Source organism: Lactuca virosa, chromosome 4 (assembly GCF_052849685.1).
Source record: "Lactuca virosa cultivar CGN04683 chromosome 4, Lactuca_virosa_CGN04683_v6, whole genome shotgun sequence".
In the NCBI taxonomy this organism is placed as follows: domain Eukaryota; kingdom Viridiplantae; phylum Streptophyta; class Magnoliopsida; order Asterales; family Asteraceae; genus Lactuca; species Lactuca virosa.
This window is the reverse complement of record NC_136429.1, coordinates 263,594,037-263,665,775: the sequence shown is the minus strand read 5'-3', so window position 1 is coordinate 263,665,775 and position 71,739 is coordinate 263,594,037. Positions and strand designations below refer to the sequence as shown.

General features: G+C 39.9%; 1 protein-coding gene across 3 annotated transcripts; it reads right to left on the bottom strand.

Annotated features, from left to right (window-relative positions):
- Window positions 1–23,098: 23,098 nt before the first annotated feature.
- LOC145108244 (UDP-glucose 6-dehydrogenase 3-like) lies at window positions 23,099–25,967 on the bottom strand. Of its 3 annotated transcripts, none has more exons than XM_079045263.1 (2): window positions 25,901–25,967; window positions 23,099–24,663 (listed from the first exon to the last, which is right to left on the bottom strand). In XM_079045263.1, the coding sequence occupies exon 2, from the start codon at window positions 24,641–24,643 to the stop codon at window positions 23,201–23,203; it is 1,443 nt and encodes a 480-aa protein (XP_078901389.1). In that variant the 5' UTR covers window positions 24,644–24,663; window positions 25,901–25,967; the 3' UTR covers window positions 23,099–23,200. The 3 variants fall into 3 exon arrangements, with proteins under 3 accessions (XP_078901389.1, XP_078901387.1, XP_078901388.1); XM_079045261.1 differs by lacking the exon at window positions 25,901–25,967 and adding an exon at window positions 25,045–25,177; XM_079045262.1 differs by lacking the exon at window positions 25,901–25,967 and adding an exon at window positions 24,780–24,942.
- Window positions 25,968–71,739: the final 45,772 nt, after the last annotated feature.

Genomic DNA, 71,739 nt, shown 5'->3' with positions numbered 1-71,739 from the left:
ATAGCTACCATCGTTTATCTAATAGGCACTAAGTCTATAGCTGCCAATGTTTATCTAATAGGTACTGAGTCCATAGCTACCAACGTTTATCTATCAGGTACTAAGTCCATAGCTACCAGCGTTTATTCAATAGACACTAAGTCCATAGCTGCCGATGTTATTTATTAGGCACTAAGTCTATAGCTACCAATGTTCACTCATATCATCTTTCACCTCTCATCATTCATCTACCCATGTTTCACCCAACATATTTGTAGATATAAAATACATATACAGGTACTAAAAATGAGAGGCTGAATGATGATCACGGCCAAGAGTGAAGGGTTCACGACCTTGGAAGCGTTCACGGACTAAGAGCACTTGATGTGTTCACGGCCCAAGCTTGAAGATTTGAAGGGTTCTCGGCCCTTGAAGGGTTCACGACCGTTGAAGATCTTGAAGATCTTTGAAGAAAAGTGATGAATCAAAAGATGAATCAAAGGGGTTTCATATGAACAACAAGAAGGGATGAGTTACTTACGAAAAAGAAGAGAAAGAAGAGTTCTTGGTGCATGATACTTGAGAGAAAACCTTGATGTTCACGGCTAGAAGAAGTAGAAGTGAAGAAATAATGGCTAAAACATATATATATATATATATATATATATATATATATATATATATATATGGCATGAGTTCATGGCTAAGGAGGTTTCACGGCCTAAGAGGGGTTCACGGACGTGAACATGGTTTGCGGCCGTGAACCTCCTTTGATGAGGTTCCTGGCTCGGATGCAGCTCTCAGATCTCAAGTGTTCACTTCTTAACATACAACCCTAAAGTGTACTAGGCTTAGAAACTCATAATATAACCCTTAACACAGTAAAAGATAACAGAAACAAGTCTGAACTCTTGATTGATTTGATTGACTTACAAGATAGAAATTTCGGGTTGTGACATCATCCCCCCGTTAAAGGAAATTTCGTCCCGAAATTAAGTCTAAGAGATACACACGACAAAAATAAAAGAGGTGGATACTTATGTTTCTGATGATCCACATGCTCCCAAGTGAATTTGGGTCCTCGCTATGCACTTAAGCGGACACTCACTATCGGGATAGGGATCTGATTAGTCCTATCGACTTTGCTGTCTAGGATTTCTACGGATTCTTCCACAAGGTTTGAGGCTCTCATTTACCTCGATCTAATCGAGTGGGATAACAAGAGTCTCGTCGGACAACACTTTTTCAAGTTAAAGACGTGGCCGGTAAAGTGTATGTTATTGAATTCTCGAGGTAGTCGGGGTCTATAAGCTACTGGATCAAATCTAGTAAGAATCTTGTATGGTCTTATGTACCTTGGATTTAGTATTCCACGCTTTTTGTAGCGTATCAAGCCTTTCTAGGGTGAGACCTTCACATGACGTGGTCACCAATCTGGAATTCCAAGGGTTTTATCCTATTGAAGGCGTAGCTTTTCTGTCTGACTCTGGAAGCTTTACGTCGCTCCCGGATTCGTACTCTCTTCTTGGTAGTTTCTCGTATGATTTCCGGGCCAGCGGAGGTGGTGTCTGGAATTTTGACCTCTAGTTAGTTACGTGACAACTACTTTAGTCCAGTGCAGAGAGGATCTGCACTTGTGACCATAAAGGGTTTCAAATGGAGCAACTTTAATGCTAGTATGGTAAGGAACTCGACTAGTTGGTAAATAAGTATCCCATGCTTTACTAAAGTCGATCACACATGCCCTCGTCATGACTTCTAATGCTTGAATCATTCTCTCATTCTGTCTGTCGGTTTAAGGATGGTAGGCTATGCTCATGACTAGCCATGTTCTCAGAGATTTCTGAAGTGACTGACTGAACTGGAAGATGACTCTACTATCCCGAACGGAGATAACAGATATTGGAACACCGCGCAGTCTAACTAATCTCTCAGACACATGTTGTAATTAGCTTCTCTATTTTGCTTGTTTTCTTCAATTTACAGGAAGTGTGCAGACTTGGTTAATCTGTCTACGATCACCCAAAATGGTATCAAATCCACCTGTTGCCTTGGGTAACTTGATTATGAAACCTATTGCAATCCGCTACCACTTCCACTCAAGTATCTTCGGTTGTTATAGTAAGCCTGTGGGCTTTTGCTCTGAAGTTCATGATAAGAATCATATTTGGCTCATCCACCATCACCTCATGTATACAAGTCGTATATAATTTAGATTAACAAAACGTTCGGATGGGTGGCTCTCCCCCAAGTCCACAACCAGATAAGGAACAGGAGATAGGGCAGAATCACACATCCTAAATCTTGTTGAGTCTAAATTATATAACATTCTCGCGTATACACTTAGTAGTGATAGGTTAACCTAATGAGTTCTTAGTCTCTATTCTCGAACTTGATCTGCGGTACGAGTGGTCTTCCTCGGAGATCTATTGGGGATACTTCGGGTGGTTACTGACTCCTGAGACTTCTTTGGTGTTTTTTTCTTCAAGTTTCCTATCTCCTGAGTAGGCTAGAAGGGCGTGGTACCCCTCGCTTGGGTACTTCTAAAGTTTTGAAGCGAGAGACGATCTAAGGGTTTGGGTTAGGTTTGAAAGAATTTCATTTGATGATTGATTAAGGGAAATGTTCTTTTACACAGCATAGAAATTTTTGTATGGTGAGGACCAAGCCAAACCATGTCGGATGATGATGTCGGAACACCTCGACGTAATAGATATTAAGTCGATTTGGAAGGAGTGATTACTAGGACAATGAACTATCTTACGTACATATGTTTTCAGTGTCTTCGGTTTTATCCTTGATATTTTTACTACGAACCCTATTATACAGAAATTAACAAGTACGAATTAAACGAGGGCTGTGACAATTTGAAATAATGAACATTCATGAATGATCCCTACTAGGTCTCTCTATAACCGCTTGGTGTACACAAGTCATGTATAATTAAGATTGGTAAGACAGTCTACTGAGTGACCTTGCCCTAAATCCACAACTAAACAAGGAACAAGAAATGAGGCGGGATCACTCACTCAATATCTATAAATCTTAATTATAAATGACTCTAATGTATACACTAAGCCATCATAGTTTACCTGCTAGGGTTCTCAGTTTGTATATGAGTGTTGTGATTTGGTTCGAACGAGAGAGTAATTATAATCACGACTAATTATTGAGGTTTGGAAGCGTACCAAAACTTTTAATAGGGTTCTTTGATGCTTATCCTTTCTCTGGGGTCAAACTCCTCCTGCTCCCCCGTCCTTCTTCTTTGTTGGACAGTACCTCTTGAAATGTCCTATTTCACCACAAAGGCGACATATTGGACTAGTTCTAACATTGGTGGTTGAAGTGATGAACTCGACCGGAGGCCTACAGGAATGGGCGGTGTGCCCCTCCATGTTGCATCTATTGCAATGCGGCACTCGGCAGACTCCATAATGATGGTAGTTGCACTTGCTGCAGTGTGGGAGGTTTCCTAAGTATGGTGTGGTCGGTGTTGGGATAGTATGATGGGGATATTGACTGCCCCAGCTTGTTGCCTTTCGGTAGGTCCTTGAGTTGAACAACTCCCTTTTTCGTTCTCGAACTTTCATTTCAGGATATTAGGTTTGGGGTTTAGAGTGTCTTTACAAACAGGCACTCGTTGCTGAACTTGGTTATCACCGCGATCGTGATTGTTGATAACATTTCCACTAACATTTGCGTTGTTAGCATTAAGGTGAGCCATGACAGCTGCAGCTTGAAACGTAGCCGAATCTATCTGAAGGATTGGTGTTTTTCCGGCGGAGTGGTTACGTTTCTTCGGAGGCATGATTCTCTTACACGATGAGAAAACGAGCTCGTGAGCCACAATGGTTGTCTCTAGATGTATTCTAATTATTTATATATACATATAAATTTTTGGTTTCGTTATATGGTTCTCAATGTTTCGACCTGCATCCCTATGATGCAGTCATGGTAAAACGCAGAAGTAAGTTTTTAGAAAGGGTTATAAACCGAGTGTCGTTTGAACTAAGTTATCTTTGACCGGAGGATAACATGATCCAACTTTCAAAAAGATTTGAAAACAATTCATAACAGAGTCTACATGGAATAGACTTATGAATGTTAGAATTAATCACTATCAATTGAGATATCGTGATCCGTTTTACCGTTATTAGTCGTGACGGGAAAAGGCGATAAGCTTAATACCTAACGTGAGTAGTATAATCACTAACTCACTAGGTTGAATTAACTTATTAGTTATTAATGTGATGAAAAGGAACTCAAACACTTCGTATGTAACACACGTGGTTTTCCTATGTTCTCCGTTCTACTCTGGGTGGTAATGATTTGTTCTCTCCTGGTATCTAAATGGTATCCTTCTCCTCCGTAGGTATATTGAATTCCTGTGCCGTTTTGCTTCCGATTCTGACACTGAACCTCATTACTTTATAATGGAGAGTTCGAATTTCGGAAGTTCATGGTAACTTCTCATCAGTGCCCTTAATAGGGGAAAGGCACTAGATGAGTTCTATATTTTCTTTACTCCTCAACTGTTTCTTTCTCGGAATCCTCCTAACGAATCTCTTCTAGATCTTCGTTAATTCCTCCGTTGGTTGTTGTGGTGGAGTGGTTACTGTTGGATTAGGTGTCTAAGCCCATAACTATAATTGGTATGTACTTGAATTGATAGCAGCACAGTCCTTTTGGGTTGCCCTCAACCTAGCAACTGGACAAGGAAATTATGAAAGGAGAGATATTAATTTATAAGATTAATAAATTAATATGTAAATGATTTATTAATATGTTAATGGATTAATATATTAATTAGAAATCATTATGTTTAATTAATAGTTAGCCAGAAATTAATCAGAATTAATTTTGGGGTTAAAAGAATTAATTATAAAGTGCAGGGACTAGTTTGCAATTAACTAATAGTTGAATGGAAGGATCCAGAACCTCCTTGGATGGAGGTGGACGAAATCCATAGGGGAAACCCTAGAGATTTCGTCCAAGGGGTTCTAGATAAAGCCCTTGGGCTTTGCTTAGGCCTTAAGCAAGGATCATTAGGGTTTTCCCAAAACCCTAGTTCCCTCAGCTATTTAAGGAGCCTCCTGGCTCACATTTGAGGTCACTGATTCTTTGGAAGAAACCCTAAGGCCGAAATTGCATACTCTCTCCATTCTCTCTCCTCCAAGTTTCCTTCTTGCTAGTTCTTGGGTGTGATTCCATTAGAGGCATTACATTTGTGGTGCTAAGCTTCCAAGAAGATCAAGATCAAGATCAAGATCAAGAGGATTATCAATTGTTTGCTATAACAATTGAAAGGTATGTAACTCTTAAACCCTAGTTTACTATTTTCGAAAATAGCCTCCTCCTCTAGGGTTCTTGTTTTGCAATTCAAAGTTGTATGTTCAATAGTTAAAACATAGATCCAAAGTAGGTTACATGTGAACTTAGGAATTGTTTTCTAGTTTATTTGTTTTATCTAAAACCCATCAGTGGTATCAGAGCCATTGTTTGTTTTAAATTGAATAGCTATAATAGTTGAATTGCAAATTAGGGTTTATAGCCATTAAACCCTAAAGGCCAAATTTTCGCAATTAGGGTTTTGGATTGAAGGGTTTTTGAAAACCCTAGCCTCCAAAGAACCCTAATCGAAATGAGGGTTAGGGTTTTGAAAACCCTAGCCTCCTCCCTTGTAAATTTCGAAATATGCCTAGAAGTTTTAGGGTTTCTTGTTTTGGATAATTGTTACTTGATTAGATTAATTGGATAATTATCCTTACCCTAATTTTCGAAATTTAGAGGGATAAGGATTAGGATTAAATTAATTGATTAATTTAATTAGATAATCCTTACAAGATTTAATAAATTGATTAAAAGTTAATTAATAGATAAATATTAAATCTAGTTAATTGGTTTATTTAAATTTAATTTAATAGTTTAAATTTCGAAATTTACATAAACCTTGAAGTTTTAAAAAAAGTTTTAAAACACACGTTATATATGTATTATGATTAAATGTTTAATATTATATATGTATAAGAATATGGTCAGTCAAATCGCTAGTATGCCTTATTCACGAAGCTAGTCTATAAGGGGGGGTATAAGGAAACTGCCTATAAAATGGTAGTTGAATGGGTGTCCACTCTCACCCACCGCTTCCTTGATTAGTGGAGGGTCGTTAGCAGAACGGATTTGATAGGACAACTACTTCTCATTAAAATATAATGCTATTAAAGAAAGTACTAGAACATTATTTTACAAAATCCCAACTCTAGTTACTTTAGGAAAAATGTGAAAAGTATGCTAATCCATGAAATTGCACATTATGCTTTATTGGTCGTTAGTGGAGCGTGTGTGGTTAACCATCACACTAAAAGGCACTAATAAAGAGTAGTAATGGGTATCTCATAATTGTCATTTTGATGGAGCGTGTGTGGTTTACCAGCACATCAATAGTTAATGATAAAGACAATGAGGTTACCAAGCACATTTGCATGGTTATTCACATCTTGTTTGCGATCCTCGGCATCCCAGTCACAAATAGAAGAGCATAATCTGAGATTAAAACATGTCATTGAATAGTTTCAATGTATCTCAAAAGAATTAGGAATTTCACTTCGTTTGTTTCGTCTAATGGTGGAATTGGTGAATCGTCATTCACCTACCTTTATGAAATTTACTCTTGGATCTCGGCATCCCATTTCTAAGTTGTGAATCTTCATAGTTGGATCCTAACATTGATATTATATCTTTGGGTTATTTTATTAAGGTATCTTGAAATCTAACTAAAACTTTCTTTCTTTTCAGATGTCTACTCCTGGAAACACTTCTGCTTCGTCCTCCTCCAACCAAAACTTCTCTTTGCTCAATATCTGCTCCAAAGTCGTTATGGATGGCTCTAACTATAACGATTGGATGCGCAACATCAAGATGGCTCTTCGTTTTGAGAACAAAGAATATGTTCTTGAAAAGGAGCTCAAAGAGCTTGATGAGTCTGAAGCTACTCCTGAAGATCTAGCTGCCTACAAGAAACATTACGATGATGCTACCAAAGTGGCGTGCATCATGGTGGCAACCATGTCCCCAGAACTGCAGAGGTACTATGAGGACTACTGGCCTTTCGAGATGAACAAGGACCTTATGGAAAAGTACCATAAGCGAGCTCGTCAAGAAAAGTTTGAAGTAGTCAAGTCACTCATGGCTTGCAAGATGAAAGAGGGGGAGTCGGTTGTGTCACATGTGCAAAGAATGCAACGCTACATAGAGCGTTTGGTCAAGCTCAACATTCACTTTGATGAGGAATTGGCCATTGATATGGTCTTGAACTCACTACCTGATTGTTATGGTCAGTTTATTCTAACTTACCATTTGAACAATACTGAGCAGACTCTGGCCCAATTGCACAACTTGTTGCAGACAGCTGAAGCAGGGATGAAGGGTAAAAGTATACCCTCCACACCTGCAAGTGCCCCTGTCTTGGCTATTGGACAGGGAAAGGGGAAAAAGAGGAAAGGTCCTCCCAAGCAAAACTGGAAGAGCAAGGCTCAAGCTGGGTCATCTAGCAATGGCCCAAAGGCTAAGCCCAATGGTTCCACTCCCCATGTTTCTGATCCAAAAGAGGCCGTTTGCTTTTACTGCAATCAAAAGGGACACTGGAAGAGATCTTGCCCACAATATCTGCAAGATATCAAGGATGGCAAAGTGAAGCCATCTTCGGCAGGTATTTACACTATTTCTGCTAATAACTCATTATCTTCTCGTTCATGGGTCCTTGATACAGGATGTGGTTTTCATATCTGTTCTGATATGCAGGGGCTAAAGGAAAGTGAGGAGATAGAGCGAGGAAGGATAAACTTGATCATGGGAAACAGAAAGTCTTCACCAGTAACCAAGATCGGAGTTTATCAGCTTCTGCTTAGTAATGATGTTAGATTAGATTTGATAAATTGTTGCTATTCGTGTGAGATGACGAGAAACATTATTTCATTTCATGCATTGTTCAGACAAGGTTTTAAATATTCTTTTAATGATTTGAATGGTTCAATTTCTGTTTATAAGAATGGTGTTTTTATGTTTGAAGCTTTACCTTGTGATGGTGTGTATGAAACAGTGACTTGTGTTGATAGCTTAGGAAATAGTGTACTTAATATTGACTTGTCTAATAGTGTAGACAAGGCATGCTTGTGGCATTGTCGTCTTGGACACATTAACAAGAAACGCATAGCCCAACTCCAAAAGGATGGAGTGTTGGAATCATTTGACCTAAAATCAGATAATATGTGTGAATCTTGTCTTTTGGGAAAGATGACAAAATCACCATTCACAGGGTCTTGTGAAAGAGGTGAAGGTCTGTTGGATCTCATACACACAGATGTGTGTAGGCCCTTCAGATCAACTACAAGAGATGCTAATCGATTCTATGTGACTTTCACTGACGATTATAGCAGATATGGTTATATCTACTTGATCAAGCATAAGTCAGAAACCTTTGAAAAGTTCAAAGAGTTTAAGCATGAGGTCGAAAATCAATTGGGTAGGAAGATAAAGATACTTAGATCCGATAAAGGCGGGGAGTATCTTAGTATTGAGTTCAACGACTATCTGAAAGAATGTGGGATAGTCTCACAATTGACTCCTCCTAGGACACCTCAGTTAAATGGTGTAGCTGAGAGGCGTAATCGAACCTTGTTAGACATGGTTCGTTCTATGATGAGTCGTGCTTCGCTTCCTATTCACTTCTGGGGGTATGCCTTAGAGACAGCCGCCCACATCCTCAATCTTGTCCCTACAAAGAAGGTTGCCAAAACACCTCACGAAATGTGGACGGGGAAAGTTCCCTCGTTGGCACATATTAAAGTCTGGGGTTGTGAAGCTTTCGTAAGACGAGAGACTCACGACAAGCTAGCAGCTAGAAGTGAGAAATGTGTTTTCATTGGTTACCCAAAGCAGTCTTTTGGATATTTGTTCTACAGACCAAGTGAAAACGTGGTCTTTGTAGCACGAAGAGGAGTCTTTCTGGAGAGAGAGCTCATATTCAAAGAGGACAGTGGGAGCACCATTGACCTTGAAGAAATTCGAGAGTCAGCCAATGAAGGAACCTTAGATGACACTAGCACTCAACCAGAGGAAACAGTTCCTGTTGAACCAGTTGATAACTCATTACCTCTTCGAAGGTCCACTAGGGTGAGTGTGCCACCTGAGTTGTATGGTTTTCATATTACTTCAGACGGTGACACATTCATCAGTGATAGGACACTGGTAAATTTAGATGAACTAGTCACTTATAAGGAAGCAATGGCAGGCCCAGAGGCTTCCAAGTGGAAAGAGGCAATGGACAGGGAGATTAAGTCCATGTATGACAACCAAGTTTGGAATTTGGTTGATAGTGCACCAGGTCGTAAGACAGTTGGGTGCAAATGGATCTTCAAAAAGAAGACAAACATGGATAGAAATGTGCACACATTCAAGGCTCGACTGGTTGCAAAAGGTTTCACTCAAACCCCAGGGGTTGACTATGATGAGACCTTCTCGCCAGTAGCTAAGATTAAATCTATTAGGATATTGCTCGCCATAGCTGCCTTTCATGACTATGAAATCTGGCAGATGGATGTCAAGACTGCTTTCCTTAACGGGAAGTTGGCTGAGGATGTTTACATGAATCAGCCAGAGGGTTTTGTTGATGCAAAGTTTCCCAATAGAGTATGCAAGCTTGAGAAATCCATTTATGGATTGAAACATGCATCTCGCAGCTGGAATCTTTGCTTCCATGAGAAAGTCAAAGAGTTTGGTTTCTCTAGAAGTGAAGATGAGTTTTGTGTGTATATCAAGGCTAGTGGAAGTATAGTAACTTTTCTGGTGTTATATGTCGATGACATATTACTCATTGGTAACGACGTTCCAACCTTGAGAGATGTTAAGTCTTGGCTTGGAAAGTGTTTTGCCATGAAAGACCTTGGAGAAGCTGCCTATATTCTTGGGATTAGAATATTGAGAGATAGAAAAAAGAGACTAATTGGACTTAGTCAGAGCACATACTTGGATAAGGTACTAAAGAGGTTTAGTATGGAAAATTCCAAGAAGGGAGAGCTACCTATCCAGAGCAACACCAAATTGAGTAAGACTCAATGCCCGAGTACAGATGTTGAAATAGATGACATGAGTCGTGTACCTTATGCTTCCGCTGTCGGATCGATCATGTACGCTATGACATGTACTCGCCCTGATGTGGCATTTGCTTTGAGCATGGTCAGTCGCTATCAGGGAAACCCGGGTAGATCTCATTGGATAGCAGTAAAGAATATACTCAAGTATTTGCGAAGGACAAAGGACTGGGTCCTTGTACTTGGTGGCAATGATACTTTGAGAGTAGATGGTTACAGTGATGCCAGCTTTCAGACGGATAGAGATAACTTCCGTTCTCAATCGGGCTGGGTATTTTACTGAATGGAGGAGCAGTTACTTGGAAAAGTTCCAAGCAAGATACGGTGGCTGATTCTACTTGTGAATCAGAGTACATAGCAGCGAGTGAAGCGTCGAAAGAAGCAGCTTGGTTGAGGAACTTCATCGGAGATCTCGGAGTTGTTCCAACCATCTAGGAGCCTATGGAACTGTTCTGCGATAATGAAGGAGCGGTTGCCTTGACAAAGGAACCGAGAGATCATGGTAAAACCAGACATATCGACAGAAAGTACCATTTCATCAGACATAGAGTAGAAGAAGGCCATCTTATAGTAAAGAGGGTGTCATCTGAAGATAACCCAGCAGATCCCCTCACAAAGGGTCTGAGTAGGGCTAAGCATATTCAGCATGCTCGGAGCATAGGACTGAAAGATGATATTAGTTTTAGTAGTTAGATTAGTTTTGTTCTAAAACTTGTAACAAAGTAAATGTAATTGACTTTTGGTGATTAAATAATAAAGTATTATTTATAAGTTTGGTTTCTGCCTTTTGTCAATTGTTTATTATTGTGTTTCATTTTTGCATGTTTTACTTCCCGAATAATAAGATTATTCAAACTCCACAGTCGCTCGTACTTTTGGAAGTAAGTAGTGAATCAAGACTGTCATGAACTGGATTGTAGATTGTCTAAAGGATAGACATGGCAATAGAATTGCTGCAACATTCATGAGTACTCAGAAATTGAGATTTGAGTATTGGATAAACCCTCGCTCAGAGTATCACTTCATGGAATTCATCACGAGTAATACTGAGACGATAATATCTTATAATCTTGAAACGAAGATATATGAGTTGTAATTTACAAGTCGGTCATGCATTGGTGATACGAAAACGCATCAGTAACTTGGTGTTATAAAACATATTGTCATGTATAATTTGATGAGTAAAAGATACAAGCATATGAGTCAACGTTTATTCGTTCCTTTTGCCCTAACAGGAAAAGCGATATCTGTGGGCCCCTCGATGATTTGGTGTTGACTTATGTGCTGGGCCCAGCCAGGACTAAATTGATCTGTTCAATTAGAAGTCCTACATCATCACAAATCAGGAATCGGGAAACATAGATTCTGGACAAAGAGATTGATTACATTCCATGTCTTTTGTCTAGGGATATCTAGCAGAACGAAGGATTATATGATCACTTATCTTAGGACACGTAACTGACTGGGTCAGAGTTCGGCAGAAGCTTTTGGAAGCTACAATTTGCTGGTTAAATTTAGAAGGCATACTAGCAATTATAGTTACAGACTTATCCAAGTGGGAGACTGTTGGATTAGGTGTCTAAGCCCATAACTATAATTGGTATGTACTTGAATTGATAGCAGCACAATCCTTTTGGGTTGCCCTCAACCTAGCAACTGGACAAGGAAATTATGAAAGGAGAGATATTAATTTATAAGATTAATAAATTAATATGTAAATGATTTATTAATATGTTAATGGATTAATATATTAATTAGAAATCATTATGTTTAATTAATAGTTAGCTAGAAATTAATCAGAATTAATTTTGGGGTTAAAAGAATTAATTATAAAGTGCAGGGACTAGTTTGCAATTAACTAATAGTTGAATGGAAGGATCCAAAACCTCCTTGGATGGAGGTGGACGAAATCCATAGGGGAAACCCTAGAGATTTCTTCCAAGGGGTTCTAGATAAAGCCCTTGGGCTTTGCTTAGGCCTTAAGCAAGGATCATTAGGGTTTTCCCAAAACCCTAGTTCCCTCAGCTATTTAAGGAGCCTCCTGGCTCACATTTGAGGTCACTGATTCTTTGGAAGAAACCCTAAGGCCGAAATTGCATACTCTCTCCATCCTCTCTCCTCCAAGTTTCTTTCTTGCTAGTTCTTGGGCGTGATTCCATTAGAGGCATTACATTTGTGGTGCTAAGCTTCCAAGAAGATCAAGATCAAGATCAAGAGGATTATCAATTGTTTGCTATAACAATTGAAAGGTATGTAACTCTTAAACCCTAGTTTACTATTTTCGAAAATAGCCTCCTCCTCTAGGGTTCTTGTTTTGCAATTCAAAGTTGTATGTTCAATAGTTAAAACATAGATCCAAAGTAGGTTGCATGTGAACTTAGGAATTGTTTTCTAGTTTATTTGTTTTATCTAAAACCCATCAGTTACATCTATCTAAGTGGTTTATGCGAGAATGAGAATGTCTAAAGAATCTATGAGATTAATAAAACATTTTCGTTACAATTATATTTTTACGAGGATGATCCATTCCGGTCTTTCCATAATCACAAAGTGTGTACCGATTATATATAACCTAGATCAAATAGACATTCGAATAAGTGATCCTACTCTAAAACCACATCCAAACAAGGAAAAGGAAGTAGAGTGAAAATCACCTATTCTAAGTCTATAAAATCTCAACTATGGAATCTCTGAACAAAATCATCCCACGTCATCACTGCCATTGCTGCTGTCCCAACAGCTCGAGTGAGCTACTACCACCAGTCTCGTGCTCTGTCCCTCAGCAGGCAGGATGCAAATCCAACCTTTTCCCCCTCAGGGAAAAAGCTCGTCTGCTGAGCATCCTCCATGTCAGCGATCCAACGATGGCTACCGATAGGGTCCTTAGCCCCGAAGAACTCAGGATCTCCACAAGCCTTGAACTCCCAAAACGAGGGAGTTCGAGCTCCAATCTGACCCGTAACAATCTCGGCTCAAAAAGTCCTGAGCTTCTCATCCATCAACTCCAAAATCCCCTCCTTGATGGTACCAAACAACACACGGGTAACATCCAGGATACCTCGAGTAACCTCAGCTGAAATGAACCCGTGCAGACACTTATCAATTGGTTCTGTGCCTGAGCCAGAACCTGAACGTGAACCAGAGCCAGAACCTCCTCGAGTGATCATCACCATCCTCCAAAATGAAACACAACATAAAATAATCAACAATGGACTCGAGGGGACTCCTCCATACATGCCTACTTAGAGTTTCCAGATCTGAACTCATCTCAGGTATAGGTCATGTGCTTCTAGTAGTATGGGCCCAATACTACCTTTCACACCTACATGTACCTTCCTCAAGGTCAATCCTGATTCCTCTAGGTCACCACACTAAAACCATAAACTAACCCCATGCCATATGACAAACATATCCTAAACTCCCCTAGGAATCCTCAACTTCCACTACTCGCAATAACAAGAACCTCAATCAACACTGATGGTTACCCTATGCATGCAAGTTATACATAAAATAGGATCACATAGACTGTCAAATGATGATTCTGCCCTAAGTCCACAACCAAACAAGGAACAGGAAATGAGGCCAAATCGATTATTCGAGGGCTATACAATCCTAATCGTATACAACTTTGAAAGCATACACTTAGCAAATAATTGAGCCAATATCAATTCCAAATAATACATAGCATCAAGTCCCACTAGGCTACAATGCATCACACAAATCAGGTAATTCTATCATATGACTCTTGAAGGTATCCTTAGCCCTAATCTAGCATACAGTTCTCATATCAAGCATACTACTCATAAAACATAAGTTTGGGTAATTTGGGAACCACTTACTTGAGCTCGGCCGATCGCACACATCGCACCACTTTTTCTTAAATAAAGCTCGTTTTAAAAGTTTAAATTCATTATTATTTAAGAAAAACTATCATTTCCTGATTTTGAGTTCTGACACACCCAAGAGTATGCCCGAATCCCTCAAACCAAGGCTCTAATACAAACATGTAACGACCCAAAAACAGTACTAAAATTTTTCATTTAAAAACCATTAATTTCCATTCATTGATTGTATCAAAATCCATCATTCATTACAGTATTCCAAAACATCAGAGTACAAATATATCAAGTGCGGAAATCATGTGGGGAGGATGCTGAGCCACCACGTCGGGCCCTTCCCTTTTGAGCTGGAAGTACCTGAAACCATAAACATAAATTGTAAGCATAAAGCTTAGTGAGCTTTCCAAATTACAACATACATCATACATATAACATAACAACACATGGTTGTGTTAGGTCCGTATCAACCCCCGGGTCCGTATCAACCCAAAATAATAGCATATAGTTGTGTCGGGTCCAAATCAACCCCGAGTCCGTAATGACTCCGAGCCCATATAGCTCAATACATAAATCATACAAGTACATCAAACATAATCATATGAAAACATACAGTTCTACTCATACAATACAACAGGTCGACCTTGGTGCCTTCGGCCCACTTAAGGTGGTAAGAAGACTCACCTCACAGACAAACAAAAAGCTGAACTGACACGCTACTCTGAAACCCATGCTACTGGTCACCTTTACGAATAACAGTAACCAAAAATCAGACTACCATTCAAATACCTAAAATACCCTTAGGTCAAACCCTAGTCAAAATCCAATTCAAAGTCAAATGAGTCAACCGGGTCGACTCATTCAGTACGCGGGGCGTACTCCTCGTGTACGCGGGGCGTACTTCGCAGTTGATCGAGTATCAGGAAGCTGACCTCGAACACTCAACGTACCCCTCGGTATGTCATGTGTACACGACTGCTTGTCACCCCTCTTGTTAAGTGCTTAATCCTTTAAGCACTTACGTCCAAACTTCAGATCTAAGAAACAAAATATGTTCTTAACCATAAAGTTTCCAAATTTATGGTCTAACATGTCTATAAAGTCCTTAACTCCAAAAACCCTAGTCTCTTAACCCATTAAGACCATCTAACACTTGTATGGAGGGAAACTAATGTCCAAAAACCCAAATTTATGACTTAACACCCTTAAAACCTCTAAAAGGACAACTCAAATGCCTTGGAGTACCTTCTACTAACAAAGACCAAGTTTGGGACCAAAAAGGGAACAACTTTGAGCTAAAACTAGATCCATAAGATTTCTACATCAAGGTTGAAACTTTTTACCCTCACAAGGTACATAAGGGGGACAAGATGCCAAATCTAAAGCCCTGAGTGAAACACCACCACCTCAATGCTCTTCTTTCTACTCCAAAAACTCCAAATAGCACTAGAAATGGCTCAACAAGCTTCATAATGCGCAAACACTCTTTATGGTTTCAAAATGAGGAGGAAGGCTGAAGATAAGAAGGTGCATGAGGCCATAAATGTGTTTAAATAGGGTCCAAATCCTAAAATTTAGGGTTTGCACCCTGGCTGCATATGCCCCGCGTACTCCAGCAACTCCGAAATTATGAAATTGCTACCAGGGACTAAATTGAAAATAGAGCATAACTCAAGGGTTAAAACGAATACCTGAATAATAGATGTTACAAGTTGTGCCCCCGGGAAGTGTCTATCTTGATCGAAAGCATAAGCGGGTCCTCTCTCCTGATCAGTTTGAGCAGTTTCTGCATGAGATTTCCCATGTGGGCCCTTGCTGCGTCTCTCCTCCATCTTTAGGTCATGTTGCTCCTACAACGACTGGTATGTAAATAATTTGCATGTTTCAATCATTTATATTTGTGTTATAGGTTCTTGAATGATTAATTCGTTCTGCTAACGCAATTTCCATGATTTTGTAGATGGGTGCTCTTCTTGTGTGTTGTTTGAGGAGGAACTGGACGAATCATGCCGGTTTATAGCCTGTGCTGGGAAAATTATCTCCGCCGCACTTGGGCGAGATCTCAATTTTTTTGATGGGTTTCTAACCTTGCGAGACTGGTTTCTGGCTGTTGAAGTGAACTTACGTGTTTCCGAGGGTATGAAGCTTGCGGGTGAGGAAATGCTGGTGAAGGTCGGGGAGATGTATGTCGACCTGTCGATACGTCACCGAGATGTTAAGGCCAAGGTCGTTTCGCTAGAGAATCAGGGAATGCTTGTTCAGATGAAGTATGAAGTTTTCCTTCAGGAGAACAACATACTGCATGCCCAACTCCTTACTAAGTTCTGATAATAGGGTGTTATGCTCTTTGTTTTTAGGCAAGCGTGAACTTAGTGTTTTGCTTGTGTGCCTAACCAACTCTTGTGTTGTGGCTGGTCTGTTTTTGGTATATTGATAATTGTAGTGCCGAGTGTCGGCATTTGTTATGATTGTTTATGATGATGTTTGTTTATTATGGAAATCGTTGATATGCAAATGCACTTAGATGATTGGAAACTTGTTGGGAATTAATTCATTATCGTGTGCACCAACACATTTTTCCTGCCTGACAAATGTTAAATAGATATTTGGTATGGTTCTTCCTGGGTTGATGACAGGTGTCATGAACATCTAAAATGTTTTTTAACTGAGCGGGTGGGTCACGGGTATACAGATGTAGTTGGTGGACCAAGCTACATGCTTTGAAGAAGAAGTGTATTCTTATGCTAAGCGAGCATCCTGTTTTTGGAGTAATGATATTGGATGTATACATAAATGTAGTCAGCGAACCGAGCTACATGCTTTGAAGAATAACTATATTCTTTGGCTAATCGGGTAGCCTGTTTTTGGAGTAATGATACTCAATGTATATATAAGTGTAGTCGGCGTACCACGCTACATGCTTTGAAGAATAAGTGTATTCTTAGGCTAAGCGGGTAGCCTGTTTTTGGAGCAATGATACCCGATGTATACATAAGTGTAGTCAGCGGGCCGAGCTATATGCTTTGAAGAATAAGTGTATTCTTAGGCTAAGCGGGTAGCCTGTTTTTGGAGTAATGATACTCGATGTATACATAAGTGTAGTCGGCGGACCGAGCTACATGCTTTGAAGAATATGTGTATTCTTAGGCTAAGCGAGTAGCCTATTTTTTTTATTTGTCATAAAGCAGCTGACCTTCCCATGGTTTTTGATATCGCCCACATGGTATAGATGGGGTCTAGTGAGAATACTTTTTTTTTTCTCATTTCATTGTCATGCCAACCGATATGCTTTCCCTTGCATATTCAAACATAGAACTTCCTAAGGTTTTTGAAATGCCACGTTCTTGGTATCTCTTCTCCTTCCATTGTCTGTAGGACGTATGATCCATCCTTTTTTGCTTCATGTATTTTGTATGGACCTTCCCATGTTGGACATAGTTTTCCCTGTGGATCTTGCCTGCTAGCCTCATTATTCTGTAATATCTTATCGCCTACTTTGAAACACGGTCTTTGACACGTTGGTTATAATAACTTTTCGTTTGCTGTTTATAATGTTCTTGTCATATTTATGGTACCTCTCATCACTCCATGGAAACATCCAGGTTCGTCCTAAGTTTTCATCATTGTTGTCCACGTCTAAATTTGCCATTCTGTTTGTGAGGATAATCAAGTCTAATATCAACACTACTTCTAATCGATAAACTAAGCTATAGGGTGATTATTTTGCTGCCGTTCGCGCTGTTGTTTGGTATGCCTATAACATGCTTTGTAATTCGTCCACCCAATGTTCTTTTGCCTCGTTTAATCATGTTGCCAAGCCGTGCACGATTGTCCAATTGGTGACTTCAGTTTGTCCGTTCGCCTCTAGGTGTGCTGCTAAAGTGAACCTATGATTTATTCGAAGCTCTTCACAGCGCTCTCGGAAGGGATTATTCGCAAATTATGCTCCGTTATTCAAAATTAATGTGTGCGGTACCCCGAAACGACAAATGATTTGCTTCCAAAAGAATTTGATCATGTTTTGGCTTGTTATTGTAGCTATTGATTCTGCCTTGACCCATTTGGTGAAATAGTCTATTGCCACTACCAAGAATTTTACCTTCCCAGGTGCTTTTGGGAACGGTCCGACTATGTTTATTCCCATTGAATGAAAGACCAGGGGCTGCTGATGCTGGTCATTGGTGTTGCTGATTTTCTTGGGATTGGTGCATGTTTCTGGCACTTCTCGCAACTGTATATTACTCCTTCTGTGTCTTGGTACATAGTCAGCTAATAGTACTCTATCCTTGATATTTTACGTACTATTGTCCGTGCCCCTTCATGTGCTCCGACCGCTTCTTCATGCATCAACCTTATGATGTATTCTTCCTCCTTTCCATTTACGCAACGTAAATGGGGTGTTAAATACCCTTTTTTTGTACAATATTCCGTTGTCCATTACAAAGGATGGTGCTTTTACCCTTGGTTTCCTAGCTTCCTTTTTCGTCCGAAGGTAGCTTGCCTTCCGTTAAGTATTCAACTATTGGTTTTCTCCAGTCATTTGTATCTGCTATTATTGACATTACCGAATTCCCCTCTGTTTCTTTTGTTTGTACTATTTCTACCAATACGTTTTTGGTTAGATGGGGAAAAGTGGATGAGGTGAGCTTACTTAATGTATCTACACTTTTTTTTCCGACCTCGACACATGTTCTAAACTAAAGCTTTTAAAGTGCTTTGTCAATGCTTTTACTTTGTCTGCATACTGTGCTAAGTTCCTTCCTTAAATTTCATACAAACCATTTGTCTGGTTGGTGACGACCATCGAGTCTACAGAGGCGCGTATATGTTCACACCCCATCTTAATAGCCAATTGCAATCCTGCGACGAGTGCTTCATATTTCGACTCGTTGTTGGATACTTGAAAATCGAATCTTAACGAGTAGGTTATCTCTTCCCCTATTGGGCTTGTTAATATCAAGCCAACTCCCACGCCTTCTGTACATGAGGACCCATCTGAAAATAATTTCCATTGATTTTCTTGCATTGTGTTCATGTCTTTAATGTTGTCATCTAATCTGTCTATCGACACCACTTCTCTCTAGCCTGCTATTTCGGTGATAAAGTCCACCAGTTCTTGTGCTTTTATGCTAGTTCGTGGTTTGAAAATGATTTCGTGTTCTCCTAACTCCATCGCTTATTTAGATAGACTTCCTAACTTCTCTGGTTTCAATAGCACTTGATGTAATGGAAAATTCGTGAGTACTTCGATGATGTGTGACAAGAAATACCTTTGCAGTCTTCTTGCTATGTTGACTAGGCATAGCGCCAACTTCTCCATATCTGAATATCCTATCTTTGCTTCCTTCAGGATACGAATTACAAAATATATGGGCACTTGTTTGTCTACTCTATTTTCCACTAGTACTGCACTGATTACCGTTCTTGATGCTGCTAAATACATGGTTAAGACCTCACCCGAGATTGGTGATGTCAAAGTAGAAAGCTTGGCTAACGCCGTTTTAAGTTCGCGGAATGCACTCTCAGCTTCATCTGTCCATCGGAAAGTCTTTTTTCCAATACTCTTCTTCACATTTTGTAGAAAGGGTATGTTTTCTCTGCAAATTTTGCTAAGAACCGCCCTAGTGCTGCTAATTTACCATTTAATGCTTGTACCTCTTTCACTATCCTTGGTGACCGCATTTCTAGCAGTATTTCTATCTTTTTGGGGTTTGATTTTATTCTATTTTTCATGATAACATGTCCTAGGAATTTTCCCTCTGTCCCAAAGATACACTTTTGGGGATTCAACTTCATATTCTCAGCTCTTAGGTTGGCAAAAGTTTCCGCTATGTCTTGTACAAAACAATTATCGTTCTTGCTTTTGATGACCATGTCGTCCACATATATTTCAATGTTCCTTCCATCTTGTGGTTCAAAAATTTTGTCTGCTAACCTCTGGTATGTCACCCCTACATTCCTGAATCTGAATGACATTTTTATGTAGCAGAATGTCCCCCTCTCCGTGTGGAAAGATGTTTTTTCTTCATCCCCATTGTGTATGTGTATTTGTTGATACCCTTTGTAAGCGTTTAAAAAACTCTTCCATTTAGGCCCATGCAAGGACTCGATTTTTTTCATCGATAGATGGTAGCGGGTAGCAGTCTTTAGGACAAACTTTGTTTAAATCTGTGAAGTCTATGCACATCCTCCATTGTCCATTTCCTTTTTTGACCAAAACCGGGTTCGCTACCCAGGATAGGAAAAGTGATTCTCGTACTATCCCTGCTTTTACCAGTTTATTGGCCTCGTTGTTGATTGCTTTATTCCTGTCTTTCGACTTCCCCCTCTTTTTCTGTCGGATTGGTTTGCTTCCTGGTTTTTCGTTTAGTTTGTGCTCAATCAGTTGTCTGGCCACACCTGTCATGTCTGCTGCCTCCCATGCAAATATGTCAACATTTTCTTTTAAAAGCGTTGTTAGTCCGTTTTTTTTAATTTGCATGGTAACCCTACTCATATTCGAACTCCTTGGTCTTCATATTTGCTATTGATTATGATTTCATCGAACTCGTTATTTGCTTGCAACGTGTCTGACTTCGCCGTTCACGCCTTACTTTCTACCATTACAATGGGTCCCATTGGTGGTTTACTATGGATCATTTCAAATCTGCTTTCTGTTCGAAATCGGACAATGCCGTGGATCATTGATACGATCGCCCCAAACTTCCTCGTTGCACTTCTTCCGAATATGATGTTGTATGGTGACGCTGATTGCACGATTGTGAAAGCTATTTTCTGTGTATTTTTGGCTTGTGTTAACTGGTCCATTAAAGTTAAGGGAACATATAATATCCCTTTTGGCCAAACAAAATGTCATGCGAAGCTTTTTAAATGCCATATTGTTGCATCCTATTTCTTATTTGTTATGGTAGCTGCGAGAAGCAATGGTAATACATGATTTCGGTCGAACTCCCACTATCACTGCCCATATATAAGTATTGGCCCATCTTCTTGGTGATTGGGAATATGGTATGTTTCTTCATCAAACAGATTGTGTAGTTGGTCGATATTTTTGCCTACTAAACGCAACGGGCAGCTCATTTTTGTTGCTTTCTTATCTGACACCTTGCATTGCGTGTTTTGTTAAATTTTTGATATGGCTACCGAGTATTTCCTCTGTTTGTTACTTCGTTACCCTTGTAATATAGATGGCGCCAATGTTGGTACGACGAACTCCAGGTGCATACTTAGCTCTTTCACCCGAAGGGTCTTGGTCCAATAAGAGTCCGAGAATACACTCTGCGTAAGATAAACAAAAGCTAGGTCAGACAGGCATACCGAGGGTCAGACCCCGGTATGGCTCTCCGATGCCTAAGTTAGATTGAGATTTCTGGTGTTGCTTTGGTGCTAAGAAATATATGTTCTCTCTTCTTAGCTCTCCCGATTATCATGTCCCTGGGGGTATTTATAGACTCTCCGTGGTTAGAATAGTCCATATCCTTAACCGGTCCTCTACCTATTATCCGGTCAATGAGCAGGCGCATTCCATGTCCTTTCCTTGTCTATTTTATTTGCTTCGTACTATTTTGCATATTTCTTAGGATACGTTTCCGATGCTTGCGTATGATGTATTCGAATTCATATTTTTCTGAGGCAAGTGGCGATGCATGTAACGCCGACCTGCTGAGTGCCGGGTCGGTAGTGGGTTTCCTTAAACTACTGTCCTGGTACACCATTAGCTAGAACCTTAGCTGATAGTAGACATGTTTTGGCCCTTGAACAAAGAGATGTATTAGTTAAGGATAATGTACGTTTGAACGGATTAATAGAAAACTTTATTCTACTATGAAACGAATTGAGCAAAACAAGCATCTCACAAATAATTTTCAATATCCTTGGTCTAAATGAGGAAGTCTCGGTACAAAAAGTCATACTCCACTGAAAGAAATAAAGGAAAACTGTGGAAATTTTATGGGAGATATTCCAAAATTGGAATATGATGATAAAAGAATTTCAACAATTGATTATGAGGGAGTACCGGTTTTCAATCATTTTCAAAATGAAAGTTTAGTTACAAGTACCTTTGTTGTTCCTTTGTGGTTCCTTCTGAAGTGATTCAAAACGTTTCATTCTCAGTTAGTTTTTTTTCTTAATTTTTTTAAATAAAAGCTACTTATTCACCACTCATCCTTAATCCAAATTAGTAACGATAATTTTATTTAAATTCAGAGATAATCTTTGTTACACAAAACTAAACAATACACGAAAGGATGCGACTCAATCGATTTAGATAAAATTTCTAGGAATACTTTGATAGCAAAGATGAGGGGTCGAAAGCAGATCAATTTTCTACCATCCAAAATGGAACAAAAATTTACATATAAAATTTAAGTCTCAGTTAAAACATCTCAAATACAACATACATGTTTTGCAAAACAAACGTCGTCTAAGGTGCTGTTTATTTTTTTGAAGCAAAAATTCATGAAGTCTGCGGACCACCTCTGCAACCCTCTGCAGTAGAAGAGGTGGATCAAACGGCTGCAGACTATAATAAGAAGCGTGTTTATTTTTTTAACATCTGCATGCTGCTGCAGATATTAAAAAATTAAAATAAACTGATTTTATAAACCGAAATAATTTTTTTTAATACTGAAAAATTAATAATGTATGACATTTCAGCAAGAATTTATTATATTTCAGTAAAAATAATGATATTTCAACAAAAAATAAAAATATTGTAACAAAAAATAATGATATTTTATCAAGAAATTATCATTATTCAATATAAAAAATCAAAAAAGAAAAAAAAAAGAATTTAACAAGAATAAACAAAAAAAAACGAAAAAACGTAAAATAAGATTTCAACAACATATAATCAAGATTTCAATAAGAAAAAAAAGAAGAAGTTGAAAAAGGCAATACAAGTGCTGCGCCAAACAAAACACGCGCAAATGTTTTTTACTCTGAAGACTTCTAAAAAACAAATAGCCGCGAGATTAAAAATGGTGCGCGTGTGCTGCACCGCGCAACAATAAAATGTCTGAAAATGTTTTTAAAAAAAAAAAAATCGCCTAACTAACCCTTTATTATCAAAATACAAAGAATCTATATTAGAATGGAAATATCTAACGGTAATACAATATACCCCAAATTCCATAAAATTAGAAACATATATATTTTTATTGAATCTTTGTAGGTAACAAAAACATATTTAAAATAACAAAATAATTCTCAAACAAATGACACCTCATCTCATCTTTATGCAACGGCAGGCATATCCTTCAACCATGGATCCAATGGCTTCCCAATAGAGTACACCACAAACCCAATCTCCCTCAACTCATCAGCCTTCACCACGTTCCTCCCATCAAACACAAACGCCGGTTTCGGCATGCTCTCATAAATCCTCCGGTAATCCAGCTTCTTAAACTCATCCCACTCCGTCAGTATACACAGCGCATGAGCACCCTTCGCCGCCGCATATGCATCCCACTCCACACTCACCTGCTTCACCGAGCTAGGGCTCATCGGTTGCAGATGCACCGGGTGGTCCCAATCAAACTTGTTCATCGATAAGTCTCTCTGAATCTGATCTTCAGTCACCTGTGGATCGTATATGCTCAATCGAGCTTTATCCCCCAGCAACCCTTTGCAGACATCGATCGCCGGAGTTTCCCTCGTGTCTCCGGTGTCTTTCTTGAAAGCAAACCCTAAAATCGCAATCTTCTTCCCGGAAACTGTGTTGAACATCGATGAAACAATCCGGTTCACAAATCGGGATTTCTGGTAGTCGTTCACTTTAATCACTTGTTTCCAGTAATTTGCAACTTCCGGTAACCCGTTGCATTCGCAGATGTAAACCAGGTTTAAGATATCTTTCTGGAAACAAGATCCACCGAATCCAACACTCGCGTTTAAGAACTTAGATCCGATTCTCGAGTCCTTACCTACAGCATGAGACACCTCCGCCACGTCAGCTCCGGTGGCCTCGCAGAGCGCTGACATGGCGTTCACCGATGATATCCTTTGTGCTAAAAAGGCGTTAGCTGCTAGCTTTGACAACTCCGCCGACCATAAATTCGTGCAGATGATCCTCTCCTCCGGGACCCAATTCGCGTAAACGTTTTTCAATGCTTGAATCGCTTTCTGCCCTTCCGGCGTTTCTCTCCCGCCGATCAACACTCGGTCAGGGGCAAAAAGGTCATCTATCGCGGTTCCTTCCGCGAGGAATTCAGGGTTTGAGAGGATCTGGTAGTTGATTCCTTTGCTGTTATGAGTGAGGATCTTCTCGATTGCTTCAGCTGTTTTCACGGGAACTGTTGATTTCTCGACTACAATCTTGTCGGATTTTGACACGTCAGCAATCATTCTTGCCGCGCTTTCCCAATACGTCAGATCCGCCGCCTTCCCGGCGCCGAGACCGCGGGTCTTCGTCGGAGTGTTGACTGAAACAAATATGATGTCAGCTTCTGCAACATGCTTCTCGACATCAGTGCTGAAGAACAGATTCTTCCCTCTGCAAGATTTGACGACGTCGTCGAGCCCGGGCTCGTAGATCGGAAGCTGATCGCTGTTCCAGGCGGTGATCCGAGAGACTGAAATATCAACCACCGCTACTTCAATGGAAGGGCATTTGTGGGCGATAACCGCCATTGTTGGACCTCCAACATACCCAGCTCCAATGCAACAGATTTTCACCATTTTTGTAGAGGAACTATGTCCTGAAAACATGATAAACAAAGGGGTTTTGTTAAATCTCATCTGCAATTCAATTTGACTGGTTTTCCTTCAAAATTTAGAATGAATAATATTGAACAGAAACAAGCTTAGAACATACCATTTGCTAAACTAGAAATCAAAGGTGGCATCTTTTCTCAAGATTTTTTAAAATTTTCAGCAGAGAGTTTTTCAAATTTGTAAATTATGTTTTAATGGTGATCAAATTATTATAAAGAAAAAGAAGGTATTAAACAAAACAGAAGAATTGAAGTAAGAAGGGTATAAACTTGATGATTTATAACTATAAGCTATATAATGTAGAATTTAATCAAGAAGACGTGAAAGAGATGAAGTTTTGGAAAACCAGGACGAAAATTTTTCACCTTGTGGGGAAGAACTTGCAGTGAGGTGAGACAAGAAAGGGGAGATGTTTTTGAATTGTACAGAAGTGGAAAGAGGAGAATGCATCTTTAAATACCCAAATTTTTTGAAGGATTGGAAACTCCAAAACTAAGCAAAGTGTCATGGTCAGATTTAGAAATCTAAGCATACCATTAAATACGTTTCCAAGGGGTACCTTTCAGTAGCTAACAAGGGAATTTTAACAGATTTTTCCATTGAAAAAAAAACATTTTTTTTTTATTTTAAAAAATATCCAAATTATTTTGTTGACTAGAAAATGTCTTTTTGCACATGAATTTGGGTTAAACCCATTAAAAAGATAAGACTTTCTTAAAAACCCAATTCAGAAAACATGATTCTTGGAGAAAATTCCATGTTTCAAAAGCACCAAACTGATACTTATGATTATGGGATACGTGTTCTTTTGTGAGGAAGAGTTGCTTTTATTAGAAGATTTATCTTTTATCAAAAACCCCATTTCACGTAATGATTCATTCAGAAAACCCATGCCCCAAAAGTGACAAAAATGTGAAACTTTTTAATGATGAAGGAAGGCATTTACTGATTTACAAACCAAGAACATGAAACTTTGGGCTTAAATCTCCATTGATACAAAAATACTTGCAAAACCCATGTTCCATAAGTACCAAAAATTGTGAAACATTTGAATAGGGTGATTACTTTTGTCGCTAGGGTTTCACTTTTACCGTTTTTAGGTTTAATGAATGAGACATCGAACGTGAATGGTGGGGGCTAAAAGAGAGCTTTAGTACAAAGGAAACATCAAACACAAGGAGAAGAAGAAAGAAGGAAAACAGTTAAACGTGTTATTATTACCTGTTAAATTGGCTTGAAATCAGGTGCTGGGTGGTGGTACTCATGCGTCAAATGCACTGCTGTTGTGTGGCACAACCTTTTCCACAGCCCATCTTGACTATTTATTAATTGGGAAAATGCATTAAAGTGAGTGTATAAAAATATAGTATTAATACATATTCATACCATTAGATATGAATTTTATTGGAAAAAAAATATTTATCCGATTTATAAATGACACAATAGTTTCTTTTTTGGAAAATACTTGTATTTGACGGTTCAAAAAAATAAATAAATAAATATATATATATATATATATATATATATATATATATATATATATATATATATATATATATATATATATATATATATATATATATATATCTGTGTGTGTGTAAAATAAGTCATTCTACTTATTTTTTTTGTACGCATAAAGTCTTTTTGATCGATTACACCGATTTAGACAGTCATATTTGAATCTATGTTTGTTTTTGGTGAAATATATTACACATGTGGGTCCATATGACAACTTACGTAGACAAGCCATCTACTACACCTCAAATTAAGAGGATAAATGACAATTAAGGTTCATTTAGTGAGCCTGCATCCTTCATTGTCCCACACTACTCCATCACAATTACTCTCAATTTTCCTAAATTGCAATTGACCATGGTAAGCAATTCCAATCTTGGATGTACACTACAATGGCACGTTCGCACCTATCCCATTCGTGTATTTTGATGCAACCAAAGCATCTGTACGGGACATTGATGTGAACAAGATGACCTTCTCTGATTTTATCACCTTTTTTGAAAAACTTACCATCTGCTTTTGCAAAGATGTGTATTACTGTTTACCTGAAGTAAATTTAGCTGAGGGATTGTATGACATACATAATAAGTGTGATTTTAATGAGTTTCTTAGAGCTGTTAATGGAAATAAGAGATTGAATGTGTATGTGGACCACCTACATAAACCAGACCCTAAAGATGAGGTGGTTTCTATTGAAGATGTTGACTCCATTTTAGCAGATGGGGATAATGTAACGTCACATTTTCACAACAAAAATTTTCATTTTTAATTAAGATTAAATTTCATATTTATAGAATCCAAGTTAAGAAAACTAGTTGTTCCAAATACATTTATGTAAAAATCAAAGTAAGATAGTAAATATGGAATCCCCATGGCTGGTGATGAATGTGTATAGTCACGTCTTCGCCTTCTCACGATCATCACTGGTACCTGAAAAACATTTCATCAACAACTTGTAACATCCCAATTTTCAAGGCCAAAAATTTCATTTTTAAATTAAGTATCTCATGAAATAGTATACCAAAATATTGTCAAGTTACATCCACTTATAAAAACCATAACGTCATGATTCAAAATCACAATACCAAGAGTTATGGAAATCAGAGTACAATCCCAGAACTCCATGCGGAAATCATGTGTGTGTGTGATGCGCTGCTACACTGCGGGCTCCTTCCCCTTGGGCGAAGAGGTACCTGAAACTGTAAGCACAAAGCTTAGTGAGTTCCCCCATCATACCACATACCAAAACCACATACATATTGCCGGACAATTCTGGGGTGCCCGACCTACCCATGTCAAGCCATTCTGGGGTGCTGACCTACCCATGTCAAGCCATTCTGGGGTGCTGACCTACCCATGTCAGGCTATTCTGGGGTGCCGACCTACCCTCCGGTCTATCTCAACCGAATACGGGGACTATCTCACCCCTACCGCTAGCATATAATATCATATATGAATCATGCTGTCAGACATATCTGGGGCGTCCGACCTACCCATTGGTCCTAGCGACCGAATCGGGGACTAGTCCCCTCCTACTGATATTATCTCACATAACATAGCATATTAGCATACACATATATCAAGCACAAGCAACCCAGATGATTATCACAAAGACAATCATCACAACTAAACAACTACCAGTGGGCCGGCCTTGGTGCCTTAGACCCACTTCTACTGGAAGGTAACTCACCTCGATGTCGTGTAGTGTCTGAAATGTCCTCAGCGTGAAAGTCGACTCCCCTCGACTCCTCAATCCCTACACGACAACCCTTCTAAGTTATCAATTCGAACATGCAACCCAAACAAGGGTCAACTCAATTCCGTCAAAGTCAACATTGGTCAAAGTCAACATCCAGTTGACCTGACTCGCCGAGTTGGTCTACCAACTCGTCGAGTCCATACTCCTCTAACTCGAACCAATCCCCGTCTCTACTCGTCGAGTCTAGCAAGAACTCGACGGGTTCTTCTTCAATCATATCATCGGGGCCATCTTCATCCGACTCGCCGAGTTCGACCTTGAACTCGTCGAGTTCATCTCCCTCATAAGAATGTGTCCAGTCTATGACTCGCCGAGTTGTATGAACAACTCGTCGAGTCCATCTTCAAAGATTGGAAGATTGCCTTGGACTCGCCAAGTCTGCTCAAACACTCGTCGAGTCCCATGATTCCCAGGTCTATAATCTCATCCATCTTTGTTGAGTCCTTCTCTAGACTCAACCAGATCCTCGAAACAACAAGGGTTGGAGAACCACTATCCGACTCGTCGAGTCCCAAGAACAACTCGCCTCGTCGAGTCCCAAGAACAACTCGCCGAGTCCACTAAAGTCCATGTCCATAAACTCGATTTCTGTCAAGCTCATCTCGTCCAAAGTGTAGATCTGACCTCCTAGGGCCGATATAGCACGTAAAGCCACGAACTTTACGTCCATGCATGAGTTTTTTAGCACTAAAGGACTACAAATGATGTCTAAAAGATGCATGGGGCTCTCATGACCATAAAGTTGGCACCTTTATGCCATGAGACCCCTCCAATGACCAAGATATGAAGTCAATACTCCCTATAACACTTCACAACCCGAAAATGGCTTATAAAGCCCTAAATATACCCAAAATCCAAACCCTAGAGATAAATAAACACATGGAAGATCACGGCAGGAGCTTTTTACCTTAAATGAGCTGGAAATGGAACACAATCTCTGGATCTCCAAGCTCCAACTTGAACTCCCAAGCTCCTTTCCCCTTCTCAAGCTTCACAATCCACCAAAATGCACCAAAATGGCCTTAGAATACTCAAACAAGGCTAGGGTTTCGATATGATGTCTTCTGGGAGTATAAGGGACGATGGAGGCTGAGATAAGTTGTTTAAATAGGGTGCAAACCCTCAAATTTAGGGTTTCATACAGACAACTGCTACTCACCGAGTAGGTCACTTAACTCCCGCGTCCATGCCCGATACTACTCGACGAGTTGATCCTTCAACTCGTCGAGTCCCCTCGTTAAAATGATAATTCATCATTTTAAAAAAATACTTATCTGGAACCGGGCGTTACAAATCTCCCCCACTTATCTTAGACTTCGTCCTCGAAGTCTGCTGTTGCGAACAATTTCAGAATATTCTCGCTTCTCGGCCTCCGACCCCCAAGTCTACTCGGATTCCCTTCGACGTTGTCATTACACCCTTTTCCTAGGGTATTACATGGTTACGTAGAATATTCGCCTCCCCTACCACCACAACTATTGGTTTCCTTACGTAGTTCAGGCACTCTCCGACCTGATTATCATGCAGCGAGACAGCTGCCTTCCCATCCAATATGCGCCCTTCCGCAATAGCAAGACGTGAAGTGTACTGCGAATCTAACTAGGTTTCCCCCGGGAGATCTAACCGATGTATCATCTGGCCAATTCCAACAACAATCCTGACGATCCAAGGTATCGGGGTCTCTACTCTTCTTTTCCTGAAATGAATCCTTTTGTGCTGACGGGATCCTACATCCTTTCGCCCCCGCAACTGTATCCATAAACAACCAGCCATCTCGCGAAACACTCATACCTGGCCCAATCAGCCTCGGCTGGAATACCAGGCATGCTTACGACGGGTCCAGTCATCCCTAGGATGGAATACCCTCGTATCACGCACATGTTTGGCCCAATCAACCCTCGGGCTGGAATACCAAACACGTCAGGTCCAAACAATCATAGGGTCAGGCCATCCTTACGATGGAATACCCTAGATTGAATACTACTATTTACATAACTTGGGCTAAACCCATAACTTGAGATTCAAGGTCATATCCTGACATCTCACTCGAAACCCTCTAAATTATCGCAGCCCACTTCTACCCGTCATCTGACACACCGAGTTCCTACCTGGTTACCGAGCCAAAGGCTCCCATGTAGTCGCCCCTCACGACTTCCAATCGAAATCCTTATCTGCCAATAGTTGTCGTTAGTTATCTTACTGCTATGGTTCTAACAGCCTCCAGATCCAACCGATCGGGTCCATGCATCGAATCCTGACGTCACCGCATCCACGGCTAAAAGTGACTGATACCTGACCAATGGTAGCCGTATATCACAAGCAACCTTATACGGTCCATTGCTTCCCTGATCCCATACTGCAGTGGCGCTCCTATAGTCTTATCGTTGGCTCAACCAGATTTAATCCATCGGGGAAATTCCGAAATCCGATCCGTAATTTCCGTGTCCACACTGTTGCACCCCAAACAGTGGGGTACTACCGTTCTCCTCGTGATCTGACATCACTCCCATACTACCTGACAACCTTGTGAATGCTACAGCTACACCCGCAGACTTACAACACTTCCCATACTATCTGAGAACCCTGTGAATGCTACGGCTACACCCGCAGAATTACAATACTTCCGAACCGGGTTGAACACACACTCGACCTAACTCTCAACTGAACTTGAGTTCTAATTGGTCCTCTAACCTGGTTTCCTAAACCTGTCTCCCGATGTCAAGGAAAGGAGCGAACCAACCGTTGGAACGTTTTCTGAACTCCCAACTCGCCCAATCCTCAACCTAGACGGCCACTTGGCCGCCTTTCCGCCCTAACGGGGATGCAAAACTCCTCATAGTTTCACACCTGTTTCTGCTCCTGAATACCTGATCGATTCTCCCCCTCTTAGATTCGACTAAGTCTTCATGGCGCGTGGGAATTGAAGGATTCCCAATCCTTCTTGCTTTTCAATAACATCACAAAATTCAAAGCCATGAGGCTTCAACTGCCTCGAAGCATAGGCGATATCATGCCCTCTCTGCATCAATATCGCGCCCAAACCCGAGATGGACGCATCGCAATATACCACAAAATCCTCGATGCCCTCCGGCAGGGTTAAGATCGGCGCCTCGCACAATCTCTGCCTCAATGTCTCAAATGCGGCCTGCTGCTCAGACCCCCAGCGAAAAACAACGGCTTTCTTCGTCAGTCGCGTCAAGGGTACGACTATCTTGGAGAAGTCCTGAATGAATTTTCGATAATAGTCTGCCAGTCCGAGGAAACTCCGAATCTCAGATGGAGACTTCGGAACCTCCCATCTCATCACGGCCTCCACCTTGGCCGGGTCAACCACTATCCCGTTCTGGTTGACAAGGTGCCCAAGAACTGCACCTCGCACAACCAGAACTCGCACTTGGAGAACTTGGCATACAAGCTCTCCCTCCTCAGGGTATCTAACACCTCTCGCAAGTGCTCCTCATGCTGCTCTTGCGTCTTGGAATAAACCAAGATATCGTCAATGAAAACTATCACGGACTGATCCAACATCGACCTGCACACGCGGTTCATGAGGTCCATGAACGCGGCAGGAGCGTTGGTGAGCCCGAAGGGCATCACCACGAACTCGTAATGGTCATACCGAGTCCGAAAAGCAGTCTTCTGCACATCCTCCTCCCCGACCCTCATCTGGTGGTATCCTGACCGCAAGTCAATATTGGAGAACCAAGATGCTCCCTGTAGCTGGTCGAAGAGGTCATCAATCTTCGGGAGTGGGTAACGGTTCTTCACCATTATCTTATTCAGCTCCCGATAATCTATACACATCCGATGTGACCAATCCTCGGGGCTCCCCAGGGCGAACTGCTCGGCCTAACGAATCCCGTGTCTAACAGCTCCTGCAGCTGTGTAGACAACTCCTGCATCTCAGGGGGAGCCAACCGATACGGTGCCTTGGCTATCGGAGCTGCACCAGGAACTAGGTCGATCCTAAACTCTACCTGCCTCTCCGGAGGTATCCCAGGCAACTCCTCGGGGAATACATCCGTAAACTCTCGTACCACTGGCACATCGCCCACCGTCGCCTTACCCGCCTCCCGGGTGTCCATAACATAGGCGACATATCCTGCGCTACCCCGCTGAAGGTAACGCCTAGCCCTCGCTACTAAACATAAAGCTAGCCCTCACTGTGGCCTCTCGCCCTGAATCACCAGCTCTCCCCCAATTGGGGCCCTGATCCGCACCAACTGTTGCGCGCAGTCGATCACCGCCCTATTGGGGCTTAGCCAATCCGTACCTATAATAACCTTGTTCCCTCGAAAAGGTATGGGAACCAAGTCTACCAGGTAGCGCTCCTCGAACAGTCTCAGAACACAGTCTATGAAACTTCTGATACTCGTACTGATCGGTCGTCCGCAATCTCGACCTCTAGAGGGCAATCCAACATGCCCGAGGACTCAGAAAACTTCTTGCTAAGCGCAAGAGAGACAAACGATCGGGTAGCACCCGAATCCACTGCAACTCGCCAATTAGGTCACTTAACTCCCGCATCCACGCCCGATCCTACTCGACGAGTTGATCCTTCAACACGTCGAGTCCCCTCGTTAAAATGATAATTCATCATTTAAAAAAAATACTTATCAAGAACCGGGTGTTACACAAATGTAAGCCAAAGCTTAGTGAGTTCCCCTAAGATACCACACACCACAATATACATACAATGCATGCACACCGGGCCCATAACATGAAGAATGGAATGCCCCCGAGCCCACATCACGAAACTGGATTGCCCTGAGCCCACAACTTAAGAATAGATTGCCCCCGCCCGGCCCACAGTTTAAGACTCGATTTCTCTCGGGTTTGTTGGCCTATAGCACAAATAAGGACTGACACAACCCACCCCACCATAATATGTCAACATATGAAACAAGCAAGTAATCAAGTAATCACATAAGCACAAGCAACTATCTACCCTAGTCTACCTGTCTAACAGCTCACTACTGCATACACGACCTCATACATCACTACACCATTATTGTCAGATCTTTAAGGAATGCATAACTATATGTAACCTGAGGTGAGGTAGACATTAAAACAGGAGATCCCACTCTAGAGCCACAACCAAACAAGGAACATGCACGAAAGCCTAGATCAATAGTTCTTAGGCTATACTACGTGACTACATACAACCCCTAAGGAAATTTACTACCCGATCACCAACCTACTGGTACTCTAACCAGTACATCACTACCCCTATATCCTAACATACAAGAATATACACTTCAATACATAGTATAGTGAGGAAACTCACATGCGTCGCTGACCCAAGAAACACAACAACACACTCACTCTCTACACTGATTGCTCCTGCGAACCGACTAGCACTAAAACACGGTAAAACCTTAATCAATAACCTAATTCCTTCAAGTCTGACCCAAAGTTAAACTGGTCAAAAATCCAACGGTCAATAAAAGTCAACCGCCAACAGGTCATCGACCCCCACGACATGGCAAGCTCTTGGTCACATCGTGACCAACTAAAGACAAAACATTCGGGCATCCGAGAATCGTCATGATGTGGCAAGCACTTGGCCACGTCATGAGATCTAGTAGAATGTTAACTTTTCCATTAATTCTTAATCCATACAGATATAAGCTCAGAACTTCAGATCTACTCTTTCACACTGACTTAAAGGATAATGTTTCCAAAATTTATCCATTAGACCTTTATACCAAGGCTAGATCTAAAATTCTAAGTCCATCAAGTCCTTAATTAGGCTACAACTTAAGCATGAGCACAAGATACACCAAACATGCTCATTTTTCTTATCCCACAGAAGTCTAATGCCCTAGAAAAGCCATCACAAGCTCTGGAGTTCTTCAAACTCCAAGAGAATCCAAGGAAGGGACCAAAACCTTAAAAAAAGGCATAAAACTTACACCAAGAATAACATAAGTCTAGATGAGAACTTTATACCTTCAGTCACTCAGAAATCTGAAGTGGATGGTGGATCCAAGCTAGTTCCTTACTCCCTTACACCAAGATGAACTTCTTATTTCCTCAATCACCACCAAAGAATAAGAACCAAGATTTAAACCAAAAGAACATGCTATCAAAGATTTAAGGAGGCTAGGGTTTCATTTGAAAGGGATGGAGGTTAAAGAGGATACCCTAGATCATGAGTTAATGGATTTAAATATGGAAGAAACCCTAAAAATTCACGGGCTTGGGCTGCAGGTTCTGTCACGTCGTGACAACCATTCCAAAATGTGACATCCAATTGGCACGTCACGACATGACACCCCATTCATATCGTCGTGACGTAAGGTTTTTCCCAAAAACCTTACCTCTAATTCTTCTTAACCCTCAGCCGATTTGTTCTAGAAAACAGGCATTACAATTCTCTCCCACTTAAATTAGATTTCATCCTCGAAATCTATTCTCACATTATACTCTTTCAACACCCTTCGAACCTCTTATGGGTTCTCCCAACCCGACTCCTTCAACACATGCTAAGATCATTTGAATGCCAAAATCTGCAATCATAGACGTAAAAGGTTCCAAAAACCAGGCCCCTAAGCCAGTCCGAGTAGAGACTCCAAAGATCTGAATCACATCTACTGCAACATCTCTTGAACAGTCGACCACTCCTCCGACACCTCTGCCAACACTATTTTTAGCGAGGAAACATAACCTAACGAAAACAACTTCACACAACATCCTTAAACCAAAATGAGTAGAGCTCACTCCATTGTCCATAACCTGCAGATCCCAAAGTCATACTTATCATCTAGGTGGCCAGAACCACCATATGCGCCAACCATGTTGACCAACAGCTCACAAATATGATTTGACCAATACCTCCTGACCCTGCGCCGCCTACCAATTAACTGATGAAGGAACCTACAACCAACAACTTCACCAAAAACTTCACACACTGACGTACCAGCGAAAACCCTATGTAAAAGCCCAACATATATTGAAGACACTTGCCTATACATTTACCATGTCAACCAAATCTCATATATTGATCGGTTTGAGATCTCCCTGGCCACGCTTTTTCCTACTGATAAGCCAAAAAATGAAAACTATGGTCGGCCACCACCATTGATAATCCCGCACCTAAATGCACCAATGAACTTGAATCGACCGCGTACTAAATTAGACCATATTCCCTCTCGGCTCTAACAACCCTGCTCTGGTATCCACTGAAAACACTCGGGATTACCCCTGACCTGGCAACTACTAACAACTTTCGAGCTTACCCTTGATCCGCTAACCACTAATAGCTCTTGGGAATACCCCATATTTGCTAACCACTAACAGCTCTGGGGATTACCCCCGATCCGCTAACCACTAACAACTCTCACAGCCTAACGTAGCTACACATTGAACCTGCATGACTTAACTAACCCTGTCATGATTTTGGGTCGTGACTCAGACTTCTAGGTCCTAATCAAACAAGAACAGACAAGGAAGTCCTCCTCATAATCCTCAACCTGAGCTCCTAATACCCTAGAACCCTAAAGCATGAAGACGACCTACGGATTGCTAACACAACTGCAACTAATACAACTCGAAGGAAATTCAACAACTGGAGATGAACCTGATGCAGAAATCAAAAGATTAAGCCATTGCATGAAAGTCTTGAACTTGAATAATCTGACTAAAAATTGAAATTTGGCACGAAGTTTTCCTGCTACGAAATCTCCAATCTCCTCCACTTGGAATATACAAATCATCTGAATGCAACCCTAAACTAAACTAAAGCTCCATCTCGAAACGACTGAGGCACTACTTGTAACACCCGGTCTCAGGTACGCATTTAAAGTCAAGCCAAACTTCACATTTTACCCTTGGACTCGGTGAGTTGGAGGCCCAACTCATCGAGTAGGATCGACTCCGGTTCGGGGGACTAAGTGACCTACTCAACGAGTCGGAAGACCGAATCGGCGAGTAGGAGCTGTCCGAGTAAAGCCCTAAATTGGAGGGTTTGCACCCTATTTAAACAATTTATGAGGCTTCCACCCCAGCCTCCATCACCCCCAAGTTCTGTCCTCGAAACCCTAATCAGCTGTGAGCATCTTTGAGCTATATTGTGCCTTTTCATCTTGGTTTGAAGCTAGAAGAAGGGAGGGAAGTTTGGTGAATCAAGGAGCAAGTCAGTGGATTCTGAGTTTGGTTGCATTTCCAGTGTATTTGAGACGGAGAGTCGCCAGAGCAGCAGACAGAGATTCCTCACCTAGAGTTGCAGCAGTCAGTCACACGAGGTGAGTTTCCTTCCAGTAGGAACGGGTCTACGGCCACAATGCCGACCCGTTTAGATGATAGTAGTTCCGGACTTCGGTCCGATGCCGGGGTGGTCCCGAGAAGTAGTTATGTATGCTTGATGTCTTCGTGATTCATGCATGTTATGATATGTGTTATATGTTCCAGACTCCGGTCCGATGCCGGGCAAGCCCGATGCAGTATATGTGATTATGTTATATGTTATGTTCAGCTTATATCGGACTTCGGTCTGATGCCGGGCGGGGCCCAAGATATTCCGGACATCGGTCTGTTGCCGGGCGAGACCCGATGCAGTGGGCGGGGCCCAAGTTAGTCCGGACTTCGGTCCGATGCCGGGCGGGGCCCGATGCAGTGGGCAAGGCCAAGTATGTGTTATTGTATGGTATGTGGTAGTTTGGGGGAGATCACTAAGCTTCGTTCTTACAGTTTTCAGTTTTGGTTTCATGTACTTCAGCTAGTAAAGGGAAGGGCTCGAGTTGATGGCATGGCACACACCACAGTTTTATTATCCTGGGAGTTTACTCTGATGATTTGTTATGAGATTTTGATTTGAGACAGATACTATGATGTTTTATGATACATGATTTATGATTTTACTTATGACTTTGGATGATTTATGATTTTAATAATGGTTTGAAAACGAAATTTTTAGGTCATATTTTTGGGATGTTTCACTACTTATTCATTCCCTAAGGAAATAGTTGAAAGGAAGAATATATCTCTGAGTTTAAGCCACCCCAGCAATGTGGTCCACCAAGGACCTCGAAACACTACCAACACGATTACATATACATGAAAAATTTCTTACAGAAGAAATCTTCTAAATGAAAAACTTAATTCATAAATGCAAGATATAATAAAATAAATTGAAAACATACTCGTAGTCGACAAAGTTGCCACACCTAGATCCTCTGCAACAAACTGGTAGTCTCTTTTTTCAGCTCTGGGCACCTCAACCCTCCCATGATGCCCATCTAGAAACTGTCATGCTAAGGGTGTAGGATCATGCACTTCATTGGACACGAGAAGGGGGAAATGAGCACTGATGTGCTCTCCTAGTCGTAATGGAAACAAACACGCTTGCTATGCCTACACTCGCTATGGAAATGCCCCTCCTTGCCATACTGACGACATCCAACAGGTCGAATCCTTCCGTCATGAAACTTCCCACACTTATCGCACCCAAAACTCCTGTGCTCTACTAGTCCAAATCTCGAGTCGGCATATTTGAACCGCTTGGCCGTCGGCTGCAACTGTACTGAAGCTAACCTATCCTCTTTCCTCTGAATCTCTAACTCAATATCCCTCCTCCTGGAATTCGACTGCAACTCTACTAAAGGTCGGTACGGCTGAGTGGACACAAACTCTCAAATCTTTGTCTCGAGCATACTCAAGTACCACAAGATCTGCACCTGCTATGAAGCGGCACACTCTGGGCAAAAAAGGGCTCTCTTTGTAAACATCTTGGTGATCTCCATCACTGACTTAGTCGTTTGCTTAAGTGACATGTACTCATATGCCAATTGCTCTCTCTCAACAAGTGGAACATATTCCACACAGAACATCTCCACGAACTGCTCCCAAGTCACTTTGGCTCGCTCTGCATGCGAAAAGCTCTGGTTCACAAACTCCCATCAATCCTTTACACCCTAGCGAAGAAGATTCAACGCAAATTTCACCTTCTGGTCCACGGGACACGAAAATGTGTAGAAACATCTCTCCATGTCATATATCCATCTTAAAATAATAATCGGGTCCTTGTCGCCCATGAACTATAGAGGCTGCGTGTTACTGAACTCCTGGTACTGCATCATCCCTCCTCTCTGAAGTCCTACCACTACGACAATTGCAGTGGTTGTGGCAGCCACAGCCTGTGTGATGGTGACATAACACCCATTAAACTCCTCAATCAGCAGACCCAAACAAATATGAAATCACCCCCTGATCTCCATAGCCACTTTGATAACAATGATCCCGTGGATCTCCTCATCACTTGGACTTGTCCTCTTAGTGCCGCCAATACCTGATCCTAAACCTCTGATAGCCACCATACTTAAATATATACAACTGAAATGGTCAAAAATCAAGACACAATGCTCAACACGTCATGTACTCACCTTTTAGTTCCTTAGTACTCTTGAGATTCCTCTTGACTCTCATACATATCATGTGCTTTCACTAGTACATTCCCATAGTACCTTCCACACCTATCTGTCATCAACTCAGAATTCATCTCAAGGTCCTAAGGCACTAAAATAGATCACCCCTAGGTGTACTAATACACACATGCTCCTAAGAGCTGCAATTAACTTCCTAAGCACTCCTCCTAGGACTGTCGTCAATCACGCTTCCACACTGATGGTTTCCTTGTGCATGCTAGTTGTATACAATACATGATCAGATAGACTATCGAATAAATAACTCTACCCTAAGCCCACAACCAGACAAGGAACGAGAAATAGGGTTAAGTCAATCATTCTAAGGCTATGTAATCCTAACCATATACAACTAAACAACATACACCTAACAATTCACATAATCAAATAGCATATAAAAAGCAATTCCCTAGACCATAAAAGCATCACAAAAATCAGGCAATACTATCATACAGTTCCTGAAGGAATCCTTAGCATATGCACTAGCATACATTTCTAACAATTCACATATCGACAAGTTCAAATTCAATATATATAGCAAGTATGGGTATTTTGGGAATCACTTTCCAGTTTGGGCTCTGGCTGACTGTACAGATCACATCTCCTTGTAAAACTGAGGTTAAGTTAGGAGTCCATGTTCACGATCCCAAGCCAAGAATCAAAAAAGAACATGACAAGAGACCGAGCCCATGTCTCTAACCCAACCATTTTATAAAAATATTTATTTTTCAAAAATGTTTTGTGAAAATTCTTGGATCCTGGTTTGAGTTTGGATTCACACAAGTGTTCCACCAAATCCCTCAAACCATGGCTCTGATACCAACTTGTAATGACCCATTTTCACATCAAAAAATTTCATTTTTAATTAAGATAAAACTTCACATTTATAGACTCCAAGTTAAGAAAACTAGTTGTTCCAAATAAATTTGTTTAAAATCAGAGTAAGATAATAAATGCAGAATTCCCATGGCTACTGATGAATATGTACAGTCATGCCTTCGCCTTCCTATGATCATACTGGTACCTGAAAAACACTTAATCCAAAACTGTAAGCTAAAGCTTAGTGAGTTCCCCCAAGATACCACACACAACAATATACATATAATGCATGCACATCGGGCCCACAACACGAATACTAGATTACCCTAGGCCCACTACACGAAGACTGGATTGCCCCCAGGCCCATAGTATTAAGAATGGATTACCCCTGAGCCCATAACTTAAGACTGGATTGCCCTTGCCCGACCCACAACCCAAGACTGGATTGCTCCCGAGTTTGTTGGCCTACAACACAAAGGAAGAGTTCCTGAACTGTGACCTCCCTATTTTCACGGCCATAAAAGACCGATTTGTTTATGCTTATTTAAAAATAAGAGTATCCTTTTTGAAAAGTAGTATTGCGGAATTTGTTCCCAAAAAAAATGATAAAGATGTTTATCAAAGCATTTCCTAAGAAATGTATTTTTATTTATATTAAAACATTAGGATGTCATCGTGAATACATAAACATAAGCATAACGAAATATTACAAGCCTTACAGTAATTAAACTAGTGGCCTAATACTCCTTGAATCTCTCAGCAGAATGTATCTTTCATATAGCCACCTGTGATACAATAAGCTGAGTGGGTCAGGTTGGGAAACGTGGTGAGTACATACGGAATTTCAACTCACAATAATATAATTATTATTTTTAATCACAAACAATTAACCCAATTTCCCAGTAACATCCGAAATCCAGATATATTTCTTTTTGGTTTAAATTCAAGTTTTTGTCAAAAAAACCCTCCCCTCGTACACTGGGCGTACGCGCTTGTACGCTTAGCGTACGAGGGCGCGCATTCCTCAGGCATCGGAGTCTCGTACGCAGGGCGTATGAGGAGGTACGCGGGGCGTACGCTGCCTGGATTGAAGACCCTAAGTTGTGGTCGTGTGCCATATTTAAACCATTTTATAACCTTTGGACCTCATTTCTACCAGCTTCCTTTGCCTCTCAACGTCCCTAGAAACCCTAATAGCCATTGGAAGTGAGTTTGAGCTTGGAGTGTCAAAAGGAAGCCATTTTTTGGGTGTGTTTGCAAGGAGAAGAGCTTGTGGTACAATTCTTGAACGTGGTGAAGCTTCAAGATCCAACATTTCCTTCATCTTATGGAGCTTATGGAGGTATAAAGTCCATACCTTGCTCATCTATTATTTAGATCTCCTTTTGGATTTGTTTTGGTCTCTGTGGTCCCTCTTTGAAGGTCTTGATGTGTCAAGACCATTTGTGATGCCAAAGCTGTAGATCTGGACGTTTAGTGGCCTCTTTTAGCTCAAAGGTGCAAACTTTATGGTGTTTGTGACCTCCATCCAAACATTTAGTCATTTATTAAGTTCTTTTGGGCTTTTAGGCTTCATTGGAGCAAGTGTCTGAACCAAATAAGAGCTGAATGACATAGTTGGCAAATCAGAGGAGTACGCTGGGTGTACAAACTCGTACGCGCAGAGTACAGACCCTTAAGCGTGTACGCTTAGCATACATGCTGAGTACGCCCCGCGTACTTAATAGAGGGTTTCAGTATTTTGGGCCTTCAATGTGGGCTTCACATGTGGACTTTAAGAGCTTAGGGTTGCATCGTGGGTTGTGGCTTGTGTAAGTTAGGTGGGTCAATTTCCATTGTGGGCCTTTAGGGTCATGAGTTGGGCCTTAGGCCCATTAGTGTAAATAGGACAAGTTTGGTTGGGGCCATTATAAGGAAACTTCTTTTGGGCCTTCTGGGCCTTATGGCCCATTATAGTTTGGACTTTGATGCTCGACCCATTTGTGAAGGAAAGACTTTTGGGCCATAATCGAGGGATTTGGACTTAGGATTTTAGGCCCTTGACTAGGTTGTGTCATAATCCTAATTAGGGTTATTTGTATATTTATACAGTGTGATATTTTGTATTGGTAGTCGAGCAACTATTGTTTTCAGCAGACTGAGGTGAGTCTTCTCATTATACAAATGGGTCAATGGCACCAATGCCGACCCATTACTTGATATGTGGTCTTAATAGTTGATATGCAATGGTTTTGTTAGCTAGCAAGTAATGACTTATGTGAAGACCATGGAGGGAGCCCATGGCACTTGGTTATCAGACCATGGGGGGAGCCCATCGTATTCCAGGTAAAGACCATGGGGGAGTCCATGGCACTTGGTTATCAGACAATGGGGGGAGTCCATGGCACTTGGTTATCAGACAATGGGGGGAGCCCATGGCTTTCCAGGTAAAGACCATGGAGGGATTCCATGGCAATTCTATATATATATGTTGCATGGTATTATGTAGTTGTATGTTTTGTGTATTTTGGGAAATCACTAAGAGTTTGTTTACAGTTTGTTGGGTGATTCAGGTACTTCTGGTTCTAAGGGGAGGCTCCGGCTTGATGGCGCAACATTCACTCTCTAGTATTTCTGCATTAATTATTTTGGATACTCTGATCTTTTGGATTTGATTTGATATAATGGAATTTTGGGAAACAAAACATGATTGTAATTTCTAAATATTAAAAGAAAAATTTTATCTAAATTTTCAGGATGTTACAAGTTGGTATCAGAGCCTTGGTTTGAGGGATTCAGACACATTCTTGGGTGTGTCAGAACTCAAACTGAGGAAATGGTAAACCTTTTTCAAAAGAAACAAAGGTTAAATTTTTCTAAAAACGGATTTCATAAGTAAAGAGGAGAGTGTGATGCATGAAATCGGCCGAGCTCAAGTAAGTTTTCCCAATTTATTAGCCATGCTATAAATATATTCTTGAAATTGATGTTGACTTGGTTATTTGCTAAGTGTATGCTTTCAAAGTTGTATATGTCTAGGATTGCATAGCCCTAGAATGATGGATTTTGCCTTATTTCCCGTTCATTGTTTGGTTGTGGTTTTAGGGTAGAAGCTTTTTTTGACAGTCTATGTGATTCTTTTTGTGTATAACTTGCATGCATAGGGCAACCTGCGATGATTGATTTAGGTTTCTGGGTCGGTGAGGATTGATAAATCCTAGAATAGTCTAGGATATGAGTTTGTGTTGTGTTATATGGGTCATGTTTATCTGTGGTTGGGTGAATTGGAGGTATCAGGTATGGCCTTGGGGAAGGTACAGGTAGGTGTGGAAGATAGTATTGGGCACGTACTACTGAAAGCACATGACCTGTACCTGAAACAAGGACAGACCGGGAAGCTATGAGGAGTCCGGTGAGGAGGAATCCCTTCGAACTTCCTTATCAATTGCTCTTTATGTTGTATTTTTTTTTCAGTTGAGGATGGTGATGATTACAAGAGGAGGTTCAGGATCGGGATCAGGATCAGGATTAGGTTCAGGCTCTGGTGCAGAGCCAATTGATGAGAGGCTGCACGAGCTTATTGCGAATGAGGTTACTCGTGGCATCGTTGACGCTACCCCGGTGATCTTTGGTACCGTGAAAGAGTTGATCATGGAGATTATGGAGGAGCGGCTCATGTCTTTTTGAGCCGAGATTGCAGCGGGTCAGATTGGGACTTAAAATCCCTCATTCTGGGAGTTCAAGGCGTGTGGTGCACCTGAGTTCTTTGGGGTTAAGGACCCCATCGCTAGTCCCCGCTGGGTTGCTGACATGCAGAATGCCCAACGCACGAGCTTTTGCCCCGAGGTGGCAAAGGTGGGGTTCGTGTCCTGTATGCTGAGGGATTGGGCGCGAGACTGGTGGGAAGAGGTTACCCGCGAGGTAGGATCGGCGTGTGTGGCTGAGATGGCATGGGAGAAGATTGTACGGATGTTTGATCAGGAGTTTTCACCGGCCATTGAGGTGTAGCGATTGGTGAGGGAGTTCCAGGACCTTCACCAGACCACGGAGACTGTGGTGGAGATCACCGCCATGTTTAGAGAGAGCACTTTTGGTTCTGCAGTATGCTGTGTATGAGGAGATAAAGAAGACGAGGTATCATTCCTTGCTGAGGGATGATGTCTAATAGTTTGTGAGCTTTTCAGGGTGCAAAACCCTGAATGACATGGTGGAGAAGGCTTGGGAACGGGAAATTGAGTTGGAGCTTGTGACATCCCCATTTTCACGGTCAGAAAAGACCGATTTTGTTTATGCTTTATTTGAAAATCATAGTATATTTTTAAAGAAATATATTGCGGAATTTGTTCCCAGAAAAAGAACATGATAAATATATTATCAAAGCATTTCCAAAGAAATGTATTTTGTTCATATTAAAACTTTGGGATGTCATCGTCAATACTAAAACATAAGCATAAACAGACCTTACATTTATTTACACTAGTGATCTACATCTCCTTTAATCTCTCAATGTAAAGTAGCTTCATATCGATACTTGGGATACAAATAAACTGAGTGGGTCAGGTTGGGAAACCTGGTGAGTACATAGGGTTTTCAACCCACAATAATATAATTATTATATTTAATCATCAAACAATCAACCCAATTACCCATTCCCATTATCTTCTTTATTTCTTAAGGACCTACCCTAAGAATCATCTATCATTCACTTTTTCATTCCTAAGAATTGTCCTAAGGAATAGACACGAAGTCCATCGTTGCCTATGGCACAGCTGCCAATGTTATCTAATAGGCACAACTGCCAATATTATCATTTAGGCACAACTACCAGGATTATGACATTCTCTATTAGGCACAACTGCCAATATTATCCTTTAGGCGCAGGTGCCAGGATTATGTTGTATCTATTAGGCACAACTGCCAATATTATCCATTAGGCGTAGCTGCCAGGATATTTAGATTACAACTGGTGAACATGTAAATCAAAAACACCTACGGGTTATGGCGCAGCTGCCAATATTCATCTATATCATCTTTCATCCCTCATTATTTATCTACCCATGTTCTACCCAACATATTCGTAGACATAAAATACATATACAATTTAAATCATTTAAAACATGTATAAAATCGTTCATCCAGCATAGATAGCAAGTATACAGATAATACGCACACATAGCACGTAGTTTATATAAAATACTTCATATTTGTGTGTAAGATGAAAGTAAATATGCACTCACATTAGTAGCGTGAGTTGAGAATCTAACTAGAAACAATCGGCGGTTCGTGATCGTCGGGCTCGGAACGAAAAACGGCCTCAACAAACGATAGAGAAAAAGGAATTGGTATAAGAAGAGCAAGGGCTGAACTTGCTATTTATAGGGTGCCCAAAACATGTCCACGTCGTGGATTTGATGTCCACGTCGTGGCGAATGGCTGAGTCACTTCGTAGGCTTGCCATCTGCGTTCTAGCTTCGAAAGGTGTCTGAATGACTTTTCCACGTCATGGATTTGATGTCTACGTCGTGGAGTCTTAACACATCACTATCATAGACTTAGCACGTGTTTTCTATCCTTGATTAGTGTCTTTGACTAGTTCCACGTCGTGGATCTCATGTCCACGTCGTGGAGCATGGTTGATTAGGGTTTCTGCCACGTGTCATGTTCTCAGACAATTACATCTTCGGAAGGCCATAAATTTTGCATATGAACTCCGTTTTTGACGTTATTTATATCCACACGTAGGTGGAGACGTAATCTACAACTTTATTTTAGATCACTAAGGCTAAAAAGTACTTTATCATAAACTCACTTTTGCGATTCCCGGTGTCGTGTCGGTTTTGTCGCGAAACTTCGACAGGTCATAACTTCTTCGTTATAACTTGGATTTTGGAGTTCTTTATATGTACGGAAACCTTGTGACATATACTAAAACTTAGTTAAGGTTATTTATTCTAAATAATACTCTATAAAAAGTCATTTTTGAAGCTTATCGTCTCTAAATTGACTAGCCCAAATCTGCGGGCATTACAATTATCTCCCCCTTAGGATGATTACGTCCTGAAATCATCAACAAAATAGGGCTTGTATAATGACTCCATACATTATCTCTTTATCCTAGGTTATAACCTTAACTTCTATGTTCCTTCGAATTAGTATCTAACTCTTGGACTTCTTGACTGCAGGCGGTGCTCAATCTTGCACCCGCTCTCTATCTCGCGTTGGACTTTTAATCATAACCTTTGAGTTACATAATCTTTATTGAAGACTCCTTATTCTTCTTAAAAGACTTAAAGTTAGTTCTTTCCTTCATTTATCGTAACAGACTGATGGGTCATGTTCTAATGACCTCTCATCGTATGATGCAATGCTTAGACTCAGGTCTCTTAGAGTCAAATTCCAGAATGGAATATACCTTCCTTCATGTTCTAATGTGATATAATCACATTCTAGTGTGTTGTACTTCTAACTACAAGATCTTACAACAATCGCGATACTTCTATTGATCGCGTCGATTTTCTTTTACTTCAATCTCCTGGTTTAAGTCGGATGTTACATCGATCTCGGTTCTCTGAACCATGTAACATACTCCTCTTTGATGGAATCGATTTGATATGACTAATAGGGTCGGAATATCAATCATCTTCTTAGTCATTACCGAAACGATGGTAACGACATACATGAATAGAACATAATCAATTAATAGCGCCTTGGTAACCTTGTGACTTTCCTTGATCCAAGTGCAAGTCTTGTGCTTCTGGTAGTATAGGCCTCTACTACCTTTCCCACCTACTCATACTTGTTCCAAGTATTGTCTCGCAGTTTTCCAAGTCACCATACAAGAATTTCACATAGTTATTTAACACATCGGATAATATAACTAAGGTTTATATCATTTCTTGAAACGATTACATGGATGTTCAAGTTCACCCTACACTAGGCCTCTTATAAAAGGATACACCACATGATTCTATTTATATGGCTACTTCTTATCCTAATCTTAGGACATATAGATCCTTACTCCTGATCTCTTGCATTGTTACCTGCTTCGTCGAGGATCATCTGGAATACTCTTGCCTTTGGCCTTGGTGGTGCATTTGGTTTTGTAGCTCTTTCCCTCTTTGGGCAGTCTTGCTTGAAGTTCCCTTCTTCATTACATTCGTAACACACCCTTTTATTGAATGTACACTCATTGGCGTAATGCCCAGACTTTCCACACTTGAAACATGTCACCTCCTCACCATATTTCCCTAAGTGCTTCTTCTTGCACTTCTCACACCATTTCGCTTCACCTCCTCTTCCTCCAAACTTCTTCGAATCAGACTTCGAAAATTTTCTTTTCTTGTTGGACCCTAAAGATCCATCGAACTTCCTTTTATCACCAACTTCAACCTTGCTGGCGGCTCTTCCCTTGATCATCTCTTCAACAGACTTGGCAGCCCAGATAGCTGCCTCCAGAGTAGGTGCCTGGCGTACAGGCACATCGTACTCCCATGGTAGTCCCTTTGCGTACTTGTCGACTTTTGTTAGCTCATCTGGAACGATGCGCAAAGCAAACTCCATTTTGTATGTGCAGGCATTCGTGTATTCATCGATGGACATGTTCTCCTTCTTCTATTGGATTAGTGTCTAAGTCCATAACGATATTTGGTATGTACTTGACCCGATTGGCATGGTCCATTTGGGTTGCATGGCATCATGCATTTGGATAGACTAAAATGAGAGAAATAACACTTAAGGTTTATTAATATATTATAAGTTCTAATATATTAATAAGATTATTTAATTAGTATTGATCAAGAATTAATTTGGAATTAATTAAGTGATCAAAAGGAGACTAATTAAATATATGGGTTGATTGTGTAAATCATCCATACTTGTATAGTGGGCTAATGCTCCACGAATTATCAAGTTGGGCTAAAACCCATAGGATGCTCCATGGATGCTCTATGGTGTTTTTGTACCCATGGATCATGGAAATGAAAGGCCATGACAATTAGGGTTTACATGGTTTAAACCTAATTGTGACACACTATATAAGCATCTTATTCTTCCCAAAATCGGCAACCATGAGAGACTATGTAGGAATGGTGAGGGCTAGCCGATTTCATGAAGTGGTTCATTTCTTTCTAAGTTATTCCAAGTGTATTTGATGTTGTGTGAACCATTTGAGGTGTCACACTTGGGGCACTAGGCTCTTAAGCTTTATGGAATCAAGATACATGGGTACATTTCCATGAAAGATCATGAAAGAATTTCAAGATCTAATCAAGAAATGAAAGGCCATGAAACTTGGGAGAAATGAAAGGCCATGACACTTGGGGCACTAGCTCACGACTTGAGGTTTATAAACTCATATGGATTCCACTTGGGAGAAATGAAAGGCCATGACACTTGGGGCACTAGGATCTTAAGCTTTATGGAATCAAGATACATCAAAAGGTATGTCCATATGCTCATATTGCCAAAGGAAGGGGCATTGGTTGCAAAGCTACCCTATTTACCTGAAAGATCATAAGGTTGGTCAAGTCAGGTAAGTCCACTATCTAACTCTGTTAAGTTCCTATTTAGAGATTCTTATTACATGATGTGACTGGGTCACATGATGAAGTTTTAAGAATCAAAGAAAAGAGAGGAAGCTTAAAGAAGAGTAAACTGATTCTGATCGCGAAGATGGATTTCGATCGCATGGTTCGGTGATCAGAATTTTGAGCTGTTGCTTAGGAGTTATGATATATTGCTTAGGAATAGATAACAACAAGTTTTTCATATGCATTTGCACTGTAAGGATAAGTTTTCCGCGAGTTTTAAATAAAAGGAAAAGTTTTGTTTTTTATTTATTTTAAGTATCCTTACAAAGGCATTTGTGAAAAATTGTTGTTTATATGTTTCCATTGATAGCAATATTCAAAAATAGATTTGATTCTTTCGTTTGTGGTAGTGTCATAATTTACCAAAATATTCTCATCACCCAAGTTTCAGTTGGATAGAAACTTGGAATCATGCAAGTTGTATAGTATGATGAATGAGAATTTTCACCTTTGGAAAATTAAGACTAATTCCTTGTTCACATTTATATGTGAGTCAAGTGAAGGACTAAGGGATCGAGTACACATTCGTGTGCACTTGTCAAGTCCACCATAAAAGATCGATAAGACTATTTGTCATGATTTACTAAAGTTTAATAAATATGGTCATACTTACAAGTTTAAGTATAATTCTGAAACATTGGAAAAGTTTCAATGTAAGGCAGAACGAATGAGAAGAATCAAATTTGGCAGAAAGATAAAAGTTTCTCCAATCTGAAAAAGATGGGAGAGTACTTTAGTATCGTGTTTTGTGATTATCTTAGTGATTATGAAACCATATCACAATTGATTCTCTAAGGACATCTTAGTGCATTTGTTTGACTAAGAAGAGGAATCGTGAATTGTTGAATTGGTTAAATCAAAAGATGAATCATACCTCGTTCCAAAACAATTCTTAGAGTCATACTCCAAGATTTTAACTTGAGTGACATATCTTAAAGAAAGGTTTATAACACTTGTCAAAAGTAAGAGTAAAAGTGTCATACTCTTGTACATTTGAGATTGGTAAGTTGTGATGTTTTGGATAAAACAGAGACCAACTTAGGCCAATTGTGTGAAGTGTTTGTCTTGATAAGAATCCGCACTATCTCTTGAATATTTGGCTAGATAGTCTTATATGTCAAGAGGAGAGTGGGAGTCTTAAAGATCCTGAATGAATTTCAAGATCTAATCAAGAATAAAACCTGTAGTTTCTCACTAGCTCACGACTTGAGGTTTATAACCTATCATGTTGACATATTCCTACTTCTGTGCCCATTCCAGTGAAAGTTGGCTTTGCATATGAGTTCTGAGAGTTCTCAATCGGTTGCATAACAACTTGGAAGCAATGACAGACCCTTGTGCTGCCAGGTGGAAAGAAGTTAAGACTGCACAAGTTCAATCCATATGAGTTTAGTTTTGTCACTAACCTTGTCTTGTGATTATGGTTTTGACAAATTCACATGGATAAGAACACATACACCATAAAATCTAAGTGTCATAAGGTTTCTCTCCGATTTATGAAAATGATGGTGAGGAAACACTTCCACTAAGTAGATTTTAAGTAGATAACAGTTGTGATATTTGCATTCTCAAAGTCGTTAGTGGAGCGTGTGTGGTTAACCGGCACAATAACATTGACTTGTGAGAAATGAAAAAGGTCTAAACAATTGAGACTATGATTACGGCATCCCTTTTCATAGTTCTAAAAATGGTTTAGATAGACATGTGAGCTATCTAAGGAAAGGTGTGTGATTTTGATAAAGTCTTATCAAATCATCTCGTATCAGAAATATGAACTTTGGTAAGAAAGTCAATAAAGTATTGATTTCTAGAAGTTCAGCTGATTTCTGAGTACATGTCAAAGCTAGTGGGAGCATAAGTGTTATGCTAATAATAATCATGTTAGTGGGAGCATGATAATTATTATTAGTATTTCAAGATAGCAATGTTAATTATAGAAAACAAAAGTTTCAATTCGTGAAGTTGCAGGGGTTGAAAAGTTGTTTTGCTATAATTAAGGGAGAGGAAATTATACTTCATTTCAATTCTAAAAGCTTAGATTGAGGTTTTAATCATCTTTAGTCAAGGATATATATGAATTTTGTGTTGGAATGGCTCAACATAAGGAAATTCTATATATGGGTCCATTATTTGTGTTCTAAAATTCGATTATGATTACGGCATTCCTTTTCATAATCTGAATTATGAGAACTTGACAAATAGAAATATTGTAGCAAAAGGACTGGTCTAGTATCATGTCTTTATGTGAGACATCATGAATCGTGTCCCATATGCTTCAGATATAGGATCGATTGCATGTGCTATAATATTCATCCTTTCTAAAATTTTCCAAATGCCTGGGGCATTAAGAAGGGAAAAGGTCTAGAATTGGATATGACTAAGCAATTGCCGAGGACAATCTAAGGTTTACCAAAGATTGGTTGCTCAGGGACAGTTGGAAGTATAGTGTTAATTTTAGAAGGACCATATTGACATATTCTGAAAAGTGGCAACTCTTTTTCAGAAGTGATAGTCAAAATGGGAATATGGAAATGTTTCCATAGGTGGAAGTTATTCAATTTGTGTAAGATTAGGAAACTTAATGCAAGAAGAATGTTCAAAGGCGATGAACTTTGAATATGAGACTTCGGTTCCATGGAATTGATCTCCATTGGAATACTCTGTAATGTTTGTTGTCAAGTCTTTGTGACTCTGTGCATAATCATTACAAGAGGACCAATGCATATAAGTTTAGATTCTAACAGATTTCGGTAAATGGCATGAATTTGGAATTCTTGCATTTGCGGTAAGGATTTGGGACTGTGAAATGAGAATCATTGGAATTATGTTCAATCGATCTATTTCACAAAGTAAATATCATAGACAAACTTAGTATGCATACTTGGTGTATGGCATAACTAATGTTTAGACAAACATAGTGTGCATACTTGGTGTATGGCATGACTAGTGTTTAGAAAACATAGTGTACATGCTTGGAGCATGGGACAACTATTGTTTTAATTCAAGTATAAAGTTGATAGTTTGAAACAGTATACAATGAATAATGTGTAATCAATATGGTGATAAATAAAAGGTGTTTTATTTATATTCATAAGTTCTGAGACCATATTGGATTCGATTATTCGTGTGTTTCACTTTGCATGTTTTGACTTCCAGAATAACTAGGTCGTTCTTCCTGAATGACTAAGTTATTCAAACCATCCACAGTCGGTCATATGTTGGAAGTAGATATGAATCAAGACTGTCATGGGTTGGCTTGTAGAGGTCTAAGATGTTGGACAAAGTGGTGCTACAACACTCATGAGTGCTCATAAGTTCTGAGTATTGGATTCAACCCACGCTCATTGGAATCACTTCATGGATTTTATCACGAGTGATCATGAGACGATAATATCATATATTCTTCAAACCTAGAGATATGAGTTGTTACTATGAGTTGGTTATACATTGATTGCACGAAAACGCATTGGTAACTCGATGTTATAAAACGTGCCTTTGTGTATGATTCAACAAGTAGTAGAACAAGCATATGAGTCGAAGTTTATCCATTCCTTTTACCCTTAAAGGGATAAAAGCGATATCTGTGGGCCCCTCGATGATTTAGTGATGACACCCCGAAGTGCTTGGCCAAGCCAAGACTGATTTGATTTGTTCAATTAGTCGGTCGTCATAAATCGGAAATCGGGAAACGACAAATGGGCAGAGAGAATGATTTTAATCCATGTCTCAGTCCATATGATATCTAGAATGGAGGATTATATGATCCCTTATGTGATGGACGTGTCATTGATTTGTTCAGAGTTCGACGACAACAGCTTTTAAGAGCTACGATTGCTAGTCGGGTTTTAAAGTCATACGCAATAATAGTTTTAGACTTATCCAAGTGGGAGACTGTTGGATTAGTGTCTAAGTCCATAACTATATTTGGTATGTACTTGACCCGATTGACATGCTCCATTTGGGTTGCATGGCATCATGCATTTGGATAGACTAAAATGAGAGAAATAACACATAAGGTTTATTAATATATTATAACTTCTAATATATTAATAAGATTATTTAATTAGTATTGATCAAGAATTAATTTGGAATTAATTAAGTGATCAAAAGGAGACTAATTAAATATATGGGTTGATTGTGTAAATCATCCATACTTGTATAGTGGGCTAATGTTCCATGGATTATAGAGTTGGGCTAAAACCCAAAGGATGCTCCATGGTGTTTTTGTACCCTTGGATCATGGAAATGAAAGGCCATGACAATTAAGGTTTACATGGTTTAACCCTAATTGTGACACACTATATAAGCATCTTATTCTTCCCAAAATCGGAAACCATGAGAGACTATGTAGGAATGGTGAGGGCTAGCCGATTTCATGAAGTGGTTCATTTCTATCTAAGTTATTCCAAGTGTATTTGTTGTTGTGTGAACCATTTGAGGTGCCACACTTGGGGCACTAGGCTCTTAAGCTTTATGGAATCAAGATACATCAAAAGGTATGTCTTTTAACTTGCTATATTACATATGAATCAATGTTTTGTATGCTAGTTAGGATAATACCTTGGAATATTCATATTTGCATGTATAATAGAGAAAACATAGATCCAAGGTATTTAGGGTTGCATGTACACTTAGGAGTGTTAGAATGCTCAAAACCCATCATCTTCAACGTCAGGAATTGGTTCTCCAGCTCTAACAGATTTTGGGCCGAGCAGAACTTGCATTTGAATTATACTAAGAACTCTGCTCATGTCAGTTGTAGTGGCTCATTGGGGTTTATGGTCTTCCCCAGAGTGTTCCACCAGCGAACAACGCCACCTCTAAACTGACGTACTGCATATGTGGTTTGTAGTTTGCCCTTGCAACCACATGTTATGAAAGCCAACTCCATTGTCACACCCCCAAACCGGAACGGCAGAAACATTCGGGGGCGGAGGACGTCATGTTTAGCATCACAACCAATGAATAATAGGAAACATAGCAACACAACCAATACAGTGGATACATATATAAGTAAAATGTTTACATCAGTTTGAAATCTTGTTTTAGGTACATCAAAAGTATGTAAAGTAATAACATAAGACTCTTATTGCTCCAGCTTCTCAAATTCCAGCAGGTACCTGTCTACTGATTTCCTGAGAATACAAGCAGTTTTGAAAGAATATCAGCATAAAGCTGGTGAGTTCATAAGCATTTAGTTTTTGTGGAAAATGTTTCTTTGATCCTTTTTGAAAAGTGTTCCTCAAGAAAATCCTATATTTTCTTATGAAAAGCAGTTTTGAAAGAGTATCTATTAGTAGAAAGTAAACCATCAGTTTTAGAAATGCCAGTGTTATCCTGGGAAAATCCTATATTTTCCCTAAAAACAAGTTATACGTTCTAGAGGTAGAGACGGAAGTTTAGAAATCCTTGATTACTATCAGTATGTATAAAAGTAGTTTTATTACTCAAAATAAAACAATGAATAGTAGAGTCCGTAAACCAAAGTTAGTTTATACTTATTTGCGAGTCGTATAACCATACTTGATATGACCTAGAGACCTTTATAACGTTCTTCAGGCGTTAAGTTAAATGACATTTGTCCACCACAGGCATGCCTGCCTAACTGTAGCTAGCAATTCTGGTGTGGGATTGTCAGCCCCGAATAGATCTATTCACAAATCTCACGCTCTCCCTCCAGGAGACTCTGGTTATACTATGATAGGATTTAGTTCAGTACACTGAAGGTACAATATTGAAGTAGAGCCTCATAATTCTGTATAATCTAGTTTACTAGCGAGAAAACAGTATAAAACAGTAATTATTCTTGAATAAATGTACTTTATACTTCTGAGAAAACATATAACATAAACTAAATCGGCCATAGTTTATAAATATTCATCCATGAAATCTGATTTGGTAGAAACTGTCACAACTAGAAATTTTGATGCTTTGTAACAACAACAATGATAACATTTGTGAACCAAAATGAGAAAACATGTATAATGCTTATTCAATAACAACAAAACTTCCATCAAACACCTTATACAAGCACTGTAAATAGTCAACTAAAAAATGGAAAACCTAGAAATCCCGGTTTAAGTCCATTATGGACTAAGATTTCCTTATTGGGCCTAATGGACCAATAAGCTTCCAATTTGACTATTTTGGGCTTAGAACTCCTATGTGGACTCTAATTGGACCCACTTCCACTTATTTTTACATTTTGGGCCATATTGGGCCTAGAATGAAATAAAATACCCTAATGGGCCTCATTGGACCATAACTAACCTAATTAACTCTAATGGACTATGAAGCCCATTATTTTGACAAATTGGGCCGTAAACCATCATGGGAGCCCAATGGGCCGAAAAATCACCTAATTGGGTCATAAAATGGACTTAAGCACAAAAAGGCCCAATTTCTTTTTCTTCTTCTCCTCTTCTCGGCCCAACTACACAAATGAGGGGGGGGGGGAAGAGTTGACTTTCCACTTGCCACCTCCTTATTATATTTTGGTTCTCCATGCAATAACTCATATTTCCAAGCAACTATCTTATCATCACTCTCTCTTCTTCTTCTCTCTTTTTCTTCATTCGGCCGAGAACCACAAAGGGAAAGACACACACACACATTTCACTCAAACACTCTCAAAGAAACACTCCTTCTTCTTCATCAAATTTTCGAGAGTTAGAAGCATCCCAAGGAGGTTATTCCACAAAAATCATCATCTTAGGTAAGTTCATGCTTGGATCCATGATCTAGATTCTTTGTATTATCAAAAATCTCTCCTTAACTCATTTAAACTCATGATCACCATCTTAGAAACCTCTAAGTTCGAGATCTTCCAAGAAGGCTTGCTAGGACCAAATTTTCTTCATTTCTTCCTCCTAAATCGAAAACAACAAACAAAGGTGAGTTCATACCCCTCTCTTTTCGGTTTTTATATGTTTTATGGGGGAGAATACAAGAAAATGTGTAGATCTATGTGTATGTGTATGCTACGTATGATTTTATGCATGTATGTGTGATTTTATGTGTTTTTATGATGAATGTGTAATCAAAAGGGAAGAAACCTTGAGATCTATGCCATATGAAGGAAAACAAACATGATCTAAGTTATATTACACTAAACAAGTCAAGAATATTAACTTCTAAGATTATGATAAACATATTGCAACATAAAACCCATTTTTGGGCTTAAATTGTCAAATAAACAAAAGTTGGGTTAAAAATTGTCATTTACGGTTTTCTTAAGGGTCAAAAGAGTCAAAACAGTTACAACAAATGTTTTTATGAATATTATGCTCTTCAAGGGACTTGAAATGTAAATATTAGCTTAATGGGCCAATTTTTGGGCTTTTCGGCCCATTAAGCCTAAAGTTGCGAAAAATATGACTTTTAAAGGGCTGAAATGGTAAATTCTTCAAGACAAGGGATAAAGAGTTAAACAAAACTATTTCAAGGGTTAAAAATGCTTGTCTTTTCCAAAAAGGATCAAAAATGTAAAGTTTTTGGATTTTGGGCCAAAATTGTAAAAATTGCAAAAGTTTGGGCTTTAACCGAAAAACACTTTTCTGGAAGGGCTGAAACTGCCAAAGAATAAGTTGGAGCTAAAGATATCATCTGAACAAGTCTATGATTCAAAAGTGTCAAGAAAAGAGTTTAAGGGCAAAAATGTCTTTTTTTATATAAGGGACTAAAATTGTCATTTTTATTAAAGAAGGGCTGAAAAGGTCAAACCAATATTCTTAAGTCAATTCTTTTATTTCTAGAATATTGAGTCAAAAATACTAAACTACGACTTACAAAAATTGAAAGATGAATACACATATAAATCCAAATATCGTTATAAACAAATCGACCGGTCTCGAGTCGATACAAAAATAACAATCGTTCAATCAAACCTTCCAACAATTATGCAATACCTAAAACAAGTAAACATTCAAAACTCTGGGCTTGAAAGTTCCAATCATGCTTGTTGGGCCTTTGTGATCCATCCACATGATTTCCGGGCCCAAGAGATAATAATAATAAATGTTATTGGGCCTTCGATGACCCAATTTCATATTAAAGGGACCCTCAATGGCTTTTAAGTGCTATTGGGCCTTAGTGGCCCACTAGCACTGCTAGTAAGGTCCGAGTAATCAAATGCGAAATGGACCAACGTGTCCTTCGTATACCCAACAGCCTGAAATAACTCACGAAAGTAGCAGGACTTTGTTTTCCTCTTCTCCTCGTTTGTTAGGCTTATGCGTAATCAAAGTAAACAAATTCAGGTCGTTAATCAATAGTAATCAATGTTATTTGGGTTAAGTGAGTAACAATGGGCGATACCTCCAAGGGTCGTTCGTAGTCTGTAGTTATAATCAAAGTCTCCTGGAAGGAGAGCGAGAGTTTGTGTATAGATCTATACGGGGGTGACTCCCCCACATCTCAGCTGTTCGCTATAGTTAGACTCGGCCAGTCTAGGGTGACAAAATCTTAAGATCAATCCCGGCGCACGATAGGTAGCCAAGACAGACGAACTAGTCATTATTATGCATGGTTATAACGACTCACAAAAATTAATTAATCCAATACCATCCGAACAATCAAGGAAGAGTAATCAAAATCATTCATTGTGGCAGTATAACAATTTGAGAAGTAACCGTATTTTATGTATTCGGAAAACATCGGGTTTTTCGAGGAAATCAATATCACTCGCTTGTGTCCTTCTATAACTATAATACAAAACTCCCTTTTTATACACGTTTTAAATCATTCATGCATCAACTTATGGATCTCCACACTTTGATAAACAACTGTCTTTTCAGAAAATATCGGATTTTCTGGGTTTTACAAACTACACAAATCATTTTTATCACAACCCTGCTTATGAACTCACCAACATTTCATATGTTGACGTTTTTCAAAATAACTTGTAATCTCAGGTAACAGGTAAGCTGCAGGGTAATATCAAGTACGTTAGGATGTTATGTTTTAAAAACTCTCGAACAATTTATGTTATGAATGTGTAATGTTTAAAACAATGTACTGGATGTGAACAATATCAGTTGTAATGTATTGATGCATGGTGATGTTTATGTTATGATTCATGTATATTCATTGTGATGATATTCAATTTAAGTCACGCGAGCCCTCGGACGTTTCCGCCGTCTGGTTTCGGGGGTGTGACAGAAACTGCCTAGAGGTTATCCCAAACTATACCCATTATAGTTTACTAGTGTTGTAATGGAAAATGTTTTGTAAAACCTTTCTGAAAGCTATGAAGTGAGATTTCCAAAATAACAATTTCCCTCATGCTCAACATGTTACAAAAGGGATAAAATATCCGGGTAACTTATTAAACATGGAAATCGTTGAGTTGTATTAATAAGTTTAAAACTTAATAAAATACTTTGAGTTTGGCTTGTATTCCTCCCCCCCCCCCCGAAAACATTAAAAACACGGAAAAATTTAGGGGTATGAACTCACCTGTAGTGAGTGGTTCTGACGTGTGGTTGGAAGAGGAGTGCTGAGTGTCAGGTGTAACCTTGAGCACACAATGATCCTAATAGACACATATAGACATGTATGTGTATGAATTTAGTGTATAGACGACTAAATAAGAAGGGTAACACCCTTATTGGCTAGGAAACTCTAAGATTTATGGAATACAACCACATATGATTGCATAACTAGGGTATATGGCCACCATATAGAGTTTACGGTCAAAGAGGTATGACCAATGGAGTTCATGGTCCAAGTGTCCACGGTCTTGGAGTTTACGGTCCAATGACCTTACGGTCATGGAGTTCATGGTCTAATGACCTTACGCTCATAAGGTTTACGGTCCATGGGTTTACGGTTCCATGGGTTCATGGTTCCAAGGGTTCACGGTTCCATGGGTTCACGGTCATTGAAGGGTGTACGGTCTAAGGAGATATAGTAGACCGTAAACTCATCAATCTTGCATAAATGATGGTTTTCAAGGGCTTCCTTCAAATGCATCGGATTCTAGGGACCATGCTTAGCCCTGGGAAGGGTAAAGGCTATAAGAACACCCTTTATAAGGGTTTACGGTCTATGAAGATTCATAGGACCGTAAACTCTTTTGTTCAAGCAAGAGTGATGGTCCTAAGTCCAAAATGAAGGATTTTAATTAGATAGATGTAAATAAGGATGGTACTTACGATTTGGAGGCAAATGGGGGTGTTTTCGGTCCAAAACACAACCGTGTTCTTGAGGATTCTCGATGAAGGTAGAGAGGGAGTAGAGAGAGAAAGCCTTTGAAGTGTTTAAAGTGAAAAGAATGGCTGAAATGATCAACCATTATATATATAGGGAGGAGTTTACGGTTACTTTGACCGTAAACTCAAGGTCTCCACCGTAAACTCCTTTTTGAGGAGGTTTACGGTTGCTAGATAGTTTAGAACTTAAACTGACACTTCCAAATACTAATTTCTTTGGTTCACTAGAGTTAGGATACTCAAAACAGGTTCCCAAACAGTGATAACTGGAAGCAAAATGAGTCTAACACTGATAAATTTGAATGTTTACACAAGTTAGAAATTTCGGGTTGTCACATCATCCCCCCGTTAGAGGGAATTTCGTCCCAAAATTTGAACATAGAATACAAATCATGAATTAGGAAAGAGATGCAGATACTTCTGTTTCGTCAGATATTCGCGCTCCCAAGTGAATTCAGGTCCCCGCTTGGCATTCCAGCGAACCTTCACTATCGGGATGCGACTTTGTTTCGTTCATTTGATTTCTCTATCCATGATTTCGACCGGTTCTTCCATAAAGTTTAGGTTCTCGTTGATCTCAATCTCATCGAGAGGGACCACAAGGGTTTCGTCGGATAAGCATTTCTTAAGATTCGAAACGTGGAAGACAGGATGAATGTTGTTGAGTTCTCGGGGTAGACGAAGTTTGTAGGCTATGGGACCGATCCTAGCGAGGATCTCGAAGGGTCCTATGTATCTTGGATTTAGCTTTCCACGCTTTCCAAATCGTATCATGCCCCTCCAGGGTGAGACCTTTAGCAGGACACGGTGTCCAACCTGGAATTTCAAGGGTTTCGTCGTTTATCGACGTAGCTCTTTTGTCTATCTCGTGAGGCCTTCAGTCGTTCTCAGATTTGTACGATCTTTCCAGTCGTCTCTCGGATGATCTCAGGACCAATGAGAGTGCTGTCAGGGACTTGACCCTTGGCTAGCTGCGTGTCACCCACTTCGGCCCATCGCAGAGGGGATCTGCACTTACGACCATAAAGGGCTTCAAATGGCGCAGCCTTGATGCTGGTATGGTAGCTGTTGTTGTAGGAAAATTCAACCAAAGGAAGATGAGTGTCCCATGACGTTCCAAAGTCGATGATGCAGGCTCTCAACATATCTTCCAATGTCTGAATTGTTCTCTCACTCTGTCCATCTGTCTGAGGATGATAAGCCGTGCTCATATCCAACTTAGTTCCAAGAGCCTTTTATAGTGATTGCCAAAACCTCGAGGTGAACCTGCTATCTCGGTCGGAGATAATGGATACAGGTACCCCATGAAGGCGAAATATTTCTCGAATGTAGATCCGCGTGAGTCTCTCCATCTTGAAATTTTCTTGGATTGGCAGGAAGTGGGCGGATTTAGTCAACCGATCGACAATCACCCAAATGGCGTCGTACCCACTCGGAGATCTGGGTAACTTGGTGATAAAATCCATGGTGATCATTTCCCACTTCCACTCAGGTATTTCCGGCTGTTGAAGCAAACCTGAGGGCCTTTGATATTCTACTTTTACCTTGGCACAAGTCAGGGACTTGCCCACGAAGGTAGCAATTTCTGCTTTCATGTTCGGCCACCAATAGAGTTGTTTGAGATCCAGATAAATTTCATCTAAACCTGGGTGAACGGAGTATCTCGTCTTGTGAGCTTCGTTCATGACAACTTCTCTGTAACCACCATACTTCGGGGTCCAGATACAGTCCATGAAATAGTAAACTCCGTCTCCCTTGACCTCTAAGTTCTTTTCCATTCCTCTCAAGGCTTCATCCGACGTGTTCTCTGGTTTTAAGGCTTCCAGCTGAGCCTCTCGGATTTGTGTGGGAAATCGGGATTGGATGGTCATAGTCAATGCCTTCACTCTACGACCAGAACACTCCTTGCGGCTGAGGGCATCTGCTACCACGTTGGCCTTGCCGGGATGGTAGCGAATTTCGCACTCGTAGTCACTGAGTAGCTCTACCCATCGCCGATGTCTCATGTTTAACTCCTTCTGATCAAAGATATGTTGCAAGCTCTTATGGTCGGTGAAAATGGTGTACTTGGTTCCGTAGAGGTAGTGGCTCCAGATCTTTAACACAAAGACCACTGCTCCCAATTCTAGATCATGAGTTGTGTAATTGACTTCGTGTGCTTTCAACTGCCTCGAAGCATAAGCGATAACCTTTCCTCGTTGCATGAGCACACAGCCTAGGCCCTGATTGGATGCGTCACAGTAGACAACGAAGTCTTCCGTCCCTTCGGGTAGGGACAAGATAGGTGCGCTGCATAGGGCCTGCTTCAATGTTTGAAACACGGTGTCTTGCTTGACTCCCCAACTAAAGGTTACACCTTTCTGTGTCAGGGTAGTTAAAGGCTTAGAGATTATGGAGAAGTTCTGGATGAACCTGCGATAATAGCCTGCGAGACCCAAGAATTGCCGGATTTCTGTGGGTGTCTTTGGTGCAGACCAATTCTCAATCGCTTTGATTTTGGAAGGGTCCACATGTATGCCTTCCTCTCTAACCACGTGACCGAGGAAAGTTACCTTCCTGATCCAGAACTCACACTTTGAGAATTTTGCATATAGTTTCTCCGCCCTTAGTGTTTCGAGTACCTGCCTCAAGTGTTGTTTATGATCATCTTCGCTCCGCGAATAAACAAGTATGTCATCAATGAACACGATCACGAACTTGTCTAGGAAAGGGCGGCACACCCGATTCATCAGGTCCATGAATACTGCCGGTATGTTGGTTAGACCAAAGGGCATTACTACAAACTCATAGTGTCCATAGCGAGTTCGGAATACTGTCTTGGGCACATCATTCTCGTGAACCCGCAACTGATGATACCCTGACCTTAGGTCTATCTTCGAAAAGTAACTGGCTCCCTGAAGTTGATCGAAGAGGTCGTCGATTCTGGGTAGGGGATAACGGTTCTTGATGGTAAGCTTGTTCAGCTCTCAGTAGTCGATGCACATCCGAAAGGATCCATCTTTCTTCTTTACGAGTAAAATCGGGGCTCCCCAAGGTGAGGAACTCGGTCTTATGAATCCTTTTCTGATCAGCTCATTGAGATGGCTGGATAATTCTTGCATTTCTACAGGCACTAAACGATAGGGAGATTTAGCTACAGGAGTAGCTCCAGGGATTAGATCGATACGGGACTCGACTTGACGCTCAGGAGGAATTCCTGGGAGATCTTCGGGGAAGACATCAGGAAAGTTACAGACTTCGGGGATGTTCTCGAGATCTTTAACTTTTTGCGTCTCGTCGACAACATGAGCTAGGAATGCATGGCACTCCTTCCGCAGATACTTCTGGGCCTTGATGCAAGAAATGATACGAAGGCTCGAACTGAGTTTATCACAGAAAATAGTGAGGGCTTCGCCAGAGGGAAGATTGAGACAGATAGCCTTCTCGTAGCAAAGGATATCAGCACGATTGGGGCTTAACCAATCCATGCCGATAATAACATCGAAACTCTTAATGGATACAGGCATAAGGTTGATGGAAAAGGAATGACCGTCTAGAGTAAGAGTACAGCCTATGAATATATCGTTAGTGCTCTCATTCTTTCCGTTAGCCATCTCGACGGTAAATGTTTCGGTTAGAGGTTGGGATTTACACTTGATTAGATGTTTGAATGCATGACTAACAAAACTTCTCTCCGCACCAGAATCGAAGAGAATGCATGCATAAGAGTTGTCAAGGAGGAACGTACCCGTAACAACGGTAGGATCAGCGACTGCTTCCTCTTGGCCCATCGCCAGCACTCTTCCTGTATTGCCACCCGTTGTCGCTTTGGGGCAGTTTCTTTTGAAGTGCCCAACCTCTCCACAGCCATAGCAGGCTTGACCAGCACCCGCCCTAGGAGCCTGGTTGGTTGGTTGAACAGTTGTCTTGCAGTATCGAGCCGTGTGTCCCTTCTTTCCACAATTGTTGCATTTTAGTTCACGGCAGGGTCCGTGATGATGAAAGTTACACTTGTTGCACAAAGGTAGGTTTCCAGCATAGCCACCGGTAGAAGCTTGGATGGTTGGAACAGCAGTGGGAGCAGCAGTAAGAGTAGTAGCAGCTTGGACTGCCACTGTTTGCTGCTTCTTGGAGGGTTCCTGAGGAGACTGGCCCTTGCGTTTGTTCCAAAATTTCTTCTTCTTCTCGCCACTCTCCTTCTGTGGCTCGGCGACCGGTGATGCCTTATCCAGATCGATCCCATGATCGATCAGAGTCTGTGCCAGATCCTTGGCGCTCTCAAACGTGGCCGATCTAGCAGCCAAGACATTTCCTTTGGTTGGTTGTGTCAGTCCCCAGATGTACCTCTGGATTTTCTTGCTTTCCGGGGTGACCATTCCCGGACAGAGGAGAGCCAGATCACAGAATCTAGCGGTGTAGGCAGCGATGTCGGATCCCTTCATCTTCAAGTTCCAGAGTTTGTGCTCCAACTTTTGCACTTCGCCCCTCGGGCAGTATTCCGCAAGCATGAGTTCCTTTAGTCTTTCCCAACCCATGACATTAGCCACTAGCAGGGTTAGGGTTTTAACTCGACCATTCCACCAGGTCAAGGCTTTGTCGGTGAAGGTGCAGGCGGCAAACTTCACCTTGTTGGCTTCGGAACAGGTGCAAATTTCGAAGATGGATTCAATCTTCTCGAACCATCGAGTTAGAGCGATAACACCTCTATTTCCGTCGAAGGGCTTGGGTTTTGCGGTCATGAAGTCCTTGTAGGAACACTCCTTTTGATGCCTCTGACTTCCGTCTTGCCGTTGGGGGTCGGTTCCACCTCCAGCCCCACCAGCGTTCACTTGTTCCATCGCTGCAGTTACGGCGGCGGTAACTGCTGCCTGGAACATGACGGGGTCGAACTGAGGGGGTGGTGGTGGTGGTGGAGTGTTGTCGTTTCTTCGGATGGGTCTTGGTCGGGGAGGCATCTTGTTCTAGAAACAATCAGGAAGAAGAGGATGGTAAGTCCTCAAGATATATAAAACAAGATATATCTCATCCTGATAATAAAAGTATACTACTGAGCGATAAGCACAGAAAGGTTACTAACGCAAGTAAGTTATCGCTTAAGAAGAAAGTGGTATCAACACATGGAGTGAATCTGTATACTAAATTTGGCTCTAGCTAAAATACTCCTATAGTATTTTATGTCGGATGCTTTTGTTCTTGGTAAGTTTTAAGCTTGCTGTAACACCAAAGTCACTCCCAAGCACATGTTGGTCATGTCTCGAATGAATATAGTTGATGTAACATACACGTTTTGAAATCGTGTTATGTAATCCAAAAAGTTAAAAATATTATAAAATATTATGTGAAATTGAGTGTTGAGTTCTAACAGATATTTTTTACGAGAAATGAAGTAAAACTATGTTTAGAATCACTCATAAATTATTGGAAGTCTTATGATATTCCAATTAAAAGCCAAATAGTGAAATTTAGCGAAAATATAAAATTTGAAATAAGTAAAATTTTATTATTGAAAGTTGTAGATAATCTCGTTAGAAACACGTAGGCGAAAACCTCATAGACATCCGAGTTATAACAAAGAAGTTATGACAAATCGAAGATCCGTGGTAAAACCGGCACGGTGCCGAATAACGTAAAAAGCGAGTTTTTGATAAACTACTTTTTAGCCTTAGTGATCTAAATGAAAGTCGTAGTATTCGTTAAACCGAGAATTTTGATAAAAAGAACGCCAAAATCTGACTTCGTATGAGGAAGTTATGATTTTTACAAGTTTCAGCTTAGCAGTAGACAGCTAAAAACTCGAATTTTTGATCGAGTGATTTTTAGCCGACACAACCTAAACGAGAATCGAAGGTCTCGTCATTAGTAGTACAACGGTAAAAAGTCTGACGAAAACGGACGTCGGATGAAGAAGTTATGAATTTTTAACAGATTTACCAGTCCCGGTCTGTTAAAAATAATAATATAAAAATAAATTCAAAATTTTCCGACGAAGTCTAAACAAAAGTTGTAGAGCATAATTTTCTGTACGCGTGCATATAAAGAACGTCAAAAACGGAGCCCGTATGAGAAAGTTATGGATTTTACAAGATTGGACACATTTTTCATTTAATTTTCGCATGAATAGTGTTGATCCACGTGGCATCTTCTGATTGGACCGCGGCCTCGCGTGGCACCCTCTGATTGGTCCGAAGTCGTCACCTCTCTCCCCATTGGACCGAAGCTCGGTCCACTAAGAAGCTTCCAGTCGTCCGAACCGAGGTCTCGCGGGTCCGACACGTGCAGCCTTCCGATTGGACCGAACCGCAGACCAGTGTGCGTCCGACGCGCCTCGCACTGGTGTCCGAACCTCGCCCCTCCACCGCACCGCCTTGCATCCGGAGCCGAGCCTCGCTGGACTTCGCACCTGGATGCCACCGAGCTGCTTCGCTGCTGACTTCTGATTGGCTGACCCTCGCAGCCCTTCCCCTATAAATAGAAGGCTGCGAGCCTTCCCGATTATTTTTTGGAAAATTTGCACTTTTTACCATCTAAGCCATATTTTGAGCAAATTTTAATCCCCCGAAGCCCCGGGATTAATTCCAAAGCCCGAAACGCTCCCCGAGATTCCCGAGAAGCCCGAAAAATTTATCTTTTCGGTTTTGAAGTCCTACCTTCGCAAGGCCCGGTTTTCAACGACGAAAGTCATATTTAGAGCCGAAGTGCTGCCCAAATTATTATTTTGACCCCTGGTTAATTCACGGTGAGTTTAATATGTAGAAACAATTGTATGTTATGTGTTATATGTGCTATGTGTTTTTCCATGTTATCATCTCGAGTTGTTGTATCCGCTATTTTTATAGCAAGGCTGTACCTCTGACTTGAAGTGTATGACATAGGCATCACTTGGGTATTGGTATGAACCGTTGACCATGAAGTGTATGACTTAGGCATCACTTTGGCTTCGGTAGAATGATATTCCTGAGTATTTTCCCGTGTTATTTGTATTTCTGCTATTTATGATAGCGAAGCTATACCTTTGACCATGTGATCAGTTTAAGAACTCAGATTCACAGTGGTACTGGTATGTAGCCTCTGGCCATGTAGAGCATGTCCCCCAGTAAGTGAATGACTCTATTCTATGGCATTGGCAGATGGTTAGACAGGGCGTGAAAACCTGAAATCTACCAAAATGTTAATCCGAAGTTGTATGTCTTCTGTGCCATTTGGGCCAAAGCGTTATTGATGTATATCAAGTATGGAAATTGTTATGTCTCAATGATTGTATATCTTTGAATCAAATCAATGATTGTTAGGGAAAGCTTATCACATTATGCCTTTGTTGTTCCTTGCTCCTATTTGCTTCTGCCATATTGGTATATATATATATATATATATATATATATATATATATATATATATATATATATATATATATATATGGCATAACGTTATATTGTATCTATTATTGAACTCACTAAGCGTTATCGCTTACCCCTCCCAATGTTTTAACATAATGCAGGCAATAAGCACCCAGTATAGTTGGAAGACTTAGAATAGTTGTAATATTATTTTTGTATTATGGTTTAGGTTTGTATAGATTTACAATATCCTGGGTAGTCATGTAAAATCTTAAAACATAGTCGGTTTGTATCCAATCCTTTGTAATCACTTTATCAATGTAAAATACTATTTTATAAATATGCATGTTGCATGTTTTGGAGTAACTATATTGTCAAGTATGAAAGTTTGGGTCTTTCAGAAATATGAAAGTATAGAAAAGGGTTCTTTCAATCTTGGTATAAGAGCAGTGGTTTAAGTGAACTAAATTCCATGGATTGGTATTTAGACTTAAACTATTGGAAGTTCAATATATGAACTGAATCATTGTAAATATATGGATACAAACCATAGGAAACACTTAAGTGGGGTATTGGGTAGTGATAAACTCTAGTATTCTAAGACATTAAGTTACTTCAAATTTTTTAGAGAATTAGTATATATGAACTAGGAATTTTAAGAATTTCTAGATTTAAACATGAATTGTTAAGTGAAGATGATACAATATGTATCTGGTATATTTTAGGTTGAATACCTAATGGGGTAAGCACTAGAATATTAAGAGGAGATATGCCTTATATTCTATTAAGTGCTAAATGATAAGTAAATATAGCATGCTTTAGGTTTCATACCTATATTGCTAATATTTGAGAAAGTTTAAGGTCTATTGCCGACCTTGGTTTAGAAAATTTTATGTTCAGAATTCTAAGAATTTTCGTAATAGAATTTACATGAAACTTTTCGAAGTAATAAAGATACTTATGATAGTTGATATTGATAAGTTTATTGATAAACGATCGAAGGATATCATGAAATAATAAATATGAAGTGTAATCATAAATAGTGTATTAATACCAACAGAGTGGTATTATGCATTTAAAATATGTAAGATAATATAATAACATCTTTGGAAGAAAGATGTGCGTTTGAAATACATTTGGATGAGATAAATGTTTTGGCATAACCGATGAAGTTGTTCAACCGCTGTCCAGATTAAAGCAGTGATAGTTTATAGAGTCGGAAGAACCGAGGGTGGTGATAAATACTTCAACAGTATTGAAATTAATGTAGTCCAAGATTTAGAAGAATTAAATGAAGATCAAAGGAAAGGCTAATGAAGTTTTTAAACTTATTAGGCCAAGACTTTGTGATGAAGTATGTAGTTCAAGTAGTAACATTATATAGGATGCTCAGACTTAGTATTTAATAATACTAAGTGATGATTGACTTCTATCACATCCTTATGGAAGTTCCATTGTGTGTTAAGCCGACTTTAACATACAAGATTGGGATGGTGAAATAGGTTATTTGGTTGTGAAAAGGCTGAGTGGCTTACTTGTTAGAGTAAGATAGAGTATTTAGTTGAAGAAGATATACACTCATCTTATTATATGAGAAGAAATGTTGTAATTAGGAATGACAGAGAACCAAGTTGAAGCTAGTAGAGCTTGCTGAGATGCAGCTATAATGCAGACTTCTTAGGATAGACTCCTATGAAGTAGACTTAAAAGATACAACCATGAGAAGAAGACTTACTCAGATACAGAAATGACGATGTCATGGAAGGATAATGAAACCAACAAATATGCATGATGGTTTGCATGAGTTAGAAGATGATGTAAGTAGTTGGAAACTATTTGTCTTTACACTGCTAGAGGAAATTTTGGGTGTAGTATGTCTTGCAGAGTAGACACTACCTGAGAAAGAATTTATATGAAGAAATGGAAGTAAAATTTCTATCGACCTATGGAAAAGTATTAGGATATATTAAATCGAGCATATGCATGAGAAGAATTTTAGAAGGCGAGTATAAGTAATCAAAGATATGTTTGATAGAAACGCGAAAACCCTAGTTGAGTCTAGGAGAAATTGTTGTATGTATTTGTTTGAACACACTCAGGTGTGAAAATTTGCTTTGTGAAAACCTTTGAATGGTGACTTGGGAACTGCGAGACAATACTTGGGACGAGTATGAGTAAGTGTGAATAGTAGTAGAGGCCTATACTACTGGAAGCACAGGACTCACACTTGGATCAGGAAAAGTCACAAGGTTACCAAGAAGCTAGTATATGATTCCGTTTTATTCATGTGTGTCGTTACCTTCGTTTTGGTAATGACTAAGAAGATAAGTATCGTTCAAATCTTAATGTCATAAAGAATCGAGTCCGATTAGTATAAATTCGTGAAAAGAGTTGATTGGTTCAAAGAACCATGTCTTGTATAGTGACGAAACTTCAGTAGGAATACAAAAGAAGTAAATGGTCGAGGTAGTCGATAGAAATATAACAATCTTCATTAAAGGATTGAGCAATCATTGGCCAGAGATGTGACTTGCTATGTGGTGTTACTGGCCACAAGAAATGTTTCCGCCCTACTCTTACAAGTCAAATGGCAGGGAGTCAAGTTTCCGTTCAACAATCAAAGAGTACTCCAACTAAAAAGGAGGAGGTGCCAAAAGCTAAAAGAGGTGTATGTCCGAAAGCACGAATTAGAGATACGTGGTGCTATTCTTTCTATTCCAAAGCATCCACGTGTTGTTCAAACTCTTTTTGTTTTCTTTATTCCATCAGCTTGATTTATTCAATCTGATTCTAATACAAGAGTTTGGTTCGTTATGTGTCTTGTGTGTTATAAAATCAAAAGTCATTAGAATAAGACCATACGAGTTGTTGTTATAGCAAAAGTAAAGGCCTTATCTTGGGTTTAGTCTATAAACCAAGAAGGGGCAGGAGTCTGCAATGAGAATTGAGTCTTAACTCAAAGATTAGGATCGAAGGCCCAATAGAGAATGATGAGCGGGTGCAGGTCTGAGAACCGCTAGTAATTTAGAAGTTTGAAGAGTTTGACAATTGTTTGGCAAACCAAAAGTTAAAAATCGTACATTTTAGATTACCACAGAGGAAGTAAGTTAGGATTCGAATGTTGTGACTAGTAATTTCTCGTAAACTTTAAATCTGCTCACATCTTATTTGATTGTGATGCCTCAGATTCTTTCGTGCCTTATAAATTCGCACATTCTTTTCAAATTGCTTGTTACGCAATTGTCCAATCATTTCATATAGGTAACATAGGAAATATATCATTACTTGCTGATAAAGTCTATAGAGATAGTATTATAGGAATTGAAAGTTATAATCTTCCTGCTAACCTAATTCCTATCTTCTTTCCCAACTTTGATATTATTCTCGACATGAATCAATTTTCAAAGAACTACGCAGAACTCTTGTGCTACGAAGAGATGATAGGCATCCCTATCGAAAGGGAAGATTCTATTTATGTCTACGGTAAAAATAATAATTTTTTTTTCTTAAAAACTCGTAAATTTACATTGAAGGGATATTCTACTTATCCGGCTCATACAGTTAATACCTTGAAAGAGGAAAAGAAAACTGTGAATGATAGCCTTTGGATAATTATCGACCGACTGATTAAGAGTGCATATTTTCTCGCCATACGTACAACGGTTCTAACGGAGAAATACGCCCAAGTTTACTTAGACGAAATTGTGGCGAGACATGGTGTGCCACTAAAGATTATTTCCGATCGTGATACTCGCTTCACTTTTCACTTTTGGGCGAGTATGAAAAGTGAATTGGGATCTCGAGTTGCTCCCAACACAGCTTATCATCCCCAGACAGATGGATAGATGGAGAGAACAATCCAAACAGTAGAAGATATGCTTTGTGCATGTGTCTTAGGGTTCGGTAGTAACTGTGAACACCATTATGTTGGCATAATGTTGGACAGAAAATCCTTGGTGGTCCTGAAATGATTCAAGACACCACTGATAAGATTCAAATTATACTTAGAGAAAATAAGAATGAGATAAGAGCGAAATATCCTCATTTATCTAAATCGTTGTGATTTCAGGGACGAAATCCTCAAAAGGAGGAGGTATTTGTAACATACACGTTTTGAAATCGTGTTATGTAATCCAAAAAGTTAAAAATATTATGAAATATTATGTGAAATTGAGTGTTGAGTTCTAACAGATAGTTTTTACGAGAAATGAAGTAAAACTATGTTTAGAATCACTCATAAATTATTGGAAGTCTTATGAGATTCCAATTAAAAGCCAAATAGTGAAATTTAGCGAAAATATACAATTTGAAACAAGTAAAAATTTATTATTGAAAGTTGTAGATAATCTCGTTAGAAACACGTAGGCGAAAACCTCATCGAAATCCGAGTTATAACAAAGAAGTTATGACCAATCGAAGATCCGCGATAAAACCGGCACGGTGCGGAATGACGTAAAAGGTGAGTTTTTGATAAACTACTTTTTAGCCTTAGTGATCTAAATGAAAGTCGTAGTATTCGTTAAACCGAGAATTTTGATAAAAAGAACGCCAAAATCTGACTTCGTATGAGGAAGTTATGATTTTTACAAGTTTCAGCTTAGCAGTAGACAGCTAAAAACTCGAAATTTTGATCGAGTGATTTTTAGCCGACACAACCTAAACGAGAATCGAAGGTCTCGTCATTAGTAGTACAACGGTAAAAAGTCTAACGAAAACGGACGTCGGATGAAGAAATTATGAATTTTTAACGGATTTACCAGTCCAGGTCTGTTAAAAATAATAATATAAAAATAAAGTGAAAATTTTCCGACGAAGTCTAAACAAAAGTTGTAGAGCATAATTTTCTGTACGCGTGCATATAAAGAACGTAAAAAACAGAGCCCGTATGAGAAAGTTATGGATTTTACAGGATTGAGCACATTTTTCATTTAATTTTCGCATGAATAGTGTTGATCCACGTGGCATCTTCTGATTGGACCACAGCCTCGGGTGGCACCCTCTGATTGGTCCGAAGTCGTCACCTCTCTCCCCATTGGACCGAAGCTCGGTCCACTAAAAAGCTTCCAGCCGTCCGAACCGAGGTCTCGCGGGTCCGACACGTGCAGCCTTCCGATTGGACCGAACCGCAGACCAGTGTGCGTCCGACGCGCCTCGCACTGGTGTCCGAACCTCGCCCCTCCACCGCACCGCCTTGCATCCAGAGCCGAGCCTTGCTGGACTTCGCACCTGGATGCCACCGAGCTACTTCGCTGCTGACTTATGATTGGCTGACCCTCGTAGCCCTTCCCCTATAAATAGAAGGCTGCGAGCCTTCCCGATTATTTTTTGGAAAATTTTCACTTTTTACCATCTAAGCCATATTTTGAGCAAATTTTAATCCCCCGAAGCCCCGGGATTAATTCCAAAGCCCGAAACGCTCCCCGAGATTCCCGAGAAGCCCGAAAAATTTATCTTTTCGGTTTTGAAGTCCTACCTTCGCAAGGCCTGGTTTTCAAGAAAACTCCCGGTTTTCAACGACGAAAGTCATATTTAGAGCCGAAGTGCTGCCCAAATTATTATTTTGACCCCTGGTTAATTCACGGTGAGTTTAATATGTAGAAACAATTGTATGTTATGTGTTATATGTGCTATGTGCTTTTCCATGTTATCATCTTGAGTTGTTGTATCCGCTATTTTTATAGCAAGGCTGTACCTCTGACTTGAAGTGTATGACATAGGCATCACTTGGGTATTGGTATGAACCGTTGACCATGAAGTGTATGACATAGGCATCACTTTGGCTTCGGTAGAATGATATTCCTGAGTATTTTCCCGTGTTATTTGTATTTCTGCTATTTATGATAGCGAAACTATACCTTTGACCATGTGATCAGTTTAAGAACTCAGATTCACAGTGGTACTGGTATGTAGCCTCTGGCCATGTAGAGCATGTCCCCCAGTAAGTGAATGACTCTATTCTATGGCATTGGCAGATGGTTAGACAGGGCGTGAAAACCTGAAATCTACCAAAATGTTAATCCGAAGTTGTATGTCTTCTGTGCCATTTGGGCCAAAGCATTATTGATGTATATCAAGTATGGAAATTTTTATGTCTCAATGATTGTATATCTTTGAATCAAATCAATGATTGTTAGGGAAAGCTTATCACATTATGCCTTTGTTGTTCCTTGCTCCTATTTGCTTATGCCATATTGGTATATATATATATATATATATATATATATATATATATATATATATATATATATATATATATGGCATAACGTTATATTGTATCTATTATTGAACTCACTAAGCGTTATCGCTTACCCCTCCCAATGTTTTAACATAATGCAGGCAATAAGCACCCAGTATAGTTGGAAGACTTAGAATAGTTGTAATATTATTTTTGTATTTTGGTTTAGGTTTGTATAGATTTACCATATCCTGGGTAGTCATGTAAAATCTTAAAACAT

What these genes read in the sequence shown, in the direction of transcription:
- LOC145108244 (XM_079045261.1), bottom strand. Translation starts at nt 25,129, where the DNA reads ATGCATTCTCCTCTTTCCACTTCTGTACAATTCAAAAACATCTCCCCT. An exon ending in TGCAAGTTCTTCCCCACAAG is followed by an intron (nt 24,664 to 25,044) that starts GTGAAAAATTTT and finishes TCATGTTTTCAG; the next exon opens with GACATAGTTCCTCTACAAAA.